The following is a 72,089-nucleotide window of genomic DNA, read 5'->3' as shown; positions in this document are numbered from 1 at the left end:
TCAGGCACAGAAACAGGAAAATGATAATAACAATACAGAAAACAATAACAGATAATAAAGGAGATCTCTTGGTCCACTCTGTATACCTTGTAGCAAAGTATGCAGGTTTGCTTGGGCTTCAGTTGATTGTGGGGAACATGAAGGTGGGTATTGCAGGTTGTGAGAGCTGTAATAGAGAGTGTTAAATAGTGTTAAAGTGGACGGGGGCAGTAAGAGGGCAGATATAGGAGATAAGGGGTCAGTGGAGCAGAAAGATAGAAAGTAAAATATAACACACTTAAGTAGTGACAGGCATGACATAAATTTTACCAAATAAAAACAAATAAAACAATCAGTGGAAAAATGCTGCAACTCCCAGTAAGGGCATTCCTAGGCCATAAAGCATAGATAGACAGAAAAAATGGTAATAGACAATTCAGGCACAGAAACAGGAAAATGATAATAACAATACAGAAAACAATAACAGATAATAAAGGAGATCTCTTGGTCCACTCTGTATACCTTGTAGCAAAGTATGCAGGTTTGCTTGGGCTTCAGTTGATTGTGGGGAACATGAAGGTGGGTATTGCAGGTTGTGAGAGCTGTAATAGAGAGTGTTAAATAGTGTTAAAGTGGACGGGGGCAGTAAGAGGGCAGATATAGGAGATAAGGGGTCAGTGGAGCAGAAAGATAGAAAGTAAAATATAACACACTTAAGTAGTGACAGGCATGACATAAATTTTACCAAATAAAAACAAATAAAACAATCAGTGGAAAAATGCTGCAACTCCCAGTAAGGGCATTCCTAGGCCATAAAGCATAGATAGACAGAAAAAATGGTAATAGACAATTCAGGCACAGAAACAGGAAAATGATAATAACAATACAGAAAACAATAACAGATAATAAAGGAGATCTCTTGGTCCACTCTGTATACCTTGTAGCAAAGTATGCAGGTTTGCTTGGGCTTCAGTTGATTGTGGGGAACATGAAGGTGGGTATTGCAGGTTGTGAGAGCTGTAATAGAGAGTGTTAAATAGTGTTAAAGTGGACGGGGGCAGTAAGAGGGCAGATATAGGAGATAAGGGGTCAGTGGAGCAGAAAGATAGAAAGTAAAATATAACACACTTAAGTAGTGACAGGCATGACATAAATTTTACCAAATAAAAACAAATAAAACAATCAGTGGAAAAATGCTGCAACTCCCAGTAAGGGCATTCCTAGGCCATAAAGCATAGATAGACAGAAAAAATGGTAATAGACAATTCAGGCACAGAAACAGGAAAATGATAATAACAATACAGAAAACAATAACAGATAATAAAGGAGATCTCTTGGTCCACTCTGTATACCTTGTAGCAAAGTATGCAGGTTTGCTTGGGCTTCAGTTGATTGTGGGGAACATGAAGGTGGGTATTGCAGGTTGTGAGAGCTGTAATAGAGAGTGTTAAATAGTGTTAAAGTGGACGGGGGCAGTAAGAGGGCAGATATAGGAGATAAGGGGTCAGTGGAGCAGAAAGATAGAAAGTAAAATATAACACACTTAAGTAGTGACAGGCATGACATAAATTTTACCAAATAAAAACAAATAAAACAATCAGTGGAAAAATGCTGCAACTCCCAGTAAGGGCATTCCTAGGCCATAAAGCATAGATAGACAGAAAAAATGGTAATAGACAATTCAGGCACAGAAACAGGAAAATGATAATAACAATACAGAAAACAATAACAGATAATAAAGGAGATCTCTTGGTCCACTCTGTATACCTTGTAGCAAAGTATGCAGGTTTGCTTGGGCTTCAGTTGATTGTGGGGAACATGAAGGTGGGTATTGCAGGTTGTGAGAGCTGTAATAGAGAGTGTTAAATAGTGTTAAAGTGGACGGGGGCAGTAAGAGGGCAGATATAGGAGATAAGGGGTCAGTGGAGCAGAAAGATAGAAAGTAAAATATAACACACTTAAGTAGTGACAGGCATGACATAAATTTTACCAAATAAAAACAAATAAAACAATCAGTGGAAAAATGCTGCAACTCCCAGTAAGGGCATTCCTAGGCCATAAAGCATAGATAGACAGAAAAAATGGTAATAGACAATTCAGGCACAGAAACAGGAAAATGATAATAACAATACAGAAAACAATAACAGATAATAAAGGAGATCTCTTGGTCCACTCTGTATACCTTGTAGCAAAGTATGCAGGTTTGCTTGGGCTTCAGTTGATTGTGGGGAACATGAAGGTGGGTATTGCAGGTTGTGAGAGCTGTAATAGAGAGTGTTAAATAGTGTTAAAGTGGACGGGGGCAGTAAGAGGGCAGATATAGGAGATAAGGGGTCAGTGGAGCAGAAAGATAGAAAGTAAAATATAACACACTTAAGTAGTGACAGGCATGACATAAATTTTACCAAATAAAAACAAATAAAACAATCAGTGGAAAAATGCTGCAACTCCCAGTAAGGGCATTCCTAGGCCATAAAGCATAGATAGACAGAAAAAATGGTAATAGACAATTCAGGCACAGAAACAGGAAAATGATAATAACAATACAGAAAACAATAACAGATAATAAAGGAGATCTCTTGGTCCACTCTGTATACCTTGTAGCAAAGTATGCAGGTTTGCTTGGGCTTCAGTTGATTGTGGGGAACATGAAGGTGGGTATTGCAGGTTGTGAGAGCTTGTAGCAAAGTATGCAGGTTTGCTTGGGCTTCAGTTGATTGTGGGGAACATGAAGGTGGGTATTGCAGGTTGTGAGAGCTTGTAGCAAAGTATGCAGGTTTGCTTGGGCTTCAGTTGATTGTGGGGAACATGAAGGTGGGTATTGCAGGTTGTGAGAGCTTGTAGCAAAGTATGCAGGTTTGCTTGGGCTTCAGTTGATTGTGGGGAACATGAAGGTGGGTATTGCAGGTTGTGAGAGCTTGTAGCAAAGTATGCAGGTTTGCTTGGGCTTCAGTTGATTGTGGGGAACATGAAGGTGGGTATTGCAGGTTGTGAGAGCTTGTAGCAAAGTATGCAGGTTTGCTTGGGCTTCAGTTGATTGTGGGGAACATGAAGGTGGGTATTGCAGGTTGTGAGAGCTTGTAGCAAAGTATGCAGGTTTGCTTGGGCTTCAGTTGATTGTGGGGAACATGAAGGTGGGTATTGCAGGTTGTGAGAGCTTGTAGCAAAGTATGCAGGTTTGCTTGGGCTTCAGTTGATTGTGGGGAACATGAAGGTGGGTATTGCAGGTTGTGAGAGCTTGTAGCAAAGAATGCAGGTTTGCTTGGGCTTCAGTTGATTGTGGGGAACATGAAGGTGGGTATTGCAGGTTGTGAGAGCTTGTAGCAAAGTATGCAGGTTTGCTTGGGCTTCAGTTGATTGTGGGGAACATGAAGGTGGGTATTTCAGGTTGTGAGAGCTTGTAGCAAAGTATGCAGGTTTGCTTGGGCTTCAGTTGATTGTGGGGAACATGAAGGTGGGTATTGCAGGTTGTGAGAGCTTGTAGCAAAGTATGCAGGTTTGCTTGGGCTTCAGTTGATTGTGGGGAACATGAAGGTGGGTATTGCAGGTTGTGAGAGCTTGTAGCAAAGTATGCAGGTTTGCTTGGGCTTCAGTTGATTGTGGGGAACATGAAGGTGGGTATTGCAGGTTGTGAGAGCTTGTTGCAAAGTATGCAGGTTTGCTTGGGCTTCAGTTGATTGTGGGGAACATGAAGGTGGGTATTGCAGGTTGTGAGAGCTTGTAGCAAAGTATGCAGGTTTGCTTGGGCTTCAGTTGATTGTGGGGAACATGAAGGTGGGTATTGCAGGTTGTGAGAGCTTGTAGCAAAGTATGCAGGTTTGCTTGGGCTTCAGTTGATTGTGGGGAACATGAAGGTGGGTATTGCAGGTTGTGAGAGCTTGTTGCAAAGTATGCAGGTTTGCTTGGGCTTCAGTTGATTGTGGGGAACATGAAGGTGGGTATTGCAGGTTGTGAGAGCTTGTAGCAAAGTATGCAGGTTTGCTTGGGCTTCAGTTGATTGTGGGGAACATGAAGGTGGGTATTGCAGGTTGTGAGAGCTGTAATAGAGAGTGTTAAATAGACTCTCTCTCCGTTTTCCGCCACTGCTTTCCCGATGTGCTCCGCTCTCTGCCGTGAAGGCTATCCTGCCGCAAACGTCCCTGGATGCCTGGATCCGGCGTGGTGTCCAGTCGATTTCACAGCTTTTTACATCATCACACGTCCGCTCCTTCCAGGACTTGTGTGCTGAGTTTGGCCTCATGCAACAGGATTTCTTCAAATACCTTCAGCTCCGCTCTGTTCTGCAGAAGTCTGTGTCACATGCTCCGGCTACGCCTGTCGTCAAAATGTGCCTTCGGGCTCCACTGGTCCCCAAGGCCATCTCGCTATGTTACCAGGCTCTGCTGAATCCTGGCACGGATGTTAAGCTCCCTTATATGGTTGCGTGGGAACGCGAATTGGGTCGCACATTTGATGTCTCTGACTGGGTTCAGGCTCTTTCCACGATCCGTGGTGTCTCCAAAAATGTAACCCACTTTGAGACTAATAGGAAGATCTTGTTTCGCTGGTACTATGTACCCACCACGTTGGCGTCCATTTTCCCGACGGTTTCTCCATTGTGCTGACGTCAATGTGGTGCACGGGGTTCTGGTGGGACTGCCCTGTCCTGCGTGGCTACTGGAAGGACGTTTTTGATCTTGGTGCTCACCTTCTCTCCTGTCAGGTCCCTCGGTCGATTGAACTGGCGCTCCTGGACATGTTTCCGGATGACCTCTCTGGCCCTCGTCGGAAGCTGCTGGCGCATGTGCTTATTGCTGCGAAAATTAGTATCGCCAAGAAATGGAAGTCTGTATCTCCCCCCTCTATACATGATGTCCTTTATTCTCTTACTACGACTTGCCAATATGAGAGGGCGGCTCATTTTGCCGGTAACACACCGCATATTTTTGAGGAGACTTGGGAAGGCTGGCTTACGTTCTATCAAAATCAATTTGGTCATACCCCTTCGGGCTTCATATTGGGGTCACTCCGTACGCCTTGGTTTCTCAAGGCTACTGCGGCTTCATAGTTCAGGCGTATCAACGATTGGTTGCGGCCTAGTTCTTGGTATCCTATCCTTGTCCCCCCCTCCTTGTCTCTCCCTTGGTGTGCTTTTCCCTTTTGTGTGTCCTTGTCTCTGTTTTATGTGGGTTTTTTTTGTCTCTCTGTGCCTTCCATTATATGTTGTTCTTTTCACATGTCATATGTTATGTTACGAGGATGTATTGAGAGTGTTTGGGAACCTCGGTCCCGTTTATTTTGGTTCTCATTGCCATTGTTATCTTTCTGATCTATGTACATTTGCTGATTTTGTCTTGGCATGGTCTATTGTAAAACCAATAAACTTTAAGTGTTAAAAAAAAAAAAAAACAGACAAACCAAGGGAGCTATCCCCACCGACTCCCCTCCGCAACCTTCATGGCCAAAAAGAGATGTGAAAATGTTAATGGTTCGATATGACTTATCCATACTTACAAAAATCGGCCAAAAAATTGAGGATTAGGGCTACAGAGGTTGTCCCACACACCAAGCCGACCAGCTTCTCCAGGCTGACTGGTAAGACTTCCTGGTGTCTGGAGCCCAGGACTCCCTGAGCAAGGACTGAGCGGTCTCCGATAAACCCGAGCCCCCTGAAATTGCCCAAGCCACCAGCGACAATCGACCCTCCAATAGGAGGGGATGAGCCTGCCCGTCTGGGTCTGAAAGGAGAGATGGAAAAGGAAGGAAGGGCCAGGGGGATCCTGGATCGACATCTGGACCAGCGCTGAGAACCATGGCTGTGAGAGCCATAGCAGAGTCACCAGAACCAGGGACCCTCCGGTTTGCCGAAGGTAGTGAAGTACCCTTGGAATGAGTGCGAAGGGGTGAAAAGCATAAGCACCGGAAGCGGGCCAAGTCTGGGTAAATGCATCCATCGCCAGGGCCTCCGGGTCCAGGAGCCAATTGAAGAACTCCTCCGTCTGATGATTCGTCCTGGCCGCAAAAAGATCAAGGTGAAGCGGTCAGATAGACCTGTCTGTGTAGCCTCCAGTCACTTACATCCCTCCAATGCCTTAAAAAACAGTCCGCCATGAGGTTTTCCATCCCCAGGAGATATTCCGCCTGCAGGGTGATGTTGCAGTCCAGACAGAACTCGAAAATGTCCTTCGTCAGTTCTGTGAGGCGTTGCGAGCGGGTGCCTCCCAGGCAATTGATGTACCAGGCAATTTATGTGAAGGGAACGCTCTTCCGATGTCCACCGGCCCCCGGTCGCCTCCGTGAGGGAAGCCGCTCCCCAGCCCAGCATGCTGGCGTCAGACTCCAGGATGAAATCTGGTTGGGAACCGAAGATTGTGCGGTTGTTCCAAGTTTCCATGTGACAAAGCCACCAACCAAGCTCCTGACGTACTTCTGGGGTAAGGCGGACCAGCTGGCAACCTGTGTAGATGTCGAGCCTTTAGGCATGGAAGCACACGGTAGCGTAGAGGACCCAGGAAGATCGCTTGAATGGAGGATGTGAGGAGACCCACCACACGCGCGAGTAAGCGGAGGGAGCAGGAGTCCTTCCTGAGCAGGGCCTAGATCTCCTTCCGGATGGCAACAATCTTTGTCCTTGGAAACCGCAACATCGCCGCCCTGGAGTCGAAACCCAAGAACAGGATGCGCTGGCTGGGGTTTAGCCTGTATTGGAGTGTGTTTACAACGAAACTCAATTGATGAAGCGTCTGAACCACGAAATCCGTCTGACCCCGAAAGGTTTCCCGACAGCTGGAAAAAAGAAGGATATCGTTGAGATAAACAATACATTGGATACCTTGAGATTGAAAGAAATCCATCACAGGCTTTAGGAGCTTTGTGAAGCACCAGGGGGCGAAACTGAGACCGAATCGCCTGTGGGTTGGGTGGACCGGGACAGCAAGGTAAGCGTCCTTGAGGTCCAACTTGGTGAACCAATCTCCCTCCGACATAGGATCCCGCAGAAGATGATACCCTCCATTTTGACGCGGCGTTAAACGACAAAAACGTACAGAGCCCGCAGGTTGATGACCGGGCGAAACTCGTCGGAACGTTTCCATACCAGAAAAATGGAACTAAGGAAAGAAATGGGCCTTGTGGCCCGTTGAATAGCCCCTTTTTCCCGGAGGGACTGGAGCTCCAGGTCCACCAAGTCCCTGTCGGCGGGGAGACGAAATCGATCCAGTACCCGCGCACCGCCAAAAAACGCGAGATCCTGCCTGCAACTTGTGGAAGGGAAAAGGACAAGAAACATCTGGACTTACCGAATCCAGAGCGACCCCCTGGGGAAACCGGTGGAACCCCTGCCTCTACTTCCTCCTCTAGGTGTGAAAGAGAAGTGCTGGAAGGAAGCGCGATAGGCCGGCTGTGCCTGCAAAGCCCTGGAGCATTGATAGGATAAGCGGCTGACGACCCAGCCCCACGAGGGCCAGTCTGGAACACCTTCCTCATGGAGAGCTTCGCCTTGTTCCATGAGATCATCAGGGACACATGCCTGTTAAGCTCCTTCACAAAAGCATCCCCAAACAGCAGACCGTTATCTGCAGCACCGAGATCCTTGGACACAGCTACATTGGCGTTGTCTAGTAGGCCTGCAGAAACGCTTGGTCAGCCAGGGAGAGGATTTGAGTGACCGACCCCACTAAATCCAGGATCTTATCCTGAGCACACTTGAGACCCTGTTCCTTCCTAGGATCTCTCATTCAAAGAAAGGAGATTAGGGTCCTTGTCCGGGAGCGAGGGGTGGGGACACTCAGCCCAAAGCTTGTTTCCGCCTCCTTAGGAAGGGGTCTGCGCAAGCCACTTGTGTAAGTATAGAGCAATATGCTCCGGTACAAAAATAAATTGGTTTACTAACCTTCTACTTCCACTTTTGGGGGGTTTCGTCTAGACCTCCATCCCCTGGTAGCAACAGACCGTTGTCTATGTATACAGGATGTCAGTGACACGACATCCGCTGCTCCAGCAGTCTGAGTGCGAGGGGGCGGAGCTTTCACCCCTCACGCTGCTCCCATCACTATGTGGCCATCAGACTGCTGGAAAACTGATCTAAATGGCCTCTGGGTGCTGATGCCGCCGGCCGGAGCTACTTTAATGAGGTGACAGACCTCACGCTCCCACCACAGGATGCAGGATGGAGGAAGAAGAAAGAATGATGGTGGAAGGTGGAAGAAGATGGGGAGAAAGGGGTGTAAGGGCAGTGTATGTTTATGTGTATGTATGTGTTTGTAAGCTTGTGTGTGTGTATGGGCCAGTGTGTGTAAGAGCAGTATAGGTATTTTGTATGTGTATATATGTGTGTGTAAGGGCAGTGTACATGTATATATGTGTGTGTAAAGGCAGTATATGTGTAAATGTGTGTGTAAGGGCAGTGTACATGTACGTGTGTAAGGGCAGTGTACATGTATGTGTGTGCAGAGCCGGCCTTAGGTGTTCTGGCGCCCTGTGCGGACTACTCCTCTGGCGCCCCCCCATCCCCAAAAAAGAAAGGAATAAAAACTTGTAACAAAACTCCCCTTTCTCACTATCTATCCCCCTGTATCACTATCTACTAGACTTGCGCATTCGTCTTCGGGCGAACATGAAAACGAGCACGAAGAGGCCGTTTTTTTGTTCGTTCCGAAGACACGCCGAAGAGAATACAGTGCCGGCAAAACGTAGGAGAAGACGAAGACTCACAACCACGAAGAATCGAAGATTCTTCGTGATCGTCTTCGTTTTTGCCGCGCAGCCGCCAAAATTTCAAACAGGAGTGAGCTGATCTCGTCTGTCCAATCAGCTCACTCTTGTGACGTCACGCTAAGGGTCTCGTCCAATGCCTGTGCTGCTGTTTTTTGAATTCTGAAGGCGCCTTTATAAGACCAGAGCTTGCCTGAGAGATCCATTCATTTTTCGCTGTGACTGCTTTGGCAACACTGCTGTGCTGCATCCGAGCGTTACAGAGAGATTGTTCTGTTCTGTGTGAGACTGGTAAGCCTTAGCCTGCCATTTCTCACAGTGTACTTCATCCTCACTTCAGTGCTACTTAATATAATTAATAATAATAATTTGATTAATTTAATTTTTTTTTTATTTAATTTGTCATCAACTGTAGTGTAAGTGCTGTTGAGTTGACAGTGCACCCAGTGTCTCAGTGGCACTGGGGTGCCCTTGCCCTGGGCTGGCACTAGTGCCTACTGCCTGTCCTGCTTAAATAAATTAAATAGAATTTATAAATAATAATTTAATAGAGTCTATAATTTAATAGTTCATTATAATATTATATATATATATATATATTTGTCAGTCATATATATATATACTATAGTATACTAGTGTAGAGTGTACTGTAGACATTCATCTACTAGTGTCTAATTTAAAATCAGTAATATTAATTAATATAATTAATAATTGAATTCATTATAAAATTATATATATATTTGTCAGTTATAGTTAGTAATAGTATACTAGTGTAGAGTGTACTGTAGACATTCAAGACATCTACTAGTGTCTAATCTAAAATCAGTAATATCAATAATTCTATAATTCTTTATCTTAATAGTTAATTAAATTAGCTATAAATAAAAGTAATAATATTAATTAATTACTACTAGCGTATAGTTCAGCTAATCTTATTAGTACTGGTGCTGCAGCTCTATAGTTTGTGCTTTGTTTTAGCAACAGCAAGAGACCAAGTCAATTTTTCTCAATTAATAATCTTTCATTTTATTTCATTTGTTTTGCTCACCTCAGTCCATCAGTGAAGTGAACTTGTTGGGCTAGTGAGTGCAGCCGCATAAGTGCTGTGTTTTTTTTTGATCAGCAAGCAGTGACGTTAACTGTTTTGCAAAGATTTTCTCATTTATTTTACATTTTATTTCAATTTTATTAAAAGTACCCTTAGTGTTTTGCTCACCTCAGTCCATCAGTGAAGTGAACTTGTTGGGCTAGTGAGTGCAGCTGCATAAGTGCTGTGTGTTTTTGTTCAGCAAGCAGTGAAGCTAACTGTTTTGCTGTGACATTTTATTTTATTTCTAATTCTTTTCAAGAAAAATTGACTGTGACGAGCTGTACTAAGCAAAGCTTCAAGCTACTAGCCGTAGTACTAAAATAATTCTAATCTTCTTTAATCTTAATCTAGGGAAAAGAAAAAATGTCGGTGCGCTAAGCTAGTCTCAGGCTCAAATAATACAAATGTATAATATGAGGCCTACCAAACAGTGTGAGCATGCTGCAAATACAGTGTGTTGGCTGTACAATGTATACAAAAAACAAAATACTGTCTGCGCTTCTCACCCTAATAAAGTTGGCAACAAATATATAAACATAATATAAATGAGAGGTTTTGGTTATATGAATTGGCCAAAGCATAATTAAGCTCACCCGCCACGTCAAGGCACACTCTCAATAGGGTGAGATCCTACTCTCACCTCCTACATAGTGGGCACACAAAGCAGTGTATACTGCTACCAAAACCTTATTAATGTGTTGGGGGAGGTACAATTAAACCTCCTCCCATTTGGTAGGCCTCATATTATACATTTGTATTATTTGAGCCTGAGACTAGCTTAGCGCACCGACATTTTTTCTTTTCCCTGTTTGCACATATTTGAGGTTGTTGGCTCCTCATCAGTCTGGTTGCAGCTTGCTGTCCAGGGGTTAAATGGGAGGAGGTTTAATTGTACCTCCCCCAACACATTAATAAGGTTTTGGTAGCAGTATACACTGCTTTGTGTGCCCACTATGTAGGAGGTGAGAGTAGGATCTCACCCTATTGAGAGTGTGCCTTGACGTGGCGGGTGAGCTTAATTATGCTTTGGCCAATTCATATAACCAAAACCTCTCATTTATATTATGTTTATATATTTGTTGCCAACTTTATTAGGGTGAGAAGCGCAGACAGTATTTTGTTTTTTTAATCTTAATCTATAATATATTATAAATAATATATAACAATATAAATTCTAATTCATAATCTATAATATAAGTAATTCTAATTCTAAATTCTAATTCATAATCTATATTCTTCTATCTATAATACATAATATATAAGTAAATTATTTCGAATCTATTAATATTATATAACTTAATATTAATTAATAAATCATACTGAATCTGAATCTGGGTTTGAGAGCGTCTGCCTAGAGGTAGACTTTTAGTAAGGAAATATAGCTTTAGGCTAGCATAGTAGTAGGCTAATTAAAAATAAAATACTGCTAGTTATTAAATAGTTAATCTTGAGTTAATAATTTAAATAACTTTAGCACTTTGCCAGATTGCACACAACAGCACAGTGCAGTAGTGCATAGTTTTACTTTTTAAGCAGTAGCACTGAAGAGAACTTCCTCTAATTTTTTTGTCTTTAATTCATTTTTCCTTTTTTTTATTTATTTTTTATTTTTTATTTTTTTATAGTTTTTTTAAACACTACACTACACACACAACACAAAATTTGAAATGGATCCTCCTTTTGGGACTAAGGAGGGACAAGCTCCATCTACCACCACCACCACCACCAGCACCACCACCAGTTCTAAGATGCAGCCTTTGCGTCAGTCTAGTCGGCCAAGTAGGCCAAGCTCTCGCTTATCATTTGGGGAAGCATTGCTTGAAGGATCATCAAGTAAAGGAAAGGCACCAAAAGCAGGCAGTAGTAGTGCGGCTAGGCCCACAAGCTCTATGGTTTTTTACGGAAAGCCTAAAGCACCAGAAGCACGTTCAAAGTTAAAGGGTAGCACAAGTAGTACCAGCCCAGTGACTAAAAAGAAGTGCCTTTTGCCCCAAGCAGCATCTTCCCCATCCACAAGCAGCATGCAAGGTACCAAGCAGAGCCAAATTAGCAGCAAGACTCAGAGGGGTCCCAAACAAAAGCGATCTCATTCCTTTGTAGGGAAAACCACCACCACCACCACCACCCCCACCGCCTCTACCACCACTAGTGCTGCGCCTACTGTTCCCACTGGTACCGCCACGCCATGTCCTCCTAGTACCTCTAGCAAGCCACCAAGTCCTTACAAATTTTTGTAAAGACAGTTAGAGAGAGGGCTACACATAGTGGGACTCCACCTAGCGAGGTAGCAGAGGAGCCTGAGACTGAGAGGCCAAGTGCAGAGTCTATTCTTCCTGCTCGCACTACTAATAATCACGAGTCTCACGACGATATCAGTCTTAGCTCCAGCCTAGCAGGAATTCCATTCGATCTGGCTAATGAAGAGCTAGACTATGAGCCAGAGGAAGTAGAGGAGATGAGTGGTCAGGAATCAGATTCCTCAGGGAGCAGTGTCCAAATGACTAGTGCACAATTTTCCCCTGAGCCTCCACCTTCTCCGCTACGATCATCACCATCACCACCACCACCAGCAGCAGCAGCAAAACCTAGCAAATCTAAAGCATTTAGCAGTCCCACTATGGCCAGTACTGTTACCACCAGTCCCACCACCACTAGTTCTGCCTCTGTTTATCCACCCCGAGCAGTAGGAGCAGCACCCAAGGCACACTCCAAGGCTATGCGCGCCCCAATTTGGGAGCACTTTGAAAATGTTGAAGAAGGGCGCTATGGAAAGTGCAAACATTGTGGGAAGCTAATAAGCAGAGGGAAAGTGTCTGGCCATTTTACCAGTGCTAGCATGAAGCATCACCTCAGCACTCAACACAACGCTGTGCTATTGGGGAAAGATGCAGAAGTAAAACTTAGTGCAGGCAGCATAGCTGGTGGCCGTGGAAAAACCCCAACAGCTTCTTCTTCTGAGCCAATAGCAGCAGCAGCAGCAGCAGCTAGTGCTGGCAGCCAGAGACCAAGGCAGGTTGGAGCAATGCATGTCCAGCCCACCCTGGAACAATTTGTGGCATTCCAATCCAAAAGGTCAATGCCCAAACAGCAGGCCAATAAAGTAACGCGACTGATTGGTCAGTTCATTGCTGTTGGAGGGGCATCCTTCTCTATGATCGAAGGGGAGCCTTTCAAACAATTGATGGCGGCTGTGGCTCCACAATATACAGTTCCGTCACGTTCCACTTTCAGCAGGAACATTGTCCCCTCATTGTATCGGTCCTGTGTTGCAGCAGTGAAAGAGGAGCTTTCCAAGGCTGCTGGTCAGTGTGTTCATTTCACTACAGATTTGTGGAGTGCACCTAGCGGCCAGCATGCCTTTCTTTCTTTGACAGCACACTGGTGGCAGCCCGGTGTGTCTAAGGAAGCTGCTGCAGCAGGCTACCGATCTTTCCTTCTCCATGCAGAAGCGATGGATGAAAAGCACACTTCCCAAAATATTCTGCATGCAATGAGGAAAATGTTTAGCTCGCTGGGCACTTTCACCATAGTGTTAAGGCTAGCCAACTTTTCAGGGAAGAGCAAGAGAGGTCACGTCTTCCCGTACACTGCCTACGCCAGGATGTCAGTACACGGTGGAACTCCACGTTAGACATGCTGGAGAGGATTTTGGAGCAGCAGAGGGCAATCCATAATCTTGCCTCAGAGCACAATATTGGGATTACCTCTCCATTGAATAGGGAGGATTGGACAGTGATCGCCCAGCTAGTGGCAGTCCTTAAACCATTCAGGGATGCCACAGAAAATTTAAGCTCAAACACTGCCAGTCTGGCCCAGGTAATCCCAGTGTTCTCCCATCTAGGCAGCAAGATGGATGTGTTCCTTGGAAACCGTAAGGCTGTTCAAGGTGGCACTCTACATCCTGACGTAGCAGCCATAGCCAGGAAGCTGAAGGATCTGCTAAAAGTACACCTTCGCAAACGAATGGAAGAGAGTCCCGAAATGATGCTAGCGTGCCTTTGCGATCCAAGAATTAAGGGAAAGCTAGCTTTGAAATTTAATGTTCTCAGTAGCTACCGGGAGCAATTGGTCAACAAGGTGCGTGACTGGCAGCGTAAAATGGGAATGCTGTCCGAGGAGGGAGAGGTGCAGGAGGAGGAAGAGATGATGTGGTCTGCTACTCCTAGCAGCAGCATCAGCAGCAGTGCCACAAGCAGCACAACACAGCTGAGTGGAGCAGCTGCGTTTTGGGAAGAGGCACTTGGGAGTATAGTTGGACCATCTGACAGAGCTAGCAGCAGAAAGGAGAGTAGTGCTGCTGAAATGGTCAAACTTTACCTCTGTGAAGTTCCTTCTGCGCCTAATGTTGATCCTCTTAGCTACTGGGATGAAAAGAAGAGTGTGTGGCCTGCACTCTCATGGGTTGCGCAGCAGCTACTATCATGTCCGCCAACCACTGTTCAAAGTGAGCGCGTGTTTTCTATGACTGGAAACATACTGAGTCCACAGCGCTCACGCATGGCACCTCATCTGATGGAGCAGATTGCCTTTCTTAAATTCAATCTGCCCATGTTGGGTTACCCAGCTCTTAGCTTGGAAAGTTAATTTTTTTTCTCTGTAATGTTTAAGGTAGTTTCTCCCCCTGGTTGCACTTGCTGCGGTGTGGCAATGCCTGCTACCTCCGCCGGTGTAGCCAATTTACGCTAGGGCCTAGTGTCTGAGTTCTGGAAGTCTGCTCCTAAACGCCAAGGACTGACAGTCTTTGGATGCTTTGCCCTGGGGTGAAACAGGTGAGCGGGTCGTCAATTGCCCACTCATTCACCTTTTCTAATGCTGCTACTGCTGCTGGTGGTGGTGGTGCCAGCGTCTCTTCTCTGCCAGTTCGCTTCCTGGCTAGTGTCATGCCTTAAATGTCCCTAATGGAGAGGGTAGTTTCTCCCCCCTGGCTGCGTCTGTTTGCGGTGTGGCAACGCCTGCTACCTCCGCCGGTGTAGCCAGCTTACGCTAGGGCCTTGTGTCTGAGTTCTGGAAGTCTGCTCCCAAACGCCAAGGACTGACAGTCTTTGGATGCTTTGCCCTGGGGTGAAACAGGTGAGCGGGTCGCCAATTGCCCACTCATTCGCCTTTTCCAATGCTGCTGCTGCTGCTGCTGGTGGTGGTGGTGCCAGCGTCTCTTCTCTGCCAGTTCGCTTCCTGGCTAGTGTCATGCCTTAAATGTCCCTAATGGAGAGGGTAGTTTCTCCCCCCTGGCTGCATCTGTTTGCGGTGTGGCAACGCCTGCTACCTCCGCCGGTGTAGCCAGCTTACGCTAGGGCCTTGTGTCTGAGTTCTGGAAGTCCGCTCCCAAACGTCAAGGACTGACAGTCTTTGGATGCTTTGCCCTGGGGTGAAACAGGTGAGTGGGTCGCCAATTGCCCACTCATTCGCCTTTCCCAATTCTGCTGCTGCTGCTGGTGGTGCCAGCGTCTCTTCAATGCCAGTTCGCTTCCTGGCTAGTGTCATGCCTCAAATGTCCCTAATGGTAAGGGCAGTTTCTCCCCCCTGGTTGCACTTGCTGCGGTGTGGCAACGCCTGCTACCTCCGCCAGTGTAGCCAGCTTACGCTAGGGCCTTGTGTCTGAGTTCTGGAAGTCTGCTCCCAAACGCCAAGGACTGACAGTCTTTGGATGCTTTGCCCTGGGGTGAAACAGGTGAGTGGGTCGCCAATTGCCCACTCATTCGCCTTTCCCAATTCTGCTGCTGCTGCTGGTGGTGCCAGCGTCTCTTCAATGCCAGTTCGCTTCCTGGCTAGTGTCATGCCTCAAATGTCCCTAATGGTAAGGGCAGTTTCTCCCCCCTGGTTGCACTTGCTGCGGTGTGGCAACGCCTGCTACCTCCGCCAGTGTAGCCAGCTTACGCTAGGGCCTTGTGTCTGAGTTCTGGAAGTCTGCTCCCAAACGCCAAGGACTGACAGTCTTTGGATGCTTTGCCCTGGGGTGAAACAGGTGAGCGGGTCGCCAATTGCCCACTCATTCGCCTTTTCCAAAGCTGCTGCTGCTGGTGGTGGTGGTGCCAGCGTCTCTTCTCTGCCAGTTCGCTTCCTGGCTAGTGTCATGCCTTAAATGTCCCTAATGGAGAGGGTAGTTTCTCCCCCCTGGCTGCGTCTGTTTGCGGTGTGGCAACGCCTGCTACCTCCGCCGGTGTAGCCAGCTTACGCTAGGGCCTTGTGTCTGAGTTCTGGAAGTCCGCTCCCAAACGTCAAGGACTGACAGTGTTTGGGTGCTTTGCCCTGGGGTGAAACAGGTGAGTGGGTCGCCAATTGCCCACTCATTCGCCTTTTCCATTTCCTTTTCCATTTCCATTTCATTATTTTCCTTCTGATACACAACCAACCAACCAAACATAACACACAATAACACAAATAACACAGTGACATAATACATAACACATATAACACACAGTGACAACACACATAACACACATAACACATACACGTACAATGCACAAATCACAAGGACCTTTCCTCTTGTTATTTGTCCTGGCCTTCACTTCTACACTCACTAGCATTAACGCTATAACTCACACTTCATACTATAACATTTTTCCATCCACATACCTGCCAACAGACCCAACTTTTTCAGGGACAGTCCTGCTTTTTTCCAGTCCTGTCCCATCTAATTTAGCTATCTAGGTATGCAAATACACGTTGGTAGTTATAGCTCGGTAGGTAGCACTAGTATAAACATTAAATAAATATAATAAAGTACTAAATAATAAATCTAACTTTAAAATACATTTAAATAAACCCCTTAATTTTTTAAAACCCATTAAAATTAAAATTAAATTATTATTTAGACATAATACATCTTTAACCAAACCAGTGCACTGCTACTAATCTTAAACATAACCGTACATTAACCCTAAGCTATTTTTTAGTTCTTGTCCAACATTTTTGGTGGACAGTCCTGCTTTTTTCCAGTCCTGTCCAGTAAAAGTTGGGTTGTTGCAAAGTATGCCATTGTGAATAGGTAGCAAATGTTAGGCATGTATTACAAGTGGTCCAAAATCAATTTAAAAATGTAAAATAATCCCTATTCTTTTATTAAACATCTATGGATGTGTGACTGTGTATGATAAACGGAGGCCAAGTTCCTTGGAGCATTTGTCTCTAGGTCATTTTGTGTACAGTACACCTCAGTACGTGTGTGCAACTCTATTGGTCGTTTCGGCAGGGGGCTGGCCTGCCATCAACGAATGAAGTGCGTTCTGCAATTCACTTGTTGATGCCAGACCAGCCCCCTGCCGAAACGACCAATAGAGTTGCACACACGTTCCTTCACGGCAGCTGCTGCTGCTCCGATGTGTTGTTAACCCCGTATTAACCCCTGCTAGGCAACCGGGAAGGAAACGAAGATTAAACGAGCACGAAGAATGTCCGCGAATATTCGCCCGAAGAGAAGACAGGAACGGGCGAATATTCGCGGAATACGAAGGTTTTTTCCCCCCCCGAAGACGAGCACGAAGACGAACACGAAGAGCCCCCTGGTGCCCAAGTCTACTATCTACCACCTCTGCCCCTTCTCACTGACCCCCCTCTCTTCTCACTGACCCTCTGCCCCTTCCCCTTACTTACCTTGTTGAGTCCTGCGGTGGGAGCGGGAGGCGTCCGTCTTCCCGTGGTGCGCGCTTCACAGCTGAGCGCCGGAATATTCTGGCGTTCAGCATGAAACGCAGCACCGCGATGGAGTCACGGAGAGTGAGGGGCGCCGAGCGGTTGCTGAAAACTTCACAAACGACCGCTCGGCGCCCCTGCCCGGGACATAAATGAAAACATTGGGTTTTTTTTTTTGTTTTAACTTTATTTAACATCCTCCATGTTAAATAAAGTTAAAAAAAAACTTTAACATGGAGAATGTTAAATAAAGTAAAAAAAAAACAAACAAAAAAACCCAGATGTTTTAATTTAGGTGCAGAGGGGGGCGGCTTCGGACCCCGTGGCGGCGGCGGACACGGCGGCAGCGGATCGCGCGGCGGCGTCCCCTGGCGTGTGACACCCCAAAGGCCGGTCCTGTATGTGTGTGTGTAAGAGCAGCGTACATGTAGATGTATGTGTCTAAGGGTGTTATGGAACCAGAATATATCAGCAAGAAACGCTAATTGCTTTAATGAATATAAGCTGGCCTCGACCAATATAAAGGGTTACACCTCACGCAGATACGTGAGAGACGCAAGTAGCAATGTATTCAATTATCTATGTTTTACTAACCACAAGCGCCATCCGGCTATATCTAGTTGCATAAGTACCTAATATTTGCTTCTAACGGTTTTCTGCCTATTTCCGCATAGTTTCAGGATTAACCAATTAATAAGCTTTACGTAACCTGACGTCCCTCTTTCCGGACACTATATAATCTATAATATAAACAAAATAAAGCAGAGTGATTTTGGACCTGACCCAGAGTGTGTCGTGTGTCTTATTTCTCTCTCCGTGCACGTACATCTATATTCACATAATTTGGAGCAGTTCAACAATTGAAGAAGCTTTATTGGAAACAGTTGGCGGCCAACGTGGGGCTCGGAGGTCCCTCCCGGACAGAGTTCACGCCGTGAGCTGACGATTGGACCCTGGGACTGCAGCCCAGTTACAAGGTAAGATTGTTTCTTATCTACCTTGTGTGTCTCTCGTTACTCACGTGTGTATTCGAAGGAGGGAACTCAGGTGGTTGACGCACCCTCGAGAGGCAATAAAAGAACCCCATGTAAATATACTGTTGTAGGCACTTGTTGAACTGTGGTGCCTCCCTTTTCTGGCAAACACACTGTAGTGGGAAGAAATCGGTAAAGTGTTGCAAGTCTACACCTGATCAACCCAGTTGCTCTGATCCCAGACAGTGCCGTAAGACTAACACTATTTTGGACAGCCCAGTCGCCTGTCCCCAGTGCATAATATTACTGCAGTGTGTGTGTGCCTCGCTCTATCAGAAGATTTCGGACGGTTGCGGACAAGGTTACGATACCGTTGCGGAATGGGGAACGATAACAGTGTTCCAAATGGGTTTTGTACGCCCTCCCAATTAGTTGCCGACAGACGAGGGAAAAGATACATTAAGCAATTATCTAAGTTGGAAAAACAATATAAAGTACCCAGAGGAGGAACCTTATCAATTTGCACCTGGCAAAACCTCCTAAACGAAAAAGCAGGAAAATTAGACTACGACGGATTGAAAGATACTGTTAAAATCTGGCTAGATTGTAGCAAAGAATTTAAATCGTTAGATGGTGAAAAAATGTATGATGAAAAGCACTGAAGATATTTGTGTAAAATTCCAATGTCTCATACGCCACCGCCCTATAATGGCGCCGAGTCGTCAGACAAGGGGTGGAGCTGCCCAGCCTGTAATGCAATGACGTCAGGAAGCCATCGCTCTTGTCTGTACTGTGAGGCCCCCCGCCCCCTGTCTACTCCGGCTACCGTGTCGTGTCTGACACAGACACCAGCGCCATCTTGTGACGCACTTCACCAATTGTCTTTAATGGAAAATCCCCACCAATTGCCTGCCCCGCATTCTACGTTATATCTGGTACAGGCATCGGCGCCATCTTTGTTAGCTGACAACGCCCAAAATTCTGGCCTACCTCCGGCTCCGTTGTCTTCTATGTCTATTCCCACAGTGTCATTGTACCCAGTAGTTAATCCAGATGGCACATTTGTATTACCTACCCAGATTATGGCACCCAGACATATGGTCCCAATCATGATAATGGGAAGCGGTGAGGAAACAAAGAAGGAAAATATATCTACTAGTGCTGTCATGCTCCCGGCCCAATACCAGGCTGAGGAAGGCCTACTACTCCAGGGAGGCAAAACACTAGAAAAATCTCAAGCAGTACTATTTCCACCCGCTCCTCCCGTAGTTACACCCCCGGTACCTACACCCAGCACTACTGCCCCGATAATAATGATGGGCCCGGGCGACAGTGCAGAAGGGGAGGAAATAGATACGACCGAAGGTGCAGCAGCTGCCCCGACCCAATCCGATGCCGACGAAGGTATAGTACTCAAAAAGGGGAAAAAGTTACCTGGACCAAAACCACCAGCTAAACCCCAAGGAGGGACTAGACCCAAACACACACCTGTTCCCGCCCCTGCAGAAATAGATACATATACTGACCAATCCGACGAAGAAGACGCAGGTGGACAGGAATCCCCTAGTATATACCAGTCCGATCCAGGTCAACTCGCACGATCTTCCCCAGGCCATCGCCGCCGTTCACGACACTCTAATCCTGAGCAGCCCTCGAGTACTTCTGCCCCTCAACCACCTCTATCTATGGGAACTACTAATCCCAACAACCCTTTCTCTCCACAATTTGCCGAGATAATGTTCGCGGCTATAGTGCAAGCCACCCGACTCGCCACAGAAAGTTCTCCACGAGATGGTCTCTCTTCTATGGAACCGCGCTCCAAGTATGTAGCATTCAATCCGCAACAATTGTACACAATTGTTAAAGATCTCCCCGAGCCTGATACACACCCAATGCCATTCTATCGCAAAATCTCGCAAGCCTGAACCACTTATGGATGTACTTGGTCTGACCTTGTTAGTATTGTCCAAGCAAAATCAGGAGATTATGCTCGACCAGATACGAGACCCATCTTTCCCACCTTGTAATCCCAGATCTACTGAGTCGGGTCAATTGTTTATGAAGCAGCTAGAAATCTGGGCCAAGAACAGATTGTCCGAACAAACAGTATCTTTACAAGATATAACCCAAGAAAAAGGAGAGTCAGTGGAAAAGTTTGCCCATAGAATTAAACAGCATTTTCGTGATCTAGGATTCTCCTTCCAAGAAATGACGCATTTCTGTATGCTGGATCGTGCCGTTGTAGACGACCTACGTTCTGATCTCACCAAAGTACTTACCACTTGCCACCCTGAATAGAGATCAATGGACCTCAAAGTCCTTATACAGGTTGCTAAAGGACTGGAAGCCGGAAACAGCAAGAAAAAGTCCGCCATCGTGGCAGTGATAACCGGAGCCGATGCCACCAATAAAGCCACGGACGGACAGCGACAACCTCGTAAATGCTATAGACGCGGAAAAGTCGGTCATATTAAATGAGTATGCCATAGTCGCCATCTGTGGGCCGCTTACCAAGCCCAGAACCAGAACACTCCTCCTCCACCTCCTCCGCAATAGGAAATAGGCGAGCAAATGGAGGAGGGGGACTCTATTTGCATGGCCGTCTCCGCCCCTTCCCTTAAGATCATTCTCGATGTAGCCGGAAAACCTTGCTCATTTCTTGTTGACACTGGCGCTGCTTGTAGCATACTTTGTGAGACAGATGCACACCCATCTGATATCTGATATTCAGCTTCCCTGTAGTGGGTTGGAGGGCGTGGTTCAACACAATCCACTCACACACCCCTTACCTGTCACTAGCTCTTCGATACATCTGCCTTCATCTACTCTAGCTCAATTTGTGGTCAGTGCCACTTGCCCTTTCAATCTTCTAGGAGCGGATTTTCTCAGCAAAATCCAAGCTAATATCTCTTTTACTGACAATGGAACTGTCACTCTCAATACTGCTCTCGCCCCTGAAAAACCTGAATGCTTATGGCAGTAATACACGACCCGCCTCAAGATGAGCCCCCAGACTTTCTGAACAAATTGCTTGACAATCTTCCAGCTACTTTGTGGGCCTCTGAGCCTATGGACATTGGACGACTCAACGTCCCACCAGTACAAGTTGTACTCAAGAATCCTAACATTCTTCCATATAAGGCCCAATATCCTCTATCAGTGGCCCAACAGGATGCAATATCCACCCAAGTAGCTGCACTTCTAGAGTCAGGAGCAATAATACCTACCACTTCTCCTTGCAATACTCCGCTGTATCCAGTAAAAAAGAAACAGATCAAAGGACAACCTCCAGTGTACAGAATGGTACAAGATCTACGTGCTGTCAGTGAAGCTACGGGTTTGGATGCCCCCATCGTACCGAATCTACATACTCTTCTGTCCAGTATTCCGCCTGCGGCTTACTGGTTCACTGTAATTGATCTTGCTAATGTCTTTTTCTCTATTCCACTGCATCCTTCGTGTCAATATCTTTTTGCATTTACCCATGCTGGTCGACAGTACACCTGGACTGTGATGCCTCAAGGAGCCCAAAACAGCCCATCCAGTTTCAGCAAAGCTATGTCTTCTGTGCTTTCCTCATGGCAGGACACTCACCCGGAAGTTGAACTCCTGCAATACGTGGATGACTTGCTACTCTGTACTCCAGACTCATCCACGTGTCAAGAAACTACCCTGGATCTGCTCTATTTTCTAGCCACGGCTGGCTGCAAGGTCTCCAAATCAAAGCTACAGTTATGTCTTCAAAAAGTTGTTTTTCTGGGACATTGTATTACTAAAGGCCACAAATATCTTACGATGGCACGAAAGAAGGCTATCCTAGAATTAGCCCCGCCAGAAACTCCACATCAATTATAGACTTTTCTAGAACTCATCTCATATTGCCGTCCATAGATTCCTGATGCTTCTGTTCTGATGCAGCCTCTATATGACTGTATTCCTCGAGAACTCCCAGCAATTTTCTATCTCACACAAGAAGCTCTGGATTCTTTCTACGCTCTACAACAAATGATTGCCTCATCTCCAGCTTTGGGAATTCCAAACTACTCTCTTCCGTTCCATCTATATGTAATGGAACGACAAGGCCATGCCACAGGTGTTCTCACCCAGATGCACGGTGGTCGACATCCTCCCCTCGGATTTTACTCCAAACGTCTGGATCCAGTTGCTCGCACGGCACCCTCCTGTGTAAGGACTATTCATGCTGCCAGCTGTCTTCTAGACGTCACTTCAGATATTGTTCTTGGACACCCTCTGACGATTCTAGCTCCGCATGATATTTCAGCTATTTTGCAACAGACTCAACCCAGACATCTCACTGCTCAACGTCATCTCCGACTCCAAGGAAGTCTCCTCCTGCCTGACAATGTCTCTATTCAACGTTGCAATGTTCTCAATCCGGCTGCCCTCCTTCCACTTCCAATGGGGGAGTATACTGATCTTCAATTGTTGAACTGCTCCAAATTATGTGAATATAGATGTACGTGCACGGAGAGAGAAATAAGACACACGACACACTCTGGGTCAGGTCCAAAATCACTCTGCTTTATTTTGTTTATATTATAGATTATATAGTGTCCGGAAAGAGGGACGTCAGGTTACGTAAAGCTTATTAATTGGTTAATCCTGAAAACCGTTAGAAGCAAATATTAGGTACTTTCCTGCAACTAGATATAGCCGGATGGCGCTTGTGGTTAGTAAAACATAGATAATTGAATACATTGCTACTTGCGTCTCTCACGTATCTGCGTGAGGTGTAACCCTTTATATTGGTCGAGGCCAGCTTATATTCATTAAAGCAATTAGTGTTTCTTGCTGATATATTCTGGTTCCATAACAGTCCCCCCTTGAATATACGATGGCCAACTGTCCCTAATCCTGACAGATCCTACCGGACATGAACCCGCATCCTCTTCACCTGCAGTGGCGACAAATGATCCCTACTGGATAAAATCCCGGTTTCAGGTCTTGGACATGTCCCTCGGATCTATATGTCCCTACACGGGGCGGGAATTACCGTCAGGGGGAACCATCGAACTAAATGGTGTTTCATAAAAAGGTGCAAGGCTTGGCATTGTATCATCGTACATGAGCATTAACGGGGTAGTCTCGCCTACTGCAAGCATTTTATCGCATAGGCGTCGAAGGCAAGGGACTACACATAATAGCATAAAAGCGACAATAATCACAATAATCACAATAATCAGTAAAATTATTCCCAGCTGGACCAGAGCTTGTTTCCATCCTTTGAGCCATCCAAACCATTCGGCCCATGGATGATCAATTCCGGAGTTGCGCTTTAATTCGTCTCCTAGAGAATTTAACTTTTTAAGAGCCATGGTCACTTTTCAGTCGGGGCCTGTATTATCTGGAATGAAAATACAACAAGTTTCTCTAATTATTTGACAGACTCCGCCTTTTTCTGCCAGAATCATATCTAATGCCATACGATTCTGAAAAGTCATCTGGGTTGCAGCTTCCAATTGATCCGAAAGTCCTTGGAGCGCATCTCGGGTGTAGTTGACAAATCTCTGCTGATTATAATAGATATAGTTAATCCAGTCAACATTTTTCTTCACAGTAATAATTGGCCAAATAGATTAGAAACCAGCAACAACTTGGTCTCGGGCTTTGTATTCATCTGGGACCCCCCTAGGGACTCCTATTGCATCTATATACACATGGGAGTCGAAACTGCCTTCGGGGGTCTTTGATGTACTGCGTCTTTTGCGAGATAGTGTGGACTGGACTTCAATAGTTTCTGGCTTTTCCGACATTATGAGTAGTGGCATTATAGCTTTGGCCAGTGCACATTCGCCAGTCCAACTACCTTCTAACCTGGTGCGCAGTTTCATGTCCCCACATAGCCAATAGATATCTCCCAGGGAATACACTTGATTTTGTGTGGGGGAACCGGTCAGATTACTGTACTCGGCACAACTACCGTCTGAGAAATTACCAAAAAATGTACCAGATCCTTTTGTGTTTGAAACACAGGTGTAATTATCAGGATATATGGTGATCCCTTCACTGAGCTTAGGAGTTTTGATTAATAGGGGATATTCACTTTTCCATTTTTCACACTCGATGAGTTTGCTACTGGTATTGGTATACAGACTCAATAGACATAATAGTGACTGATAGGGTTATTCCGTCTACATATTTTATTGATCTACAGAAGAGGATCTTCAGGAACAGCTACTGTGGCATACACAGTCATCAAATGTCGATTTTCCAGATGTACCACCCGAAGACGACCCACATGATTGTCTGACCATGATGCAAGCGGAAGTCGGTTCGCCTCCGAACATACAGGATACCCCACTCTCGAATCCAGAATGGACCCTATTTGTGGACGGCTCCAGATATGCCGATGACAAGGGTCGCTTCCATACGGGAATGGCGGTTACGACTGACACCACAGTACTCTGTGCAAAAGCTCTACGACCGGATCAGTCGGCCCAGGAGGCTGAATTAGCTGCCCTCACCGAGGCCTGCATTATGGCTAAAGATTCTACCGCAAATATCTATACGGATTCCAGGTACGCTTTCGGAGTTGTACATGATTTTGGAGTCATCTGGAAGGCAAGAGATTATATCACCGCAGCAGGAACCCCGATCAAGAACGGGAAAGCAGTTGAAGCTTTGATGACTGCGGCCCTACTCCCGAAACAAGTTGCAGTAATCAAAATCAAGGCACACTCACGGGCTGACACTATGGAAGCAAAAGGAAACACCTTAGCAGACAGTGCAGCCAAGCAAGCAGCCCTCAATGAAGACTCAACGGTCCCTCTAATGACGGTGACCAAGGGAGCACCAATGGAATTAGACTGGGATATTCTAATTCAATTACAACAACAAGCTTCAACCAAGGAACAAAACCAATGGATACAGGAAGGAGCAGCTAAAGATGAGCGTGGAGCCTGGGCCAAAGGCCAATATCTTTGTTTACCCCGGACATTATATCCTTTAGTTGCATCGTTAGCTCACGGACCTACACATCAGTCTAAAACCATCATGAAAGAAAGTATCGACAAAATCTGGATCGCACCAGGAATTACTCCAATACTAGCACGAACCACAGAATCATGTTTAATTTGTGGTCAGTGTACCACCGGAAGAACAGAACCTACAACCCCTAAATGTTTACCGAATGCTCAATACCCTTTCCAACGGATTCAAATTGACTGTATTCAAATGCCAATGTGTCAGACATTTCAATATGTACTGGTAGTGGTAGATGTGTTTTCCAGATAGCCAGAAGCCTATCCAGTATGAAACCAGACCGCACCCACTACCGCAAAGAAACTTATTCAAGAACTCATTTGCCGCTTCGGGGTCCCTGAGGTCATAGAAAGCGACCAGGGACCTGCATTCACTGCAAATATCACCCAAGAAGTGTGGAAGATTATAGGTTCACATCTCGCTTTCCACACTCCCTACAGACCTCAGAGTAGTGGGAGAGTGGAAAGACTGAATGGCATAATCAAGTCAAAAATGCTAAAATTGACTCAAGAGACTGGTCTAAATTGGGTACAATGTCTACCCATCGTGCTTTTTGCTATCAGACATACGCCAAAGGAATCACACAAACTCACTCCACACGAAATACTTTTCGGAAGTAGTCCCAGACTAGGACAGTACTTCCCACAACAGTTGCAAATGAATTATGAAACAATGGCGAAATATGTTATTGCTTTGACTACTCAGTTGTCTAACATACATGCCCAAGTTTTCTCTTCTATTCCAGATCCCAATACCCTCGAAGGTACTCACTCTCTGTTGCCTGGGGAGTGGGTGGTCATGAAGAAACACGTCCTATCTACTCTGGAACCGTGATTCGAAGGCCCTTATCAAGTGCTGCTAACAACACCTACCTCAATAAAAGTTGAAGGGAAGCCCACGTGGATACACGCATCGCACTGCAAGAGAGTCAAAGGATATGATCCTCCAACAATTGACTCCTAAAATGCATATCCTTTGCAAGGGGGTGGGCATCCCATTGCTGCTATTAATCATTTTGCCGTATATGTGGGGAAAATTAATTAGATCTCATGGGCACACAGGTTCTACGGCTCAAGCTACTAGTCACCAGGCGGGTCGGGTAGCCATTACAAGAGACGCACGACAAGCAGGTCCCCCCACCTTTTGGTATAACTCCAGCGTATGTGTATACGTGTGTGTCTAAGGGCAGTATATCTGTATATGTGTGTGTGTAAGGGCAGTGTACGTGTATGTGTGTAAAGGCAGTGTATGTGTATGTGTGTGTTTATGGGCAGGTGTGTGTGTGTGTGTAAAGGCAGTGTGTAAGGGTCGTGGGGGGAGGCTAACATTAGCCTTTTTTCATTTAAAAAAATCTCTGCTGCTGTGGGCAGCTCCAATGATGCTCAGCCAGCATTATGGTGGACACCTGACTGGCTGAGAATCATGGGAATTTTTGTTCACAGCTAGCATCTGCAGCTTTACTGTTGCTGCACTTCCCATGATGCTCATGTAAGTAGTATATCTGGCTGAGCCTTATGGGAATTCAATTCAATGTGTTGGTTATTTTTAATATGCATGACAGTGCTGACAAAAACGAAGCGTGTTTTAAGTGCTGATGCAAGCGCGACATTGTAAAGTGCAATCAGTGAGTTCCACGAGATTTTTAAAAAAACTGTCCCTATTTCACATTTTGATATGTTGGGAGGTATGAGACAGGATTAAACCTGTAACACAATTCTCAGTGTATAAATTGCAGTATGGGACAGAAATATCGTAGAGAAAAAATGGCGCCGAAATCTCAAAAACGAATGAAACTAAGATGGCCGCCGGAGAAAGAGAGCACAGGCGGCAGAGGTAAAAGAACTACGACTTAGATACCTCTCAGATAAGGAGAAAACAGAAAAGACACCGGGCAGAAAGGAAAAGAGAAAACCTGGTAGGAGCCACCACGGCTGGGGTGGGGGGGCTGTTGGAAGAAATGGGCCAAGGGCCCAAGAACCAAAACAGGGCAAAGACCCCTACACCAAAGACATACAAAGAATTATAAATTAATATAAATAAAGATAAATATAACTATAAAAAAACTAAATAAAATAAGCATAATTTGCATAATATGGATAATAAGCAAATCTATATAAATATACATACATATATATATGTATGTATATAAATAGACAATAAACACCAAGCAGAAAAAATCATAAGCAAATTATCTCACCTGCAGTGTCAGGAACCACTTTTTCGCTGCCTGAACCATGGCTTTTTCATACATGTGATATATCAGTCTGCTACCACTAGTGGCAACCCTCCGCCCTCTGGAGCACTCAGAACTCAATTACTAGGATCAGGTGTACCTTATTACCTGAGTTGAGCCCTAATCAATACATCCAGCTGGGCCTTGTTACCTGGATTATCCTGCTTTTATGAACCTGCCCCCTGCCCTTTAGTCAGGGCCTTTGTATTGAAGTCTATGGACCTTTCTGTGGTGGCTCTGCATCTGTACCGTTCCTGGTTACCTGCTTTGTGTCCTGATCAAGTGGATTCCCTGCTTTGTGCCCTTCCAAGTGGGCTCTGTGCCTTTTGTGCCCTTCCAAGTGGGCTCTGTGCCTTTCGTGCCCTTCCAACCGGGCTCGCTGCTAAAAGACTTATTACCGGTATTTATTTAGCCATACGTCTGGTTTCTTGTTTACAGACTGTATTACCCTTATTTGCTTGTCCTGTTATATACATACAATACATTGCATTACCTGGATTTCTGCTTGTGGTGTCTTTGTTTGTATAATCTTGCACAGTGGGTTACAGACCAAACCCCAAGTATCCCCTGCACATGGGCTCCTACCTGACCCGATTACCCGAGTCCTGACATGCAGCTACGGTGAGGAGCAAAGAAAGAGGAATATTAGGGATGCCTTAGGGTTTATATGCTGCTATACTTTTTTTTATTGGTTGTTACCATTGTTATGTTAACTCTTTCTTTGCTGATGTCGGTGAGAGTAAAGGAAGATATGCAAAATAGGAAGCCTCAGGGCCGGCCCAACAATGGAGCCGAGTGGGGCAACCGCTCCAAGCCCTTTTTTTTTTTTTTTTTAAAGCCGAGAAGAGAGGGACGCCGAGTGGTTTTATCTTACCAAGTTGTCAGTACCCGCTCGGTGCCCCTCACACTCTCCTCTGCGAGCCCTCTAGCTCTGTCTCGGTGCCGACTTGTAATGTTGAGCGCTGGAAGATGACGTCATTTCCGGCGCTCAGCATTACAAGCCGGCACCGAGACCGGGCAGGAAGACTCACCGCAGGACTGCTGAAAGGTAAGTACGGGGGGGAGGGGAGAGGAAGGGTAGATAATGGGGGGCAGCAGGGAGAGGAAGGGTAGATAATGGGGGGGGGGCGGCATTTTGTCTTGGGCCGGCCCTGGGAAGCCTCCTATCTTGCCTTAAAATTAGGATAAGCTATATAGGATAGGTTATATATGGGTAGATTTAGTTTGCAATTTGCATTTACTACACACACAACTCTCTGTCTCTCCCCTTCATATCAGAAAGACTGAGGACACGGTTGTCATATCATTGGTCATCACATTGATTGCATGGCTGGATCATTTGTTCTCGAGGACTGCCTCAGATGTGTGGCAGTCCCCAAGTATGGGCCAGATGTGGGGAGTATGGGAGAACACTGCTGTATTTTGTACACGTACGTCTGTGACAGAAACCTCTGACTGCCAGCCTCCTCCCTATTGACTATGGACCCTTACTTTCTAAAGACTTCTGTGGCTCCCCCCAGCAGGGTATCATCTCATCACTTGCTGAGGGGATTATCCCTGACAGACAGCCAGGATCTTCAAACAGGGAGTGATCACCATTCTTTCAGTTTAATGTTGTATAAGTCAGTCTCAGCCCCCCCCCCCCCGTTCCACCACATTTACCCCGGCCAGTCCCTGGAATTGATTTCAGCCAGATAGTGGAGGTTGGGACCCTATTGTACTGTTAACCCCATTACTGCCCCTGTTGTTTCTGGAAGGTAGATTAAGGGGGCGGTTTGTATCCCAATATCTTGTTTTATGTTAATGTGTGTTTTGCTGGCTATATCCAGCCCTGTCTGTGAAAAATAAATCAGTCTTCGTTTTGGTTTATACCCTACTCAGAGTCTCGGCTAGTGACTGGGAAACCAGGAAAAGAGTGTGTTGTCTCAGGCTAAGGGAGTATGTCAGTGGAGGTAGTCGCTCGGACTATCCAGCTCCGTGACAACGTCTATAAGGGGGTGTCTTTTCTGGGTCTACATGTACGTCCATAGGGGCCTGAAGGTGTTAAAGAAGTGGATCTTAAGGGTTTTGAAGGCAGGGGGAAAGATGGGTAGGCCACAGGAGGGCGGGGATAGGGGCAGCCTTTGAGAAATCTTGCAATCGTGCATAAGGACTAGAAATCAGACCACAGATGGAGGAGCAAAAAGACCACGTGAGAGTGTATTTGGAAATTAGTGAAGATATGTAAGTAGGGGAAAAGCTATGAAGAGCTTTGAAGAGCCAGGATTTTTAAATTAATACTGAAGCACACAGGCAGAGAGTGAAGAGACTGACAGAGGGGAGAGGTCTTAGTAAAACGATGGGTGAGAAAGATAAATCTGGCAGCAGCGTTTATGGCGGATTGCAGCGGGGAGAGATTGGTATGAAAGAGACCAGTTAAGACAGGGTTACAATAATCAATGAGCAGATAATGAGGGCATAAACAACAGCATTAGTGGCTGTCACGGGTTCACCAAGAGAGCTGTAGTCACTCCCAGAGATCACCCACATGTATCCTCCTGTTATCCCCAAAATCACTTCCAGAACTAGTCAGCATGCACACCTTGGAACCCTGCTGTGTGTACCCAATAAGTAGACACAACTACCTTGAATTGAGTACAGCAAGAATGAACATGTAAAACATAGCCTCATATATACACAGAACTGGATAACATGGATAAACAGATACATGTATACAACCCAACCTGTAATTCCCCTGGCAGCAATCCTATTAATGGGATTAGTTAAACAATGGAGTTCCTACCTGTGCTATCTTTGTTTAACAGCCAGGCTGGAGCCATCTCTGAGTACCTTGGGGCCCTGTATGAAGAAGACTGAACTGGAACTGCACTGGGTCTGAAACCAGTTCAGTCGGGGAGCACAGCTCCGTCACTCCTAGAGTTGTGAATGCAGGGAAGCTGGCAAAAGGCACCTGTCCTACTTACCATTATTGGGGTGCAATTGAAGACTGGGGAGTTCGGGTCCCAGGCGAGGACAACAGTCCCACTCACCAGGGCAGGCAGACAGGGTCCATAATTTGTATGTAGCAGGCTTGCTTTCAGTCCTCTCCAGTGGCCCAAGTGACGGACATTTCCGTCACATATCTCCTTTTCCGGGGGGAGACTGACATTGGAGAAGACCCCAGATGGTTTGACTCCAAAGTCAGTCTGCAGCTCTGGACCACCACTGCCAGCCACAAATTGGTACTCCCAAAAACAATTCTTCAACAAAAAAGCAGTTCTCACCCAGCCGTATTCTGCTTCTCCCAAAAAAACATAACTGCCGCTGGGAAGAAGGGTCCCTTCGATATAGGGTTCTGGGCTGACTACCTGGCACCTCTGGGGACCACAGGTGGTGACCGTAGTCCAATCCACCTGTATGGTACAAATGTTTGTATAATCCATTGCGAGGGGAGGGAAGCTACATGCATCCTCTCCTGTATACTCCATCTGCTGGGGGATGTCGATCTGCCTCTCTCCCATTGCTAAAACTTTTGCTGGGGTTACAGGATACATAGAAATCACCACATCTGGGCAACATTGCTGGGGATAAAGCCAATGGAGCTGGGGTCACAGAAGGGAGCGGGCAGAGGCCAGAGGCCTGAGAGTAGCGCTTCAGCTGCATTTGTAAAATCCAGGGGCGCAACCAACTCTGGGACCACCTGACCGGACCTTCCTTTGTTGCTGTGGTCAGGCTTGGGAACAAGGGGAAGGAGTGCACAGCAGCACTCTGCCTCGATGCCAGCAGTTCAGCTGGGGGATCTGGCTGGGAAATGCAGGGGGGTCTCGGTCAGTTTCTGGGCCATATTGCGGGGAATAGGGCAAAGTGTCTGGGGAGAGGGAAAGGAGCGGACAGAGGCCAGTTGTGCTCTGCCCGGGTGTTTGTGCTTCTGGCTCTGGGGCAAGCTGCTGAGCACGGTCCTCTGTAGTCCTGCTCCAGGATCCATTCTTGGTAAACCAAATACTCCAAATCAGCCTTCAGGTCGGGCAAGTAACGGGGCACATCTGCAAGAATCCATTCCCTGAACTCCTGGATCTCGGTCCTCCTGTAGGCTTTCCATCATCAATCTCGGGCTGCCGAAGTAATCGCCCTCTGGCAGGAAATCATCCTTCAGCTCTGGACACCCCTGCGGGGCCTACCAATACAGGGCCCGGTATCCACAATCCACAGTTATTTCAAATGGGAGGAACCTTTCCAACTCAGCCACCAAGTCCTCTTGGGGCTGCTCTCCCAGGTACGGGTATTCGCCAATCTTTCCTTGGAGTATGGGAGGACCATTCCCCGGACACCCTGGTCCACTCTGACAGCCTCCATCCAGGAATTCAGGTAGCTCTTGACTCCTCTGCTCACCAACATGCACTGTAGTGCTGGAACCATCTTTAGCTTGCTGCTGGTATACTCACTGGTACTCAGACATGTGCAAGGAGGATCCCACTGCTGCCACCAATGTAACAGGTTGACCAAGAGAGCTGTAGTCACTCCCAGATGTATCCTCCTGTTGTCCCTGAAATCACTTCCAGCATGCACACCTTGGAACCCTGCTATGTGTACCCAATAAGCAGACACAACTACGTTCAAATGAGTACAGCAAGAATGAACATTTTATTGTTGTAAAACATAGCCTCATATATCCACAGAATTGCATTAACATAGATAAACAGATACAAGTATACAACCCAACCTTTAATGGTTTTAGGAGAGGGCCCTGGGTGAGGGATTCTTATAGGCTGATTTCTTATGCTCATGTTTTGGATTTGGTTCGGTACCTGAGGGGTGTGTGCCAGTTTGAGGAGTTTTAATAGTTTTATTTAGCATTTTGCTTTTGCATTTTCGGAGCTTTCAGGGTGGGAGAATTGGTTAATCCCAACAAACGAGTCCAAAGGGCACTCCAGTTTTCTGGATGGGAACATGGTGCAGGTCAAGATTAGGCAGTCTAAGACTGACCAGTCCAGAAGGGGCCGTTTCATGGCCCTGCAGGCTCTCCCGGGTAGCCCAGTCAGCCTTGTCACTGCCTTGAGGGCATTCCTGGGGGTCAGGCTTCTGGTGCACATTGATGGTTCTCTTACTTAGGTTACCAGTTTACGGCCATATTTCTTGGAGGGTTTGGGACTGACTGTACAGGACTATGGTACCCTATTGTGATGGCTACAGAAGCGGCAACGTGGGGACTCCCATCAAGATGGTATTATGAAAACAGGGAGGTTGGAGTCCTCTAGGTTCCACTTGTATATACCCCTCACTGTCACAGTCAGGGCTACCTGCCAAGCTGTGACGGCGTGGGCATGAAGGGGTTAATAGCACCAGGCCTCTGGATTTACTAACTTCGCCCCTTAATAAGGCATCAGTTATACCAAATTAACCTCCAAATCCTGCCTGTATCCCCCCAGGTAGTCTGCCACCACTCACAATTTTGTTACCGGACTCGTGAGATATCCAAATTAAAATATCTATATATATATATATATATATATATCAATCCACCCCGGGCAAACAACATATATATATATCCTGTAGAAATTAGGTAACAATTTGGTAACATGTTATCCTCCCTAAGGGATTGTGAATATCAATACTAGAGCCCAAAGACAGATTTGGAATATGAATATTTTAATAATAAAAAGACAAATGTTACACAGTGCCACAATTACAAAAAACAAGACATACAAAAGAAAACAAAACAAGCAAACAGCTCTTAAACATAGGACCCTCACTCACGGGTTTGATCAAAAAGGAGGCCTGTGGAAACTCCTTAAGTCCAGGTGGTTTCTTAGGATGTTGTTCCAATCAGAGTATATCGTAGAGTTCTCCTTTGAGGTTCCTGCATTGCCCCTAAATCAGACTCTTTAGCAAGAAAACACCCCTCTGGCCACATGACCAATTATATGACACCTTTTCCAAGAATTGGTTCCCATCTTTGATCTACCAATAAGTTATGGTGGGGTAAAGGTGATGGAAAACCCCTCCACTTATGCTAGTAATGGAATTCCTGTAATTTAGGATCCTTATCAGTTGGGCCATGAATCACCACAGGGGTCCCCTGGGAAGATGACACCTCTAGCCAGAACAGATACAGAGGCAATGCACAAGAAACTGATTTAAATCAACATTAGATTAACTCATTCAATGCTTACACAAAGAAACAAACCACCTTAACCTTTCATACATCCACTAAACCATATGAGTTAATCATGACACTCACCTTCTGTGAATTTCGGGCAGGTGCCGTAATGTAATTTTGTTGTTTTTATGTTGTTCTTTTTCTTTCTTATAGGATCGGACAATGTTCTCTTGTGGATTCTAGGCACTCCTTTATTTAAGTTCGTGTTACAATGGCATGGTCATGGTACACGGGATGCCCCTGGTCCTCTTGCTTCGTTTGAGGGAATGATTTGGTTCCCAAGTTCCCATCATGGCTTGACCTCCCAATATGATAGCAATTTTTGTTCCTCTGTTTAGTTAGAGCAGGCGCGGAGGCAGGTCAATAAGACCATTTCTCATTTGATTGCTTTTCGAGGAGGGATTATTGTGAAGCATGGGGAGTTGGAATGGGAGCCTGTGGGCTTGTTTCCGTGGTATAGGCTTGTTATTTGGTTACTGAACCTCCAAACTGGCTTGGAAAGAGGGATGGCAGTGGAGGGGGGGGCAGTGAGATGCAAGGTGGTCACATCCTCTGACAGTGGCAGTTGGGCTGGCTTCATGCAAAGGTTAGCTACCTAGAGGTCTGGCTGCACATGCCTCAGGCATAGGTGAAGGACACTTCTTGTACTTGTATATTTGGTGGTGGTGATGATAGCTGCCATGCATTGAACGCCAGTGGTGGCAACAGGGATACAGTTTTATGCCTATGCCAGCCAGTCGTTATAATGAACATTTAAATAAGTGGTAAAAGTTACGAACAAAAAAGTGGCATAATTTTTTCTTTTATTTCACATTTCTGTTTCTCTTCCGAGTGGAAGCTGACCACACAGTGGGCAAAATTATTTACTGATTCGATTTGGGATAGTGCGCTTCATACACGCGTGTTAAAAATGAAAAAGAAAAGGTACCTTACTAATTCCAAATGTACGACTCCATATGCATGTTTATATAAAAGACAAAAAAGAGAAAACACAATATCGTGTAATATAGTTAACAAAAATGGGATTTCAATTAAATGTGGGCAATGGCTACTCACTCTTTGTTGAGCAGTCTACTGCTCATATGTTTTGTGTGGAAATGAGACCCCTAAGGTAGCTGTGCTCTCTTTCCTGGATCCAATTCCTTTAGATTGATGTGTGTTTAATGGAGGCAGAGAAAAGTTAATAAATATTTTTCTAAAAAATATAAAAATAATTTTCCCAAATGCGTAATAAATAAAAAATTAAAAACAATCAAATACAGTATATCAGGAATACTGGACAGCAGCGACAGAAGTGGAGCGGAGACCAGTATGCAGGAGAAACAGGCACGGTATTTAGATAATCAGTCCCAAAAACGAAGTCAAGGAGAAGCCAAAAATCGGTACACAGGTGTAGGAGCCGTTTAGTCGCCAAGGCCATTATTTTGTGTACCAGACCCGGCTTGCCTTGACTCCTCTATTTATTGACCCTTCATGTACCAGACCCGGCTTGCCTACGTTTATCCTTGTGGTTCCCACAAGGATAAACGTAGGCAAGCCGGGTCTGGTACATGAAGGGTCAATAAATAGAGGAGTCAAGGCAAGCCGGGTCTGGTACACAAAATAATCAGCAAAGAGAGAGCACTCAGGAGGTACGTATGGGAAGCACAATAACTGAGCACTGAGCAAAGCTCAGTGCTCGTTTTTAAACTTGCCGCTCGGCTACGCCCCGCCCCTAGGGGCGGGACAGTCTCCGAGCGTGCACTCAGTGTTCCCAGAATGGGAACAATAAAGTTAAGCTAGAGGGCGGCGCGCCCCTAGCAACACACGCCGGAGGAAGACCAGAAGATGGATGCCGCAGCGCTGGACCCGGTACCCGTGGGTAGCGGGTATTCCGGTGAGTCGCTGCGGCGAATCCTGACTGCTGGACTCTGACACCGTATTTGCTGGATTATAAAAGTTTTTTTTTTTTTTTTAGAGCAAACAGAGGTCTGACTACAAGCACTGCAGAGGACCTGGATACTCCTCTCTGGCAGCCCAAGGAAGCCTGCACGACATGTGCAGACAACCTCCGCTGCTGCCAGCGCTTCCGCTGGGGATTCTATGACGGAGCGCCGGCATGACATGATTTTGTCATGTGCTCCACCATAGAAGCACTGGCGGAAGAAGTGGCCAGCAGCAGCGGAGGTTCTCTACGCGCATCGCGCGATGTGTGCAGACAGCCTCCGCTGCTACCCGACACTTCTGCTAGGACTTCTATGGCGAAGCACCAGCGTGAAGTAATCTTCCGGTGCTCAGTCATAGAAGTCCCGGGTAGCAGCGGAGGTTGTCTGTGCGCATTGCAGACGTCCACCAGCTGCCCCCACTTGACACCAGGGAGTCTGGAGCACATGGGACAAGTCTAGGGATGCATCAGTAAATCGGGGGGGGGGGCAGAGTGGATGATAGGGGGTATAAGGCATATCTGGGGGGCAGAGTAGCAAGCCGTAGGGCAGATGTGACTAACTAGGGGGGAAGCTGGCAAATAAAAGGCAATAAAAACAAGAATGCATTTTTCTCAATCATAGTTTTTATTAACTATGAAAACATAGTTTACACGTGAATTAATATTTACTAGTAAAACTTTTTTCTTACAGGGCAGGCTTTTTCTTTTTTTTTTTCTAAATTAATATTCAAATTTTGGGGGGTCGTTAAAAGTCCACTCTGCTCCTCCTTATACAACGCGTTTCACCCTCCAATTGGGCTTTTTCAAGCATCACTTGTGGCTGTGGTATTGCTGGTATTTACAGTAGTGGCCAAACGTTTTGAGAATGACACAAGTATTGGTCTTCACAAATTTTGCTGCTTTAGTATTCTTAGATTTTTGTCAGATGTTATATTCTTTACAACTATTGCACCTCTCTCCTTGAAGATCTCTCTTGATGATCCAATAAATGGGTGATTTAGGTGCAATCTTACAAGCAGCAATATCCTCGCCTGTGACAGCAATTGTTTCCTTGCAGGTAACCATGGTTAACAGAGAAGGAAATATTTCAAGCACCACCCTCCTTTTAAAGCTTCCAGTCTGTTATTCTAACTCAATCAGCAAAACAGAGTGGTCTCCAGCTTTGTCCACGTCAACACTCTCACCTGTGTTAACGGAAGAATGACTGACATTATGTCTGCTGATCATTTTGGGGCAGGGCTGAAATGCAGTGGAAATGTTTTTTGGGGATTAAGTTAATTTTCATGGCAAAGAGGGACTTTGCAATTGATCTGATCACTCTTCATAACATCCTGGAGTATATGCAAATTGCCATCATCTAAACTGAGGCAGCAGACGTAATGAAAATAAATATTTGTGTCATTCTCACAACTTTTGGCCATGACTGTATACCAGGACCTGTAAATACAAACTCAAGTAAAATGTGTGTGGAAAAAAAATGGACTGCCACAAAGTTTGAAAAAGACTAGTGTTAGAATTAGTGCATGGAAAGAGTTAAAATACTAGCATCTGAAATACCCTGGGGTGCCTAGTTTTCAAAAATATATGGTTTGATGGGGTAAATTGCACTGGTCGGCTTCAAAGATACCCAAAATAGCAAATGGGGGCAGAATAATAATAAACTCAGGACATATAGTAGAATCTTATTTAGCAGTTTTTATTCATTAGTTTTTATAGATGAGTGAAATATTTTTCAAGTGAAAGTCCTTTTTTCTCAATTTTTCACACACACTATATATTCTTGAAAAAGAAAACCCATTGTATTCCACTTGGAACACTGTGATATGTCACCAATACCTGGTATTGCTATGTGATTTCTACATGTTGCAGTTTGTGTGGAATCCCTGCACATACTGCCAGAAAGCACAACCACAGCATGAATAAAAAATGTTTATTAAAAGTAGCTATGTTTATTAAAAGTGTTAACACTTCTAAGATGTGCAGAAATTCACTATTCTTCTCCTTCATCTTCTTCCTCTACAGAATCTGTACCAACTTCCTCATAATCCTTCTCCAAAGCTGCCAGATCTTCACGAGCCTCAGAAAACTCTCCCTCCTCCATACCTTCACCGACATACCAGTGCACAAAAGCTCGTTTTGCATACATCAAGTCAAACTTGTGATCCAGACGTGCCCAAGCCTCAGCAATTGCTGTTGAGTTGCTGAGCATACAGACTGCACGCTGTACTTTTGCAAGATCACCACCTGGCACCACAGTTGGAGGCTGATAATTTATGCCCACCTTACAAAATAGAAAGAGAAAAAAACAGCTAATTTTGGCAACAAATTTGTATAACTTTTCACCAACTCATTACTCATCAATCAACACATAACTTAGAGAACAAAACACAAACACTTACCTTAAAGCCAGTAGGACACCAATCCACAAATTGTATAGTGCGTTTTGTTTTAATGGTGGCAATGGCAGCATTGACATCCTTTGGTACTATATCTCCACGATGCAGCATGCCATATATTTTCCATGTCGAGGGTCACATTTAACCATTTGGTTGGAAGGTTCAAAGCAGGCATTTGTGATCTCAGATACAGAGAGCTGCTCATGATACGCCTTTTCAGCAGAAATTATTGGGGAGTAAGTAACTAATGGGAAATGTATACGGGGATATGGCACTAAGTTGGTCTGGAACTCTGTCAGGTCCACATTAAGTGCTCCATCAAAGCGCAGTGAAGCTGTAATAGAAGAGACTATCTGCCCAATAAGGCGATTTAGATTAGTATATGTTGGGCGCTCAATATCTAGATTACGTCTACAAATGTCATAAATTGCCTCATTATCTACCATGAAGGCACAGTCAGAGTGTTCTAGTGTGGTGTGTGTAGTCAGAATGGAATTGTATGGTTCGACTACAGCAGTGGAGACCTGTGGAGCAGGGTAAATGGCAAATTCTAATTTAGATTTTTTCCCATAATCAACAGATAGTCTCTCCATAAGTAATGAGGTAAATCCTGATCCTGTCCCTCCACCAAAACTGTGAAATATAAGGAAGCCCTGCAAACCTGTACACTGGTCTGCCTGGAAGATAGAGACAGTAAACAAAAACAAACACAAAATAATGCCATATTAGTATTCAGCTGAAAAATGTGTACTAAAAAAGATTCACAATAGATTTAAATACTCAAATTCTATGAACCACTAAGCAAAAGGTGTTTTTTTGTTCACCATTGCATTCCAACCTGGAGGTGCCTCTCTGATGCACTTAGTTCTTACCAGTTTTCTCACTCTTTCCAGTACAAGGTCAATGATTTCCTTCCCAACAGTGTAGTGTCCACGAGCATAGTTATTCGCAGCATCCTCCTTCCCAGTGATGAGCTGCTCTGGGTGGAAAAGCTGTCTATATGGTCCATTTCGAACCTCATCTACAATGTAAGACAATTCAATCTTTCAAGCTAGTCGTTAAACACGTTGCTAAGAACAGATTAACACGTTGCAGAGAGAAAAACAAATCAAGGATGCAGCAACACTAGACATCGCAAAAGAACGGAAGGCAGTATACACACACACACACACACACACACAATATTTAGAATTTAGGTGTTTCAGCCACATCCATTGCCAACAGTAGGGATGCACCGAAATATCGGTGGCAAAAACATATTAGTCAAAAATGGCCTCATTGGCAAAATGCTGAAATAAAACAAAATTAACGGCCTACAATAATCGTCTGCAGGGGCCCTGCTGCTTATGTGCAGCATGCAATTAACATGGAGTGGATGAACGCATGTGTGTGCGCGAGCAACGTCTCTTGTTCTGCACGAGGGGAAGCAAGAACCCAGCGGAGTCACGTGAATTTATGTCACGTCATATGACTGCTCCGTTCCTGCTCCCCTGGGCAGTAGAGAAAAGTAGTTTGCACAGTGTGAGCAATGCAGGGGGACGCAGCGGCCCATGCGGAAGTCTGCGAGCTGCAACGAAAAATCTCCAGTTCAGGTAAGGGGGTGGGTGTATGAACGAATATGCATGCTTGAGGTAATGAATGAGCATCTGTGAAAAAGTATATGAATGAGTATATTAATTGTGTGTCTGGAGTAGCATGGATCTGTAAGTGGGGGAAGCATGGCACAGGGAGAGGCTGTGATGTGCACACCCTTTCCTACAGGGCAGCAATTTATCTGTGCTGTCAGCATCAATACACAAGGGGTGCAGCTAGCCAGGTTTCAGCATGTACAGTGAAGGAAAAAAATATTTGATCCCCTGCTGATTTTGTACATTTGCCCACTGACAAAGACATGATCAGTCCAGTGTTGTCCTAATATATAAACAGTTAATTACCAGATCTATTTAAACATGCCAGTAGAGGGCACCAACTCTTTGGATCCCTTTAGTACCCACTTCTCCCCATTAAACCATTCCAAATACCATCCCTCTCCACCTCTCTGCCATCACAGCTACCTCAGTACCTCTACACTAACCTTTATATGTGAAACCTGCCTGTGTTTGCTCTGCTACTTCTGTCCCCCACATATTCCTCCCTATTCCTATCACTCGCAACCACCAAACTTAACCAACATAGTCAACCTAACCAATTTTATTCCTATCATCTCCAACCATAAACTCCCTCCAGTCCTTAACTGTTCCGTAACAAAGGCTCTCCTCCTCACTTATCACCTCTTCCTTTTCCCGTCTACAAGATTTCACTCGAGCTGCCCCATATCTCTGGAATCTACTTCTACTGAACTTTCAGCTTTCACCCTCCCTCCCAACAGTCAACAAAAATCCCAAAACCCACTTCTTCAGAGAAGCATTCCACCTTAGCTGATAGAACTTCCTTGTCATTGAGACAACCACCACACTACCTCTCACCCTTTCTCTGTGCCTTATACCCCCCCCACACTACCTCTCACCCGTTACTGATGCCCCCCGCACTACCTCTCACCCTTTCTCTGTGCCTTATGTTTGTCACCCCATTCCCTCAAGATTGTAAGCTTGCGAGCAGGGCTCTCTCCACCTAATGTATTGGTTTGTCTTAGTCTGTCAATTCTCATCTTGTCATACCCCTTGAACTTATGTATTGTATTAAGCGCTGCGTAAATTGTTGGCGCTATATAAATAAAAGATAATATTAATAATAATATAATTTTAATGGTAGGTTTATTTGAACAGTGAGAGACAGATTAACAAGAAAATCCAGAATAATGCGTTTCAAATAAATTATAAATTGATTTACAGTTTACACAGTGAAATAGTATTTGACGCCTTTGCAAAACCCTTGTTGGCAATCACAGAGGTCAGATGTTTCTTGTAGTTGGCTACCAGGTTTGCATACATCTCAGGAGAGATTTCGTCCCATTCCTCTTTGCAGATCCTCTCCAAGTCATTAAGGTTTCAAGGCTGGCGTTTGGTAACTCGAACCTTCAGCTCCCTCTGCAGATTTTCTTTGGAATTAAGGTCTGGAGACTGGCTGGGCCACTCCAGGACCTTAATGTGCTGGGGTGAGGAGGTTCTCATCCAAGATTTGACAGTACATGGCCCCACCCATCGTCCCTTTGATGCGGTGAAGTTTTCCTGTCCCCTTAGCAGAAAAACAGTCCCAAAGCATAATGTTTCCACCTGCATGTTTGACGGTGGGGATGGTGTTCTTGGGGTCATAGGCAGAATTCCTCTTCCGCCAAACACGGCAAGTTGAATTGATGCCAAATAGCTCAATTTTGGTCTCATCTGACCACAACACTTTCACGCAGTCCTCCTCTAAATCATTCAGATGGCAAACTTCACACAGGCCTGTATATGTGCTTTCTTAAGCAGGGGGACCTAACGGGTGCTGCAGGATTGCAGTCCTTCACAGCATAGTGTGCTACCAATTGTTTTCTTGGTGACTATGGTCCCAGCTGCCTTCAGATCATAGGCAAGATCTCGTTGAAACTCCACGAGGTGAGATCTTGCATGGAGTCACAGACCGAGGTAGATTAACAGTTATTTTGTGTTTCTTCCATTTGCCAATAATCGCACTGTTGTCACCTTCTCACCAACCTGCTTGGCGATGGTCTTGTAGCTCATTCCAGCCTTGTGTAGATCTACAATCTTGTCCCTGACATCCTTGGACAGCTCTTTGGTCTTGGCCATGGTGGAGAGTTTGGAATCTGATTGATTGCTTCTGTAAGTCCTGTAAGTTGCAAGGAGGGGCCTCCATGAATGCATCCTCGTGCCATGTGTTCTCCACATAAGTGACACACACATACCCAGCTATCCACGTAATGTAAAATAAAACCTGATTCATCAGAACAGGCCACCTCCTTCCATAGCTCTGTGATCCAGCTCTGATGCTCACATGCCCATTGTAAGCGCTTTCAACAGTAGACAGGGGTCAGCATGGGCACTCTAAATCGTGTGGGGCTATACAGCCCCATACGCAAGAAATTCTGCTGCACTGTGTTTGACACCTCTCTATCGGAACCAGCATTAACCATTTCAGTAAATTGAGCAACAATAGCTCGTCTGTTGAATTTGGCCAAACAAGCCAGTCTTCGCCCCCTCCACGTGCATCAATAAGCCTTGGCCACCCATGACCCTATCGCTGGTTCACTGCTTTTTCCTTCCTTGGACCACTTTTGATAACTACTGACCACTGCAGACAGGGAACACGCCAGAAGAGCTGTAGCTTTGGAGATGCTGACCCAGTTGTCTAGCCATCGCAGTTTGGCCCTTGTCAAAGTCGCTTAGAGCCTTATGTCTGCCCATTTTTCTTGCTTCCAACACATCAAGTTTGAGGACGAAATGTTGACTGGCTGCTTTATATAGCCCATGCACTGGGTGTAGACCCAATTTTAGAAATAGACAAAATGTCATGATTTTTAAAAAAAAGGTCATTTTAACTGATAAAGAATTAAAATTTTTAATGATTCTACACCCAAGCCAGCCTGTGTTTTACCACATGCCAAAGGTCCATAAGGATGCTACAAACTGTCACGGATCCAGCTCCCGGCGTTGGCGGGCGGACTGCCACTCACAGATGTCGGGTGCCCGATACTCTGGCACCGGCGGGCGGATCGCCGCTCGCGGATGCCGGGTTCGCGATCCCTCGGTTCCCGGTACTGGAGGACGGACTGCCGTCCGCAGTAGCCGGAAGCTTGTTGCCGGCAGGCAAAGAATCTGCGCCGGCACGGGACTCAAGGGGTTGAGTCTGAGGATTCCCCGGCCGGCATACTTACCTCCTCTTCTGGCGGCGACTGCAGGAACTCTGGGGGCGCGGCTATGCCGCGTGGCTTGTATCGGGGTGGTGATAGACAGCTGAGGGCTCAGTCGTGACGTCACCTTGGAGGCGGGGTTTCTGATTGGCACCGGCTTTAAAAAGCCGGAAATCTGTTTCTCCTGCACCCTGTTGTGGTCCTTTACTTCGTTTGTTGCTATGCTCCTGATCTTCGTTATTATTGACCCTTTGCCTGTCTGACTACTCTTTGGATTTTGATTCTGTACCTCTGCCCGGTGATTCGTGTACCAGTTTGGCTTGTCTGACTACCAGCTCCATGTACCAGTTTGGCTTGTCTGACTACCCGCTCCGTGTCTCGACCCTCTGGCTTGTTCTACTACCCTCGGTCCCATTCTACCTGTGGGGTTCGTCTGGAGACTCCTTCACCTTATCTAGTCAGTACCTATATCTACCTGCCTGCACTTGGCCTACTTACTGTTGGGATCCTCTAAGTCCTGGTTCTCTGTTACTAAGGGCCCCTCCTTTGGTATCAGGGGATTGGGCAGAATAACTCCTGCGGTGAGTGCCATTGTGCGGGTAGTCCTGACACAAACCCTCCAGGGAGGCCTATCATCTCAGGGATCAACTCAATGTCAAGTAGAGTGCGTTGACCATTTGCAACAGCCCATAGTAAAAACCACAAAATCGTATCTGAAAGATACCATCAACGTACTCCAGATACTAGGGCTGCAACTAACGATAATTTTAATAATCGATTAGTTGCCCGATTATTTTTTCGATTAATCGGATAAAAAAAAATATTTTTTTTTCAATTTAAAATAATGTAATAAAAAACTTACAATTTACACTTTCATCTCTTTATCACAATGGCCTCTCTCTATTCACCTTCTTATTTTACTGACATAATAATAAAAGCTACAAGAACCCAAACACAGTGTTTCTCAAACTAGGTTTTAATACAAAGTTATTAGTAAATATTAATTCATATGTTAACTATTTTTCATATTTAATAAAAACTATGAGAAAAAAGCCTTGTTTAAATTTTTTTTATTTACCAAACTGCCCCCGGTTATGCACATCTGACCCCAAGCTTGCCACTCTGCCCCCATATATGCCTTATACCTCTTATATGCCAGTGATATGCAACTGAGCCCCCTGATATACCTTTTACCCCCAGATATGTTTTATGCCCCCCTGATATGCCTAATATCGATATGCCTTATACCCCCTATATGCCACTGAGCCCCCTGATATACCTTTTACCCCCAGATATGTTTTATGCCCCCCTGATATGCCTAATATCGATATGCCTTATACCCCCTATATGCCCTGAAATTCATAATACCCCCCATACACAACTATAACTCACCCATACACCACTCTGGCTCCTCCCCTCCCATACTCCACTCTGGCTCCTCCCCCTCCCATACACCACTCTGGCTCCTCCCCTCCCATACACCACTCTGGCTCCTCCCCTCCTCCACTTTGGCTCCTCCCCCCATACTCCACTCTGCCTCCTCCCCCTCCCATACTCCACTCTGCCTCCTCCCCCCTCCCATAATCCACTCTGCCTCCTCCCCCCTCCCATACTCCATGCTGCCTCCTCCCCCCTCCCATACTCCACTCTGCCTCCTCCCCCTCCCATACTCCACGCTGCCTCCTCCCCCCTCCCATACTCCACGCTGCCTCTTCCCCCCTCCCATACACCACTCTGCCTCCTCCCCCTCCCATACACCACTCTGCCCCCTCCCATACACCACTCTGCCTCCTCCCCCTCCCATACACCACTTTGGCTCCTCCCCCTCCCATACATTGCTTTGCCGCCTCCCCCCTCCCATACTCCACTCTGCCTCCTGTCAGCCACGGAGGTTCACAAGACACCAGGGAGCCGGGTAGAGAGGCAGAGTGCCGTATGGGAGGGGGAGGAGCCAGAGTGGTGCATGGGAGGGTGGCTCCCATACACCACTCTGACTCCTCCCCCCTCCCATACACCGCTCTGCCTCTCTACCAGGCTCCGTTACTGACAGGAACTTTCACTGCAGCTTCATAGAAGCCTCAGCGTAAGTGAAGGTGAGTAACGGAGGCTGTCTGTGCGATGCAGACCCCCACCGGCAGCCTCCGTTACTGCCCTTCACTTACGCTGAGGCTTCTATGAAGTCAGTAACGGAGCCGGGTAGAGAGGCAGAGTGATGTATGGGAGGGGGGAAGAGTCAGAGGGGTGTATGGGAGGGTGGGAGAGAGACGGAACTGAGAGACCGGCCGACAGTGAGGGGAATCCAGGTCCCCTGCACCGTTGCGGGGATCTGGATTCTAGTGTTATAATCCGATCTCTGTTTGAGGTCGGATTATAATTTTTATAATCGATAAAAATAGATTCGATTAATCGATAATATTATTATTATCGATTAGTTGTTTCAGCCCTACCAGATACTTGAAAGCATAGAATGGAAAGAAAACTATTGGTTGGTCACCAGCGATGTTAGGTTTCTCTATACGAATATTCCACACAATGGAGGGCTAAGAGCAATAAGAAAGTTTTTAACACAATCTGAAAATAAAATGGAACAAGAACAGGTGGAGTTTATTTTAGAGGGTGTAGAATTGATTTAAAAAAATAACTATTTCCGTTTTAAAGATGATTTTTATCTCCAATTAGAAGGTACCGTTATGGGGACCAGGTTTGCTCCCAGCTATGCTAATTTATTTATGGCATTATGGGAAGAAAACGTTTTAAAAGGTTGGGAGCAGTACCTGGTTACCTATAGAAGGTACATTAATGATATTTTTATAGTCTGCAATGCTGTATGCAAGAGAGATCTAGACAATACAAGAAAAGAGATTAATACGCTGGAATGTAAAGAATTGATAAAATCCAAACAGAACAAGAATCTATCTATCTAAACAGGAAAATGTTATCCCTTTTATTTTTGAATAGACAAATCAGGAGGATTGTAAGAAGAGATTCAATTTTAAAGAATTTTTTACCACATAAACCCAATTTTGTATGTAGAGGGGCAAAGAATTTAAAGCAGGTTTTAGTAAAAAGTGATTTTAAAGACGAAGTAGAAGATCAAAGAAAAGGAACTAACCCATTTAATATATCTAAAGGTTTCCACAAATGTGGAAACTGCCTAAACTGTAACAATAATGGTAGCAAAATGAGGATTATACCAGATGTGGATATGGGAAGAGAAGTTTTACCAAAAGCATAATTTATCTTTTAATATGCCCATGTGGATTAAAGTATATAGGTAGAACAACAAGACCGCTGTAAGGCACTTACCTGGCAGACGCGGGGAAGTTCCTCTCCATCCTCCCGGCAGAAACGCCGGCACCGTTCCCTGCTACATGAAGCAGCCGCTCGCACGCGCGGCCGCTTCATGAATATTTATGCGGCTGACCGCCGCCTGGATTCCGCTGCGTCGCTATGGCGACGGTGGGCGCGGTTACGTCAGGGACGCCGGGGAACGCCTCCCCGGGCTATTTAAACTTCTCTAACCTATCCACCGGTGCTCAGTTGTACTGGTGCTTCCGTACCTATTGAGCCCCTCGTATTTTTCCTGTATCTTGTTACTATTGCTGGTATCCTGACCCTGGTCTGCTCAACGGCTATCGTGAACTTCTGGAATCCTGACCCTGGCTATTCTTACGACTTGTGTATCTCTGGCATCCTGACCCCGGTCCGCTAAACGGTTATTGTGTACCTCTGGCATCCTGACCTCGGCTTTCCATTCGGCTCCTGTGTATTTCTGGTATCCTGACCCTGGCTTTCCTAACGACTCTGAGAACCTCCGGTATCCTGACCCTGGTCTGCTTAACGGCGCTGTCCTGATCACCCGTGCTTACAGCAACACCGCCAAGTGCCCTGTTATCCATCTCAGGCCCCTTGTGCGTGTCCTGTACTGAGCAAGCGTGTTCCTTTCCTGCATCCCGGATTCCTTCTGGTAAGACGATCCTTACAGAACAACTGAGCCAAACATGGAATCCGCAGGAATTGCTGACGCACTCTCGGCTCTCACGGGACAAATTGCCTCCCTTACTCGTTCTCTTCAAGACCTCCAAACTAGCCACGCACACATGCAGCGTCAACTTCAGGAACTCCAGACAAATCTACCTGCCTCCGGGGGATCCCCTTCGGGAACAGCTCCGCCCCCGGTGATGGAGGAAATCGGTGCTACGGCTCCTGAACCTAAGGTGCCTTTACCTGAACGTTTCTCTGGGGACAGAACTCGTTATCGCACATTCATGACATCCTGCCAGATCCTGTTCTCACTACAACCTAGAACGTACGCCTCTGACCATGTTAAAGTACGAACTGTGATCTCCTTGCTCTCTGGTGAACCCCAACTGTGGGCCCATCATTTGCTTCACACTAATAACTCCGTCCTGAATTCCTGGGCTGATTTCAGTCATGCTATGGATACCTTGTTTGATGACCCGTTTCGTTCCACCTCGGCACAAGCAGCCATACGTGCGTTACACCAAGGCAAAAGGCCTGTGGAGGAATACGTCACAGAATTCCGGAGCCTGGCTTTTGAAAGTACATGGAACGAACCAGCACTTCGGGACCAATTCCGTCTGGGTTTATCCGAGAGCTTAAAGGATGAACTGGCCCGTGTGGGTATCCCCAATTCATTAGAGGATTTAATATATCTGACTATCCAGCTTGACCGCAGGTTTCGGGAAAGACGCCTGGAACGCGCTGCTTCAGCCGTTCCTGCCCCGAGACGCCACTTCCCTCCTGTGGCTCATACTGCTCCTACGGCTCCTACCCTTCCTCCTCTCCAATTACCAGCGATCATGCCCCCTCCGGAAGAACCGATGCAGATCGGATTGGCACGCGGCCCACTATCCGAAGCTGAGAAAACCCGTCGTCGGAGGAACAATCTGTGCCTATACTGTGGTGAAACCGGGCATCTGATCCACTCCTGTCCTCGATGCCCTCCTAAGGGTAAGCCCACACATACTACAGTTTGCTTGAGTTCCTTTCCTAGAGACGGGTCTCCTCACCTTTCCATTCCTTTGTTTCTGCAGTGGACCAGTAATTCTACTACAGTGTCTGCCATCATTGACTCCGGTGCCAGTAGCTGCTTTATGGATCAAGACTTTGCCAAGCAATTGCACATACCAACATTGACCAAAGCAGCTCCAATACATATCCAAGTGGTAGATGGCACTCCGCTATCCTCTGGACCCATCACCCAAGAAACACCACGACTCCAGGTACTACTGGGAAATAATCATATGGAACATCTGAACTTTGACTTGATCCCATCACCTATGTTCCCAATTATTCTCGGACTATCCTGGCTGAGGCTTCATAATCCTACGATAAACTGGGCCACAGGCACCCTCTCCTTCCAATCTTTTTTTTGTCGCACTCGTTGTCTCTCCAATCGCCAATCACTCCTGCTACTCCCTGACGATTCATCCTCTTCTCCGGTCCTACGTCTCCCCAAGCAATATGCAGAATTCAGCGACGTGTTCGATAAGAAGGGAGCCGACTCTCTTCCTCCCCAAAGGACTTATGATTGTCCTGTCGATCTTCTCCCAGGAGCTCCCATTCCCTTTGGCAGAATATTTCCATTGTCGGAACCTGAACTACGTTACCTCAAAGACTATATCCAAGAAAATTTAGCCAAGGGTTTTATTCGTCCGTCTACCTCCCCCGCCGGTGCAGGAATCTTCTTTGTAGAAAAAAAAGATGGCAGTTTACGCCCTTGCATCGACTATCGTGAATTAAACAAAATCACTATAAAGAACAGATATCCGTTGCCCCTTATTCCTGAACTTCTGGACCGACTGAAAGATGCACACATCTTCACTAAAATTGATCTCCGGGGGGCTTACAATCTAGTTCGCATACGGGAGGGAGACGAGTGGAAGACCGCCTTTCGAAGTCGCTATGGACACTTTGAGTACCTCGTAATGCCTTTCGGTTTATGTAACGCCCCCGCGACGTTTCAACATTTCCTAAATGACGTGTTCCGGGACTACCTTGACATCTTCCTGGTAGTCTATTTGGATGACATCCTCATTTTCTCATCAACTTTGTCTGAACATCGGTACCAGGTTAAACTGGTCCTCAAACGCCTACGCTCACATCATCTCTATGCTAAACTAGAGAAATGCCAATTCGAATCCTCCCGAGTAGAATTCCTGGGGTTCATTATCACGCCGGGGAGTCTACAAATGGATCCTAAGAAAGTGTCAGCAATATTGGAATGGCCGATACCCTCTGATAAAAAAGCGATCCAGCGCTTCATCGGCTTCGCGAATTACTATCGCAAATTCATTCGAAATTTCTCTCATGTCATCGCACCCATCACGAGACTTACTCGCCAGTCCTCTCATTTCGCATGGTCACCTGACGCTCAGAAGGCATTTGACATCTTGAAACGGTATTTTACCACGGCTCCTATTCTCATCCAACCTAACGTTGCTGAACCCTTTTATGTGGAGGTAGACGCTTCGGATGTAGCCGTAGGGGCAATCTTATCTCAGAGACATGGAGAAAAACAGAGTCTACACCCAGTAGCCTATTACTCTCGCAAACTCACCCCTTCAGAAATGAACTACAGTGTGGGGGATAGAGAATTGTTGGCCATCAAGCAGGCACTAGAAGCTTGGCGTCATCTTCTTGAAGGTACCATACACCCCGTGACGGTTTATACCGACCATCGGAACCTCGAGTATCTCCGTTCTGCACGTAGGTTGTGCCCGAGACAGGCAAGGTGGGCTCTCTTCTTTACAAGATTTAATTTACACATCACCTACCGCCCTGGATCCCGAAATATTAAAGCAGATGCCTTGTCCCGAATACCAGTTACTTCACATCACCCTAAGAGTCAGTCCGATACCATTCTCCCATCCAATTTGTTTCTCACTCATCAACCACCCCTTATGGACTACATCCGTACTTCATCCCGCGGCGTGCCAATACCAAGAACACATCTTCCTATCCGTCGTACCAGGAACCTTCTCTATTACCGTAACATGATATTTGTACCACGACCGGCCCGTCTAAGGGTATTACAAACCTGTCATGACTCCCTCCTTTCTGGACATGGGGGCATTAAGAAGACCCTAGATCTCGTCCGACGTCATTTTTGGTGGCCTTCACTGGATCGAGACGTTACCTCGTTTGTCCGCTCGTGTACCACCTGTGCCCGGACCAAGACCACACGCAAGAAACCGGTAGGCCTCCTCCGCCCGTTACCTATCCCATCGGCCCCCTGGTCGAAAATTTCTATGGACTTTATTGTGGATCTACCACCCTCAAAGAAACACGACACAATAATGGTGGTGGTAGACAGATTTACTAAGATGGCACATTTTATTCCCACCATTGGTATTCCCTCAGCAGCGACCACGGCCACCTTGTTCCTGAATACCGTTTTTCGGCTCCATGGACTACCACAGACCATCACTTCTGACCGGGGGGTACAATTCACATCACGCTTCTGGAAGATCTTCTGTCGAAATTTGCACATTCGTCCCACGCTGTCCACGGCCTTTCATCCTCAAACCAACGGTCAAACAGAACGTTTAAACCAAATATTGGAACAATATTTGAGATGTTACACCACTCACCTCCAGACTGACTGGCTCCAGTTCCTCCCCTCTGCGGAATTTACCTACAACAACCAAAAACAACGTTCCATACAAATGTCACCATTTTTTGCAAATTACGGCTACCATCCTGCCATGATTCCGGGCCTACCCACCGGACCTACGGTTCCTGGAATTACGGACCGAGTCACCGCTCTTGCCAGACAATTTCGAACCCTGAAAGAGAACCTGAGCAAGGCTCGTAAAACATACAAATTATATGCAGATCGTCATAGATCCAGCCCACCAACCTACCGTTGCGGTGACAAAGTCTGGTTGTCCACAAGTAACCTACGCCTGCAGGTGCCATCGAAAAAATTAGGACCCAAGTTTATCGGTCCTTATGTCATCACCAGGATCATCAATCCAGTAACAGTGCAGCTGAAACTGCCCGCTACATGTCGGATCCATCCCGTGTTCCACGTATCTCTAGTCAAGCCATGGGTAGCTAACCCCTTTCCTGGCCGTGTACCTCCTCCGCCTGCTCCTGTTGTCATCAATGGGGTGGAGGAATATGTGGTACAAAAGATTGTTGACTCCAGGATCCATCGTGGACACTTGGAATACCTGATACACTGGAAGGGGTATAGCCCAGAAGAAAGAACCTGGGAACCGGCAGATCAGGTGCATGCCCCCGTCTGTGTTCGCAGATTCCACAAGCTGCATCCTCTCAAGCCGGGTTCTCCACGCCCCCAGAGGTCGCGTCTTGCGGGGGGATCCTGTAAGGCACTTACCTGGCAGACGCGGGGAAGTTCCTCTCCATCCTCCCGGCAGAAACGCCGGCACCGTTCCCTGCTACATGAAGCAGCCGCTCGCACGCGCGGCCGCTTCATGAATATTTATGCGGCTGACCGCCGCCTGGATTCCGCTGCGTCGCTATGGCGACGGTGGGCGCGGTTACGTCAGGGACGCCGGGGAACGCCTCCCCGGGCTATTTAAACTTCTCTAACCTATCCACCGGTGCTCAGTTGTACTGGTGCTTCCGTACCTATTGAGCCCCTCGTATTTTTCCTGTATCTTGTTACTATTGCTGGTATCCTGACCCTGGTCTGCTCAACGGCTATCGTGAACTTCTGGAATCCTGACCCTGGCTATTCTTACGACTTGTGTATCTCTGGCATCCTGACCCCGGTCCGCTAAACGGTTATTGTGTATCTCTGGCATCCTGACCTCGGCTTTCCATTCGGCTCCTGTGTATTTCTGGTATCCTGACCCTGGCTTTCCTAACGACTCTGAGAACCTCCGGTATCCTGACCCTGGTCTGCTTAACGGCGCTGTCCTGATCACCCGTGCTTACAGCAACACCGCCAAGTGCCCTGTTATCCATCTCAGGCCCCTTGTGCGTGTCCTGTACTGAGCAAGCGTGTTCCTTTCCTGCATCCCGGATTCCTTCTGGTAAGACGATCCTTACAACCGCTTAATCAAAGGATACAGGAACATACCCGGAACATACGGAATGGGTTTGAAAAACATAGTGTCATTGCATTTTAAAATTAAACATAAGTAGGGCTGAAACTACTATCGATAAAATCGATAATAATCGATAATGAAAATTGTTGTCAACGATTTTCATTATCGATTAGTCGAATTGATTTTTATCGATTATAAAAAGAGGGTTTTTTTCAGAGCAAATGCTCTGAAAAACTCCTCTCTTTATATAATCCGACCTCAAACAGAGATCGGATTATAACACCAGAATCCAGATCCCCCGCAACGCTGCAGGGGACCTGGATTCCCCTCACTGTCGGCCGGTGGGTGTCCGTGCGATGCGCACAGACAACTTCTGCAGAGGATCATCCTCTCTGTCAGCCGGTGAGGGTCTGCACGATGTGCACAGACAGCCTCCGTTACTGCCCTTCACTTACGCTGAGGCTTCTATGAAGCTGCAGTGAAAGTGCCTGTCAGCAACGGAGGTTCACAAAACACCAGGCAGTCGGGAGAGAGGCAGAGTGGTGTATGGGAGGGGGGAGGAGTCAGAGGGGTGTATGGGAGCCACCCTCCCATACACCACTCTGGCTCCTCCCCCTCCCATACGGCACTCTGCCTCTCTACCCGGCTCCCTGGTGTCTTGTGAACCTCCGTTGCTGACAGGAGGCAGAGTGGAGTATGGGAGGGGGGAGGAGGCAGAGTGGTGTATGGGAGGGGGAGGAGGCAGAGTGGAGTATGGGAGAAGGGGAGGAGGCAGAGTGGTGTATGGGAGGGGGGAGGTGGCAGAGTGATGTATGGGTGAGTTATAGTGGTGTATGGGGGGTATAATGAATTTCAGGGTAGCAGAGTGGTGTATGGGGATGTAATGAATTTCAGGGAGGCAGAATGGCATATCTGGGGGAGTTAGAGTGGTGTATAGGGGAGGTAGAGTGGTGTATGGGGGTATAATGAATTTCAGAGTGGCATATCTGGGAGAGGCAGAGTGGTGAATCAGGGAGTATAATGAATTTCAGGGTGGTGCAGGGCAATTATGGGGAGCGGAGTGGCATATCAGGGTGCACAGTGGCATATAGGGTGGTATAAAGCATAAATGGGAGCGAGTGGCATATTGGAAGTTATAAGGCATATCAGGGGGCATAAGACATATCTGGGGGTAAAAGGTATATACCGGGGGGCTCAGTTGCATATCACTGGCATATAAGGAGTATAAGGCATATCGGGGGCACAGTGGAATCTCTGGCATATAAGAGGTATAAGGCATATATGGGTGCAGAGCGGCAAGCTGGGGGTCAGATGTGCATAACTAGTTTGGTAAATAAAAGAACATATAAACAAGGTGTTTTTCTGTTTTTATTAAATATGAAAAATAGTTAACATATGAATTAATATTTACTAATAACTTTGTATTAAAACCTAGTTTGAGAAACACTGTGTTTGGGTTCTTTTATTATTATGTCAGTAAAATAAGAAGGTGAATAGAGAGAGGCCATTGCAATAAAGAGATGAAAGTGTAAATTGTAAGTTTTTTATTACATTATTTTAAATTTTAAAAAATTGCATTTTTTATCCGATTAATCGAAAAAATAATCGGCCAACTAATCGATTATTAAAATAATCGTTAGGTGCAGCCCTAAACATAAGTGTGATCCCAAGGGTTTGACCTTCTTAGCCTTAAAAAAGGTCATACAAAATAAAAGAGGTAGAGATTTTAATCAAACCCTTGGGAAAGAAGAAATGCGTTTTATTTATACTTTTAACACACTTCAACCGACTGGTTTAAACACGGATTTTGAGTTGTGCCATTTTATCTAATAATGTATTTTATGAAAATGTTTTTAAGCAATTCTCCTGATTATTGAATTTTTATACTTGACTTTTTTTATGAAATCCCCCAGTACATTTAAATGGTCCTTTATATAATTTACTATGTTTCTTTTGTAGTGTAACAGGCTCACCAAGAGAGCTGTAGTAACTCCCAGAGATCACCCACATCTATCCTCCTGTTGTCCCCGGAATCACTTCCAGCACCAGTCAGCATGCGCACCTTGGAACCCTGCTATGTGTACCCAATAAGTAGACACAACTACCTTGAACTGAGTACAGCAGGAATGAACAGTTTATTGATGTAAAACATAAGACTCATATATCCACAGAACTTAATTAACATAAATCAACATTGATAAACAGGTACATGTAGACAACCCAACCTCTAATCCCCTTTAGCCACTGAATCTCCCCCTGGCAGCAATCCTGTTAATGGGATTAGTTTACACAATGGAGTTCCTGCCTGTGCAATCTTTGTATGGCAGCCAGGCTGGAGCCATCTCTGACTACCTTTGGGCCTTGTATGACAGGTCATTCTGTCACAGTAGTGTATTTCAATTTTATAATACATACTTCAACTATTTGTTTAATATCTTTTAAGTATGATGCTTTTTAAATTACTATTTCCAGATCTACTCGTATCGAAAATGTGATTATTGAGTATCGGCTACCGTTCCAAATACCAAACACCAAAAAACACTTTGAAACTTTAACAACGAAAAATGTTTGAGAGGGGGAAAAATAAAAGATTTTTTTTTTTTTAGGGTAAATCAAAGTTTTTTATTTGTATTTTTGGCATTTCAAAGAAGGGGGAACAGAAAAAAGGGAGGAGGGGGGTACAAGGAAAGAATACACAATATCCAGGAGGTCTCTCCATACAGTGCATAACACAGATTGCAATAGTAGTAATGCCGAACATCTGGTAGCTCGAGCGAGCAACACGGTGTGCTTTCCAAACTGATGATAGAAACATTGCGCAACGAGGAAGCAGCCAGAGAGAACGTGTCGAAGCAGCGGTAGCAGAGAACGCAGGTTGATACGAGTGTGCCGAAAAGAAGGAAAAAAAAAGGGGGGGGGTTGGGGTTAGAAAGACAAAGAAGAAGAGAAGAGACAGAAACGGCAACACCACCCATATGGGAGCACTCCAGTGGGGGGGGGGAGTATCTAATCCAAGAGGGGACAGATAAAAGGACCAGACACAAACTCCAGCCAACAGAACCAGGCGAACCTGTATCTCTGGTAGCCAATAGGTACAATTCCTCAAAAATTCGTATCTGCTCCACTCGGAGGAACCATTTCTGGAAAGAAGGAGGTGTAGGGCTGCCCCAATGCAGGGGGACAAGTGCCTTTCCCGCAGTCAGGAGGTGGCGGACCACAGACTTCCGGAACCAACGCTCTGAGTAAGGTATATGGAGAAGAAGTAAGTCCAGGGTGAACGGAATGGTCCTGTCCATAAAGTGCTGTATCTGCGAGTGTACAGAAGTCCAGTACGGGATAATGCGCGGGCAGTGCCACCACAGGTGAAGGAGGGAGCCTGGGGTGGCATCGCATCACCTGTTGGGGACATCGGGGCGGTAAGTGGAAGTTATGCTCGGGGGCCTGTACCAACGGGATAACAGTTTATAGGACATTTCCTGGTCCCCATTACTCCTGAACAGCCATGAGTGAGGAGGCAGATTTTCCCCAATTGTTCAACTGAGAAGGTGGTCTGGAGCTCGGACTCCCAGCCCCCCATGAACGAAGGCAGGAGCGTATGAAAGGCCTCAAGAAGGAGGCTATACAACCTGGAAATGCCATGCGGCGGGAGCGTAGAAGCCAGGCAGAGGTCTTCACATCGTGTGTAGTCTCTCAGCATAGCATGTTTTCGAGGCTGGGACCGGAAAAAGCTTCACAGTTGAGCGTAGCGGAACCTATCCATTAGCGAAGGAGGCGAGCGGGCAGTCAATTGAGTTAAGGGCTTAAGACAGCCTATGCACAGAAAGGTGCGGATCGTCGAACCCCCAGCAGAGCCGGGAAGAGATTGCCGTCCATTCCAGGGGGAAAATCAGGGTTGTCCCTAATTTGGGGTCAACGGAGAGGGAACAGAAGAGAGCAGTGTCTTCCAGATGATCTGATGCCAGACGTCGAGGCGCGGATGAAAGGGTGAGGTAGGGATAGTCTACGAGCCGTTGGAATCGAGAGCCAGGGTAAGCCCTTCACGGGGAGGCCAAGCAAGGTCGTCTCAACGGACACCCACTGCTTATGGGCAGGGCTGTGGGACCACTCCAAGACCCGGAGCAGGTGGCAAACTCTGTAGTAAGAGCGGGGGCAGAGCTAGGCCACCTTCAGATTTAGGGAGGATCAGGGTGGCAAAGCGAACACGGGGATTCCGCGAACCCCACACAAATCGCAAGAAGACAGACCGTAGCACATCAAAAAAGGAGGGAGGTATCGCGATGGGAAGGGTCTGGAAGAGATACAGAAGACAGGGCATAATATTCATTTTGATCGTGTTAATCCGGCCAGTCCAGGAGATTGCCATTTTCTTCCAGGAGAGTAAATCAGCCTGGAGAGTCTCCAGTAAAGGCAAAAAGTTGTAATGGAAAAGCTGGGAGAAATCAGGAGATAGCCAGGTCCCAAGATAGCCAGGTCCTTAAGGATGTCCTCAAGGAAAGAGACACTTCCTGGGGCAGATTAACATTTAGGATTTCTGATTTAGAGGCGTTAAGTTTAAAATTAGCAAGAGCGCCATAGGTCGAGAACTCCCGAAGGAGAACTGGGAGGGTGATCCGTGGACGGGTGATAACAAACATAAGGTCGTCGGTGTATCCCAGAACCTTGTGGTGTGTGTTCCCCATCTGGAGACCACAAATATCCGAATTCATCCTGACGGTCTGGAGGAAGGGCTCAAGGGAGAGAACGAAGAGTAGCGGGGACAATGGGCAACCCTGACGGGTGCCATTTCAAGTAGCAAAAGGGTCAGAGAAAAAGCCATTGACCCGGACGCGAGCCGTGGGTGTGGAGTACAAAGACCGAATCCAAGCCAGGAGACCAGGGCTGAAGCCCATGCGGGCCAGCATAAAAGGCCTGTCAAAGGCCTTTTCGGCATCAGTGGAAAGGAGAATAGTCGGGGTAGAGGTGTGTTTTGCAGAATGTATAAGTGCGAGAGCTCGGATAGTGCCGTCCCTGGCTTCCCGGCCCGGGATGAAGCCAGTCTGGTCTGGATGTACTAACGATGACATGAAAGGTTTGATCCTGTTGGCGAGGATTTTGGCGAACAATTTCAAATCTGTGTTCAACAGTGATATAGAACGGTAACTTCTGCATTAGATCCTTACCCTCTTTAGGGATCAGAGCGATGGAGGCTGATAGAGGGGGGTCGGGTCCATGACCAAACCCTAAGATAGAGTTAAAGGCAGCTACGAAGTGAGGGCCTAGAATGTCCCTGAACTCGGAGTTATAATGCAGTGGAAGCCCATCGGGACCGGGGCATTTTCCAGAGGGGGAGGACTTGAGTGCCAACTCGAGTTCTGACACAGCGATCGGGGAGTCAAGAAGAGCTGCCTCTTCCGCAGTAATCGTCTTCCGTGTCGTAGAATCCAGATATGATTTAATGGCCACTGAGTCACTAGGGGAAGGTGGGTCAGGAGGACCAGCGCGAAGGTTGTAGAGGCCTTCATAAAAACAACAGGATATATCCGAAGGGTGATAGAGGGTTCAGTTATCGGAGGAGCACACCCTGGTGATGTACGTAGGCTTCCGGACAGCGCGTAAGGCCCTAGCTAAATACTTGCCGGGGTTTTTTGTTTTTTTTTATATCACATGCGCAATACAGGAAACTGTATGCCCATATATGGACACAGGAAACGAAAACAACAGCTGTGGACTATTGAGAATTTTAAGAGTTTGGACTGGATTTTAGTATAAAAAGGCAATATTGATGATGGAAGCTCATTGCACTGGCTGAGGAAGTCATGGACTATATATATCTATATATCATGGACTAATATATCTTATTTAAGTGTTTATTATTTTTTAAAATTTTAATTATTTGAAGTATTAATAAATTGTTTAAAAACTTTTAAATATCAACATCTTGAGTGATTATTCTCAGAAAGGGGCTAGGGCTCTGCCTTAAGAGTGTCCATATGTGTTTTATGAGCCTAAATTTATTAAGTTGTGGTTAATGGGGTGTTTAGGGTTACTTTAGGGGCTGGTGTGGTTGATGGGGTCTTTAGGGTTAATTTAGGGGCTGTTGTGGTTGATGGGGTCTTTAGGGTTAATTTAGGGGTAGTTATGGTTAATGGGGTGTTTAGGGTTAATTTAATGATGAGGACTGAGGGTTAATTTAATTAATTTAATAAAGTTAACTTAAGGTGCAGTTAGAGGTAAAGGGGGGCAGACTAAGGGGAATCTAAATCCTGGGGGCAGTGAAGATTAACCCAGTACTTATTTATAAACGTATGGCGTCAGTGTGCTGTGAACAGGTCTGTGACTCTATGAGGGGACTATGAGATATCTGGGGGGTATAAGGCATATCTGGGGAGGATGGAGTGACATATCTGGGGGTATAAGGCATATAGGGTATATAAGGCATATGTGGGGAGGGCAGTGTGGCATGTCTGGGAGGATGGAGTGGTGTATCAGGGGGTATAAGGCGTATCAGGCACAGTGGCATATGTGGGGGTAGAGTGGAGTGACATATGTGGGAGGCAGCGTGGAGTGGCATATGTGGGAGGCAGTGTGGCATATGTGGGAGGCAGTGTGGCATGTCGGGGAGGCAGTGTGGCAAGCCTGGGCTCAAATGTGCATAAATTGGGGGGGTTGGTTGGGAAATAAAGACAAGAAATGCATTTTATCAGTTTTTTTTATTCTGCTGTTTGTATTTAACATCATTTGTTTATTAAATTATTTTAAATAAATGAAAAATGTACATTCATTTTTTTTATCCGATTAATTGAAAAAATAATCGGCCAACTAATCGATTATGAAAATAATCGTTAGTTGCAGCCCTACACTGATCTATATTTAATACACACACAAATATACACTCACTGGCCACTTTATTAGGTACACCTTGCTAACGGATTGGACCCCCTTTTGCCTTCATTCTTCGTGGCATATTTTTTACAAGGTGCTGGAAACATTCCTCAAAGAGTTTGGTCCATATGGACATGAAGGCATCACGCAGTTGTTACAGATTTGTCGTCTGCACATCCATGATGCAAATCTCCCATTTCACCACATTCCAAAGGTGCTCTGTTGGATTGAGATCCGGTGACTGTGGAGGCCATTGGAGTACAGTGAAGTCATGTTAAATAAACCAGTTGGAGATGTGAGCTTTGTGGTGCATTATCCTGCTAGAAGTAGACATCAAAAGAGGGTACACTGTGGTCATAAAGGGATGAACATGGTCAGAAATAATACTCAGGTAGGCTGTCGCGTTTAAACAATGCTCAATTGGTACTAAGGGGCCCAAAGCGAGCCAAGAAAATGTCCCCCACACGATTACACAACCAGCCTGAGCCGTTGATACAAGGCAGGATGGATCCATGCTTTCAAGTTGTTTATGCCAAAGCCTGACCCTGCCATCTGGATGTCACAGATGGAACCGAGATTCATCGGACCAGGCAACATTCTTCCAGCGTCCAATTTTGGCAAGTCTGTGTAAATTGTAGCCTCGGTTTCCAGTTCTTAGCTGACAGGAGTGGCACCTGTTGTGATCTTCTGCTGCTGTAGCCCATCTGCTTCAAGGTTCGACATGTTCTTTCAGAGATGGTATTCTGCATACTTTGGTTGTAACAAGGGGTTACAGTGAAGGAAAAAAAATCCCCTGCTGATTTTGTACGTTTGCCCACTGACAAAGACATGATCAGTCTGTAATTTTAACGGTAGGTTTATTTGAACAATGAGAGACAGAACAAAAAAATCCAGTATAACATTCCAAATAAGTTATAAATTGATTTGCACTTTACTCAGTGTCACGAACGCACCCTACCCCAAGCGTGTGTGTGACTTTGTTCTAGTGGAAAAAGGGTTAAAATTCACTGTCTGTGCTAGACCGGAAATAGTGATAGAAATATCCACCCTTAAATAATTATAATGATATAACTAATATAACACTGCCACCAACAAGACAATTTATAAATGGGGCGCCTTGGTCCACCAAGCAAATTAGACTAAAAACCTCACACAATATACTTCAAACACAATCTGCCAGACTTATCTTCCTCTTACATCGCTTTATTAACGTCTCTCCCCTCTTTCAGTCTCTTCACTGGCTGCCTGTGCACTTCAGGATTAATTTCCAAATCCTCACTCTTACTTTCAAAGCCCTTCACTGCGGTTCCCCTCCCTACTTCTCCTCACTCATCTCTAAATACACTCCTAACCGGTTTCTCCGCTCATCCAATGATCTCCTTTTATCCTCTCCTTTGATTTCTAGCTCTCGTGCCCGCTTACAAGATTTCTCAAGGGCTGCCCCTATCCTCTGGAATGCTCTCCCCCAGCCTTTATTCCTTTAAAAAATTCCTCAAGACCCACTTCTTTAAGGACGCTTACAACAGCACATTAACGCCCTCCCATATACTTTTAGCTCACCTTCCGTAGTCCCTCTCCTGCAATACTTTCACTAGTGTGGCTGGTCCATCCCTTACACTGGCACTTTTACCCTTTACCTATTGTGTAATACACCCTAAATCCCTATAGATTGTAAACTCGTTTGAGCAGGGCCTTCCTCACCTGTTGTCTGTTAGTCATTTTGTTATATTACATGCTACTTGTTATGTCCGGTCTACCCGTTGTACATCGCTACAGAATTTGATGGCGCTATATAAAACAATAATAATAATAATAATAACACAATAATTATGTGATTTCAAATTAAAAATGAAATGGTCTCATCAGGTAACATGAGTCTTTACCAGACAAAGGCAGAACTTAATAAAGGAATATTTATTATGAACAAAAAAAGTCACAGTGCATACAAAAAGCTGATGATTAGCACCAAACAGATAAAATAAAAAGGAGAAATTACAGAAAACCTAACTACTCACTTGAATGGTAAAGTAAAATTTTTTCTGTCTGTAGAGCTCCGGCAAGGAAAGATGGCGACTTACTCAAAATTAGATCTCGGCCCCTACTAGTAAGCACACTGACCAATTTCCTTCCATTAACTTTATACCTTTTCCAGCTCATCTCGAGTTTTCAAGCAGTCCCAGAGGTGGTATAAGCGGAGGAAAGGTGTACCTATAGGAACCATAAGTGACCTTCCCCTTGCGTTGTGGAAACATATCAGTCAAAATAACTTATTTTCATTTTATTGTCCCTCCTGTGCTCGCCACAGCAATAATTCTTGCATTTATGAATTTCTTGTAAATTAGATATGTCACACTTGCTACCTATGACTGAATATCACAGACTTCACAATTCCTTCTAAACAGTTTAGTTGAACCACCATATTTGTATTCTTTTTGTAGGGTGCGCTTTCCCCGTTCTAAATACGCACAAAAGGCGGGTATTATAATATAATATAATATGGGTATTATCAACGTATGCGTTGGATATGACCAGGATATGAAATGGTTTTCCTGACTGCTAGTGGTCACTTAGCATATCAAAGAATCCAGCATCTAGGAGGGGATATAGGCATGTGGTGGATCAAGTAGACATAGAGGCACCTCTACTGTAGGATTTTACACCTTGCAGAGGGCCCTGGTTGGAGTCCCAGCTTCAAATTTATCTTATAAGACCTTTTTGCACCACATGCCTATAGGAGCACTTAAAGAAAGTGCTCCTAATCTCAGTTTGTTACCTGTATAAAAGACACCTGTCCACAGAAGCAATCAGATTCCAAACTCTTCAAGACAGCCAAGACCCAAGAGCTGTCCTAGGATGTCAGGGACAAGGCTGTAGACCTACACAAGGCTACAAGACCATCGCTAAGCAGCTTGGTGCGATTATTCACAAATGAAAGAAACACAAAATAACTGTCGATCTCCCTCGGTCTGTGGCTCCATGCAAGATCTCACCTAGTGGAGTTTCAATTACCATGAGAACGGTTAGGAATCAGACCAGAACTACACAGGAGGATCTTGTCAATTATTTCAAGGCAGCTGGGACCATAGTCACCAAGAAAACAATTGGTAACATTATGCCACGAAGGACTGAAATCCTGCAGGGTCTGCAAGGCCCCCCTGCTCAAGAAAGCACATGTACAGGCTTGTCTGAAGTTTGCTAACGAACATCTGGATGATTCAAAGGAGGACTGGGTGAAAGTGTTGTGGTCAGATGAGACCAAAGTTGAGCTTTTAGGAATCAACTCAACCTGCTGTGTTTGGAGGAGGAGGATGAATGCTGCCTATGACCTCAAGAATACCATTGGTTGTGGATGGGTATTCCAGCATGACAATAACCCAAACACATGGCCAAGGCAACAAAGGAGTGGCTCAAGAAGAAGCACATTAAGATCCTGGAGTGGCCTAGCCAGTCTCCAGACCTTAATCCCATAGAAAGTCTGTGGAGGGAGCCGAGGGACAAAATCCCTCCTGGTAGCCAACTACAAGAAACGTCTGACCTCTGCCAACAAGGGTTTTCCCACCAAGTACAAATTCATGTTTTGCTAAGGGGTGAAATACTTATTTCACGGAGTAAAACGCAGATCAATTTGTAATTTATTTGAAATGTGTTATTCTGGATTTTTTCTGTTTTTATTCTGTCTCTCACTGTTCAAATAAACCTACTATTAAAATGAAGGTAACAGGTGTACCTAATAAAGTGGCCATTGAGTGTCTATACATATACACACTTAATAAAAATTTTTTTTTTTTAAAAATGAGGATAAAGGAGGCTGGGCCAGTTTCAGTATGGTTAGATCAAGGTACAAAAAAACCCAAACTTCTCCCACCATCAGTTTAGGCATATTTCGCTATTTTTGCATTGGTGTTTTTAATCAAGGAATAGTGTAACAAGGCCCGAGATTCCATATTGTCTTTGTAGATCACAGCTAGGGCTGCAACAACTAATCGATAAAATCGATAATGAAAATCATTGCCAACGAATTTCATTATCGATTAGTTGAATCGATTTTAAAATGAGGGTTTTTTCAGAGCAAACACTCTGAAAAATACCCCTCATTATATAATCCGTTTCAGTGACTCACAGCAGCAGTTCCTACTTACCAGTCCCTCCCTGTAATCACTGTGACAACTGGCCCCGCCCCTTCCTTCTCCCAGAACCACATGGCTGAGTGACACTCATCTAAGTATAAAATTAATATTTGAGCTGCTGAAAATTAGGGGAGGTGGGGGTTAATTTAGGGTCAGTTAGGGTTAATGGGGTGTTTAGGGTTAATTTAGGGCAGTTATGGTTAATGGGGTGTTTAGGGTTAATTCAGGGTAGTTGTGGTTGATGGAGTATTTAGGGTTAATTTAATGAGGACTGAGGGTTAATTTAATTAATTTAATAAAGTTAACTTAAGGTGCAATTAGAGGTAAAGGGGGGGAGGGCGGAGTGGCATGTCTGGGGGTGGAGGGCGGAGTGGCATATGTGGTGGTGGAGGGCGGAGTGGCATATGTGGTGGTGGAGGGCGGAGTGGCATATGTGGTGGTGGAGGGCAGCGTGGCATATGTGGTGGTGGTGGAGGGCAGCGTGGCATATGTGGTGGTGGTGGAGGGCAGCGTGGCATATGTGGGGGTGGAGGGCAGCGTGGCATATGTGGGGGTGGAGGGCAGAGTGGCATATGTGGGGGTGGAGGGCAGAGTGGCATATGTGGGGGTGGAGGGCAGCGTGGCATATGTGGGGGTGGAGGGCAGCGTGGCATATGTGGGGGTGGAGGGCAGCGTGGCATATGTGGTGGTGGTGGAGGGCAGCGTGGCATATGTGGTGGTGGTGGAGGGCAGCGTGGCATATGTGGTGGTGGTGGAGGGCAGCGTGGCATATGTGGTGGTGGAGGGCAGCGTGGCATATGTGGGGGTGGAGGGCAGCGTGGCATATGTGGGGGTGGAGGGCAGCGTGGCATATGTGGGGGTGGAGGGCAGCGTGGCATATGTGGGGGTGGAGGGCAGAGTGGCATATGTGGGGGTGGAGGGCAGAGTGGCATATGTGGGGGTGGAGGGCAGCGTGGCATATGTGGGGGTGGAGGGCAGCGTGGCATATGTGGGGGTGGAGGGCAGAGTGGCATATGTGGGGGTGGAGGGCAGAGTGGCATATGTGGGGGTGGAGGGCAGCGTGGCATATGTGGGGGTGGAGGGCAGCGTGGCATATGTGGTGGTGGAGGGCAGCGTGGCATATGTGGTGGTGGTGGAGGGCAGCGTGGCATATGTGGTGGTGGAGGGCAGCGTGGCATATGTGGTGTGGAGGGCAGCGTGGCATATGTGGGGGTGGAGGGCAGCGTGGCATATGTGGGGGTGGAGGGCAGAGTGGCATATGTGGGGGTGGAGGGCAGAGTGGCATATGTGGGGTGGAGGGCAGCGTGGCATATGTGGGGGTGGAGGGCAGCGTGGCATATGTGGTGGTGGTGGAGGGCAGCGTGGCATATGTGGTGGTGGTGGAGGGCAGCGTGGCATATGTGGTGGTGGTGGAGGGCAGCGTGGCATATGTGGTGGTGGAGGGCAGCGTGGCATATGTGGTGGTGGAGGGCAGCGTGGCATATGTGGTGGTGGAGGGCAGCGTGGCATATGTGGTGGTGGAGGGCAGCGTGGCATATGTGGGGGTGGAGGGCAGCATGGCATATGTGGGGGTGGAGGGCAGCGTGGCATATGTGGGGGTGGAGGGCAGCGTGGAATATGTGGGGGTGGAGGGCAGCGTGGCATATGTGGGGGTGGAGGGCAGAGTGGCATATGTGGGGGTGGAGGGCAGAGTGGCATATGTGGGGGTGGAGGGCAGCGTGGCATATGTGGGGGTGGAGGGCAGCGTGGCATATGTGGGGGTGGAGGGCAGCGTGGCATATGTGGGGGTGGAGGGCAGAGTGGCATATGTGGGGGTGGAGGGCAGCGTGGCATATGTGGGGGTGGAGGGCAGCGTGGCATATGTGGGGGTGGAGGGCAGCGTGGCATATGTGGTGGTGGAGGGCAGCGTGGCATATGTGGTGGTGGTGGAGGGCAGCGTGGCATATGTGGTGGTGGAGGGCAGCGTGGCATATGTGGTGTGGAGGGCAGCGTGGCATATGTGGGGGTAGAGGGCAGCGTGGCATATGTGGGGGTGGAGGGCAGCGTGGCATATGTGGGGGTGGAGGGCAGAGTGGCATATGTGGGGGTGGAGGGCAGAGTGGCATATGTGGGGTGGAGGGCAGCGTGGCATATGTGGGGGTGGAGGGCAGCGTGGCATATGTGGGGGTGGAGGGCAGCGTGGCATATGTGGTGGTGGTGGAGGGCAGCGTGGCATATGTGGTGGTGGTGGAGGGCAGCGTGGCATATGTGGTGGTGGAGGGCAGCGTGGCATATGTGGTGGTGGAGGGCAGCGTGGCATATGTGGTGGTGGAGGGCAGCGTGGCATATGTGGTGTGGAGGGCAGCGTGGCATATGTGGGGGTGGAGGGCAGCATGGCATATGTGGGGGTGGAGGGCAGCGTGGCATATGTGGGGGTGGAGGGCAGCGTGGCATATGTGGGGGTGGAGGGCAGAGTGGAGTGGCATGCCTGGGAGGCAGCGTGGAGTGGCATGCCTGGGAGGCAGCGTGGCAAGCTCAAATGTGCATAAATTGGGGGGGCTGGTTGGGAAATAAAGACAAGAAATGCATTTTATCAAAGTTTTTTTATTTTGCAGATTGTATTTAACATCATTTATTTATTAAATTATTTTAAATAAATGAAAAATTTACATTCATTTTTTTATCCGAGTAATCGAAAAAATTATCGGCCAACTAATCGATTATGAAAATAATCATTAGTTGCAGCCCTAATCACAGCACTCTCAAACTTGCAATGGTAACAAAACTGGGGTTACATACAGTGTTCCCTCTAAGCTGTGCGCGCGCACATAGCTTTTTAGAGAGCGCACACGTCCAAAAATTGTGTGCACAACAGTTTTTCCCCCAAAAATACAAAAACAATATTTTTTGGGAAACTTTATGTGGCACGGATATTGTGCGCACAAAATTTTTGCTCTGTGAAAATTTTTGCACAAGAGACATTTTCTGCGCACACCAACTAAGAAAAATTAGATGGAACATTGGTTACATACAATGCGTATGTGGCTTTAAGGACCAATTGGCATGTATATGCTGCACTCAGATTAGTCCTGATCAGCATTTCAATTTCCACAAAACTTAGTGTACTCTTTTGCCCTGCCTGTCCTTTTGCCATCAAGCGTTAGAGCATGTATGTTAGTGTATGGTGTGCAAGGGTAAATGGCATGGCAATGACCAAAATGACTATCGAGAGAAAGAGGTGTAGGTATGTGTGATTGGGGAGAGACAAAAAAATAAATACCGCACCTAAACACCGCCCCAGGTTCACACCTGCCATAATACCCGACTGGCCAATGGCATAATCGATCAGTCTGAGGGTGAATGTGGTTTTAACCTTTATACTTGAATATTTATTACGAAGGGCCAACACTGGGAGGTTTCTCCAGCAAGAAGGGCCAGGGTAGCTGTGCATATTACGGTAGTCTGGATTGATATAAAATTATTAGCACTTGAGTCTGGTTTAGTATAATTCTACTGTGTGAGTAATTTCAATAATGGTGTGTGGCACCATCTGTATTTTCTCTTATTGTCTTTTGAATGTCTTCATCTGAGTCTCTGTGGAGACACTCAGTCTATATCTACTTTACTGAGCCATTAAACAATTGGAACTCTTGTCTAGAACAATTGAATAAATTAGAAAACTTTATTCTAGTTTTCCTCTTCAAAAATTTCCACACCAAGAAGCTTTGACGTACTCAGAGTTGATTAGTAATTTAAGATGGCCAATAGATACACTGATTCTGTCTGCAATGCAAAACTGCGGAATCTGTTGGCGCTTTATAAATAAATGTAATCTAATGTAAAAACTACAAATTGGGCATGTGACAGCCATCCCATAATAGTCTATGAACTATGCCTTTGAAACATTATTCCAAAAATGTGTTAATGTTATTTTTTCAATGTGCATGTGATGGGTTTACTACATACCAATAACTGCGGATTCGAGGTCTACAAACACTGCTCTAGGTACATGTTTTCCAGCTCCAGTTTCACTGAAGAATGTGTTGAATGAGTCATCTCCACCACCAATAGTTTTGTCACTTGGCATCTGACCATGTGGTTGGATTCCATGCTCAAGGCAGTAGAGTTCCCAGCATGCATTACCAATTTGAACTCCAGCTTGTCCAACATGGATTGAAATACACTCACGCTGTGTGGAAGAAAGAAATTGATACAAAAGACACTGGTGACTTCAAAGTTGAAATGTTGCTGGTATACCTCACATCATGCACAGTGCTTAAAAAACACTCCTCTTCTCATTCAGAGATGGGGAAATGCCTTTTGAAATTACTGGATCCCCTAAGCGGTCACCTACAACACACAGCTTGAGGTCCTGCCCAAGATATCTAAATAAACTTGAAACACTACATATTTGTACACCTCACAGAAAAGAAGGGGAGTTGCACACAAGCCCTTATATAAAATATATTATTTATTTTACAAGTATTCAATTCATAAAAAACATTACATTATATAGACAAGACATCTATATAATGTAATGTTTTTTATGAATTGAATACTTGTAAAATAAATAATATATTTTATATAAGGGCTTGTGTGCAACTCCCCTTCTTTTCTGTCAGGTGTACAAGTTTACAGGAGTTCCCCTGTTTTTGAGGATGAGATCCTTTATACATGCCACAACATCTATAACATTATGTTATTTGTGAAAAGTGTGGTTGGATTCTTTTGTGTTATAAACACTACATATTTGTAGGCTAAAAATAGCTCCACTCCCTCCTCTAGTACAAACTGATGGATGAATCTGGGTTTGGCTGATGAACCCAAATGCCAAGGAGATCACTATGCACCAGAAAGCATAGTACCCAATGTAAAGCTTGGTTGAGGAGATAATGGTCTGGGGTTCTTTACCAGGGGTTTGGCTAGGTCTCTTAGTTCCAGCAAAGGGTAACGTTAATGCTAAAGGATACAAAGAGATTTGACACAATTGTATGCTTCCAGATTTGTGGGAAAAGTTTGGAGAAGACCCTTTCCTGCTCCAACAAGACTGTGCTCATTTGTGCACACTAGAGATGGGAAGGCCTGTGAAAAAAATGGAAAATGTAAAGTCTCAAACCATTGCAAGCTCTCTCATCTGAAGACAAGCAAATCTTGGAATACAATTCAAATACCGAGAATGCAATAAGAAAATGTATTTCTGTCAATAGGGGTGCTGCATGGAAAAAAAAGGTTCAGTTTAGTTTGCTTGTGGCCAGGGTTCATCTTGTTGGTATACAGAAGTTGATTGCTTCTGTCCTCTCAGGCCGTAATTGACATGAAAGATGCAACATTTGTCTGTAAAATTAGTTATCTTCATAACCTTTATCCAAATGATTCCTATTAATGTTCCCCCCCATCACAGTGTAATGCTTACGTATAGTCTGAGTCTGTCCAAAAAATTGGCTTTTCTTTTCCTCCTCAACATCCTGTTCTCATGTAAAGTTGAAATGTTCTTAACATTAAATTTAGTCATGAATGTGCAAAAACGTTTATAGAAAACAAGGTCTGGTTTTGCATTTGTATTTTACAGCAGCTTTAGCGCTTAAAGTATTTTTTATTTTTTTTACATATTACAATGCTTTGTCAAGGTATTATTAGTCAAATGTATATGTATGTTAGCCCAATATAAGAGACAACACCTTGACCCTTGAACTACAGATTCCTAATTCTCCATTTACACCATTACGAGAGCCACAGCTCGTGTCTAACCAACTAAATAGATCAAAGTGGTTTTCCCAGCCGAAAGAAAGGTGCTAGGCCTTACTTACCCGGCCCCTCATAAACCTTGGAACCCAGCCAAATTAATTCAATATAATTATTATCTCCTATCGTAAGTGGCAGTGGTGATTTGTGGTGATAAAGATGGCAGGTCCTATGTGTATTATCTGGGTGCTGGTCAGGTTATATTTGGGCAGTGTGGACGCCAGGGCTGGCTTTTTGGTGATCTGTGCCTGTAATTTAGGGGGTTTTACCTTTATTGCTGAGTTTTTATGCAAATTCTAATAGATCTATACCTGTAAAGTTGGGTTTCCAGGGCCGGCCCTACTATGGAGCAGAGTGGGGCAATTGCCCCAGGTGGCACTTTTGAAGAGGCGGCACTTTGCCGCCCCAAGAAATTCTTTAGGACTCCGCAGCCAGCAGCAAGCTATTACCGTATTTGCTCGATTATAAGACGAGGTTTTTTCCAGAGCAAATGCTTAAATAGGTCTGACTATGAGACTAAGATCCAGATCCCCCGCAGCGATGCAGGGGACCTGGATCCTCCTGTGTTATGCCCCCCCCCAACTTACCGGTGCTTCTGAGTCCCCGGTGCTTAGTCCAGGCAGCGTGTAGAGCTCTACGCGATTCGCATAGAGCTCTACACGCTGCCCGGACTAAGCACCGGGGACTCAGATGCAGGGGACCTGGATCCTCCTGTATTATGCGGTAAGCAACTTACCGGTGGATCTGAGTCCCCGGTGCTTAGTCCGGGCAGCGTGTAGAGCTCTACCCGATTCGCATACACAAGTTCCGCTCAGTTGTCTACGCGAATCGCGTAGAGCTCTACACGCTGCCCGGACTAAGCACCGGGGACTCAGAAGCACCGGTAAGTTTGGAGGAGGGAGGGGGAGTGTTAAATGGGGGGCATAAGGCATTTCTGGAGGCAGAGTGCTCTGTGAAATGCCTTTTAACCCCCTTAATGCCACTCTGCCTCCAGAAATGCCTTTTAACCCTCTATACGCCACTCTGCCCCCTGAAATGCCTTATACCTCCCTATATGCCACTCTGCCCCATAATATGCCTTTTAACCCCCTTAATGCCAGAGTGGCATATAGGGGTATAAGGCATTTCTGGAGGCAGAGTGGCACATAGGGGGTCAAAAGGCATATCATGGGGCACACTGGCATATAGAGGGTTAAAAGGGGTATCATGGGGCACAGTGGCATTTAGAGGGTTAAAAGGCATATCATGGGGCACAGTGGCATATAGGGGGTATAAGGCATTTCTGGGGCAGAGTGGCAAGCCTGGGGGCAGATGTGCATAACTGGGGGAGCTGGTTGTAAAAAAAAAAGGAAATAAAAACAAAATATTTTTCTCAATCATAGCTTTTATTAACAAACAATTGTTCACATAGTTTACATGAATTAACATTTACTGGTAAAACTTTTTTTCCTATAGGGTCGTCTTATATTCAGGCTTTTTCTTTTTTTCATAAATTAATATTCAGATTTTGGGGGGTCGTCTTATAATTGAGCAAATACGGTATTAGCTTGTCTGTGGTCTGCGGACTTAATGCACGCTGCACAGATCGTCTTCTCCTCCATGAATGGAGGTCAGCTCTCGTGTGGCAGCATGCGTTTCCCGGAGATCGCGGTGACATCCGGCGATGTGTGTATTATCTGGGTGCTGGTCAGGTTATATTTGGGCAGTGTGGACGCCTCCTCTCTCGTCACCGCCGGCTGCCTCAGCGCTGCCCCAACTGCATTGGTGGGAGCGTGAGGCGCCTGTCTCGGTGCCGGCGCTTCACGCTCAGCAGTGAAACCGTGCGTATCGCGGCAGAGCAGCGAGACAGAGGCCTCGTGCTCCCACCACAGGACTGCAGGGTAAGTGAACCACAAAGGGCGGTAGGGAGAGGGTAGCTAGTGAGAAGGGGCGGTAGGGAGAGGGTAGCTAGTGAGAAGGGGGCGGTAGGGAGAGGGTAGCTAGTGAGAAGGGGGAGGTAGGGAGAGGGTAGCTAGTGAGAAGGGAGGGTAGGGAGAGGGTAGATAGTGTGAGAAGGGAGGGGGTACATAATGTGAGAAGGGAGGGTAGGGAGGGGGTAGATAGTACGAGAAGGGAGGGTAGGGAGGGGGCAGATAGTACGAGAAGGGAGGGGATAGATAGTACAAGAAGGGAGGGTAGGGAGGGGGTAGATAGTACAAGAAGGGAGGGTAGGGAGGGGGTAGATAGTACAAGAAGGGAGGGTAGGGAGGGGGTAGATAGTACGAGAAGGGAGGGGGTAGATAGTACGAGAAGGGAGGGTAGGGAGGGGGTAGATAGTACGAGAAGGGAGGGTAGGGAGGGGGTAGATAGTGTGAGAAGCGGGTATATAGTAAGAAAGTGTGAGAAGGGGGAGAGGGGGTAGATAGTGTGAGAAGGGAGGATAGGGAGGGGGTAGATAGCGTGAGAAGGGAGAGTAGGGAGGGCGTAGATAGTGTGAGAAGGGGGTATTATAGTAAGAAAGTGTGAGAAGGGGAGAGGGGGTAGATAGTGTGAGAAGGGAGGGTATGGAGGGGGTAGATAGTGTGAGAAGGGTATAGATAATAAGGAAGGGGGAGAGGGGGTAGATAGTGTGAGAAGGGGGAGAGGGGTAGATAGTGTGAGAGGGCTTAGATAGTGTGAGAAGGGGGAGAGGGGTAGATAGTGTGAGCGATGGGGATAAAGTGGGGATCTGATGGGGGAAAATGCTGTCCTCCCAGATTTTTAGGGGTTCCTACGCCCATGCCTTCAGTCCCCTATGGACGTACCGGTACGTCAAAAAAAACACATCCCAAGAATCCCCTATGGATGTACCGGTACATCCTGCACTTCTTGCAGTGGCAGAGACACATCCCTGCCGCTGCACGGGAGATCAGGTTGTTTTTGACAGCCTGGACTCCCCCTGACAGCAGAAGCCAGCAACGCCGGCTTTCTGCTGCCCGATCTGATGTAACAGCTTCCGGCATGAAAGCCGGAAAACTGTTACATTTTAAACGCCGATCACACGATCGGGCATTCCCTTCTGAGTGGTGTCACCCGGAAGGTCATCGGAGGACATCCGGTTGCTCCGATGAGGTACAGACACGGTGATCTCAATGCCAGTTTGTGGGGACTTGCATAGAAATAGTAGTGTGATAGGTGCAGGGGGGTGGCAGGGAAGAGAGTTAGAAACCATGTTTCTCACCCTCCACCCATGCTGGAAAACAAAACGGAACAAAAAAAAAAAAAAAAGTGTATCATAGATGGATTTGTGGCACAGGCCGGGCTGTTTGGTGATAAGATGGCAGGTCTGTGTGTATTATCTGGGTGCTGGTCAGGTTATATTTGGGCAGTGTGGACGCCAGGGCGCGGTGACGTCCGATGCCACGTCCGCGCTCACACACCGGGGGGGGGGTCAATTCACAGTTTGCCCCAGGCAGCACAATTTCTTGGGCTGGCTTTGTAATCAGCCAATCGCATGGCACCAACCTCATGCATTTAG

At 46.2% G+C, this 72,089-nt stretch overlaps 1 pseudogene; it reads right to left on the bottom strand.

Annotated features, from left to right (window-relative positions):
* Positions 1 to 37,648: 37,648 nt before the first annotated feature.
* Positions 37,649 to 67,043, bottom strand: LOC149271928 (tubulin alpha-1C chain-like; annotated as a pseudogene).
* Between the last annotated feature and the right edge of the window lie 5,046 nt (positions 67,044 to 72,089).

This window comes from Sceloporus occidentalis, unplaced genomic scaffold (assembly GCF_023333645.1).
Source record: "Sceloporus occidentalis isolate IW3139 unplaced genomic scaffold, rSceOcc1.0.p SCAF_446, whole genome shotgun sequence".
NCBI classification, from domain to species: domain Eukaryota; kingdom Metazoa; phylum Chordata; class Lepidosauria; order Squamata; family Phrynosomatidae; genus Sceloporus; species Sceloporus occidentalis.
Note: the sequence above shows the minus strand (reverse complement) of the source record. Positions and strands in the feature narration are given on the sequence as shown.